The sequence below is a fragment of the Leucoraja erinacea genome, chromosome 14 (assembly GCF_028641065.1).
Source record: "Leucoraja erinacea ecotype New England chromosome 14, Leri_hhj_1, whole genome shotgun sequence".
Lineage (NCBI taxonomy): Eukaryota > Metazoa > Chordata > Chondrichthyes > Rajiformes > Rajidae > Leucoraja > Leucoraja erinaceus.
This window is the reverse complement of record NC_073390.1, coordinates 44916336-44977283: the sequence shown is the minus strand read 5'-3', so window position 1 is coordinate 44977283 and position 60948 is coordinate 44916336. Positions and strand designations below refer to the sequence as shown.

Below are 60948 nucleotides of genomic sequence, written 5' to 3'. Positions count from 1 at the left end.
TTTACACTTAACCTGCAAACCTGTCTGTCTTTGGAGTGTGGGAGGAAACCCAAGATCTCTGAGAAAACCCACTGGGAGAACGCACAAACTCTGGGCAGACAGCACCCGTAGTCGGGATCGAACCCGGGTCTCTGGCGTTGTAAGCGCTGTAAGGCAGCATCTTTACCGCTGCGCCACCGTGCCACACATTCCTAAGGCATCAGTTTATTTTCATTCTGTTAACTTTCGCAGTGACTGGTCTGATATTTGTGGCCGCTAAGTTATATCTCATCACATGGATATCATTTTGGAGAGTACAGTGGTGCATCTGGTTGAGCCTCTGCCTCACAGCGCCATAGACCCGGGTTCAATCCTGACGTCAGGTGCTGCCTGTGTGCAGTTTGCACATTCTCCCTGCTTAGTTTAGTTCAGTTTAGAGATACAGCGTGGAAACAGGCCCTTCGGCTCAAGGAGTCCACTCCAACCACCACTCCTTCTTCTTCTTCTTCTTCTTGCGTTTGGCGTGCACAGCCTAAAGTTGTCGGACAACTTGTTCTATTTGATCTTATTTGATTGTGCCCGCCGGGTTGATTGCATTTGTCGAAACAGGGCGGACCACGTGGAGGTTGAAATCTCCCAACCCGACCACCACTCCGGTACTGTTGAACGCCTCTCAGAGGCCGTGACCTCTGTTAGTCGGGCAACATGGATAATCCAGAAAGGCTCGGGAACCAAGTTGGTGACCCCGACGTGTCCAGCTCAAGTTGGACGAAGAAGAATATTCAGGACAATTATTTTCCCACCGGCGTGGCTGGTGCCCAGCAGGACGCAGTCAGTCTCAGACTGCCCCCGTTTAGGCCCCGTTTATCAGCGTCAAGTGTGGTTCGCACACGTGCAGGCGCAGTTCCATCTTCACCATATTGTAGCGGATGAGACAAGGTATTTCCACGTGGTGGGAGCCCTGTCACAGGAGTCTGCCTCCCATCTACTACCTCCGGGACCCGCTTGCAACGGCCAAATACGACGGCCTCAAGGCCCTTCTGCTGCATACGTTCGGACTCAGCCGACGGGACCGTGCCGCCTGCACATGGACAGCCTGGGAGATCGGCGCCCGTCCGCCCTGATGGCCAGGATACTTGCGCTGGTAGATGGACACTGCCTGTTCGAGCAGGCGTTCCTCGAGCAAATGCCTGATGATGTCCGGCTGATATTCGCCGGCGCAGACTTCAATGACCCCCAGCAGCTCAAGCAGCGAGCCGACGAGCTGTGGATGACGGTACGACGGGAGGTCTGCGCCATCAGCTGCGTGCATGCACTAGCTCGCCTCCCGCCCCGGCAACTATGCGAAGAAGGCACGTCTTCAACCTCTGCCAAGGTACAGCAGCAGCGCCCTGAGACTCGCGGTAGGCGCCATTCGTGCTACTACCACCTCCGCTTCGGCGCGGGGTCTCGACGCTGCCGCTCGCCCTGCACGTTTCAGGGAAATGCCTCGGCCGATCGTCCGTAGAGTCGAACGCGATCCGCCAGAACGAACGCCTCTATGTCCGCGACCGCCATTCCGGCCGCCTTTTCCTGATGGACTCCGGCGCGACCGTCAGCATTCTCCCCCCGACCGGCCGTGATACCTGTGCGGGTAAGAAAGGCCCGGTCCTCTCGGCCGTCAACAGGAGTGATATTTGAACGTACGGTACGCGCACCCTTCACCTAACTTTCGACTCCCGCTCGTATAAGTGAAAATTTATCGTCACAAATGTCGCCCAGCTGCTCACAGGAGCCGATTTCCTGCGTATGTTCTCTCTCGTCATCGACTTGCGGGGTGGTCATATGGCCCCGTGGTCAGACATTGGCCCCACAGCGCCGCGCAGCCGACCCCCACCTGTCCCGCAACTAGATGCCGTCGCCGAAGTCGAGGGCCCGTTCGCCACCCTGCTTTCCCCGAACTGCTGATGCTCCGTTTCAGCAGGGCACCTCCCCGCCACGGGGTTGTGAACCACATCCCCACCGAGGGCCCCTACGGTGCATGCTCGGGCGCGCCGCCTGCCGCCGGACAAGCTGCGAATTGTCCGGGATGAGTTCCAGCTGATGGTCCTACAGTCCGTGGGCCTCCCCACTCCGTATGGTCCTGAAGGCATCTGGGGGGTGGAGGCCATCTAGCGATTACAGGCTCATTAACGAGGTGACCACGGCGGACCATTACCCGGTGCCTCACTTGCAGGATTTCTCGGCGCACCTCGAGGGCACCACTTTCTTCTTGAAAGTGGACCTGGTCCGGGGTTATAACCAAATCCCCGTCCACCCCGATGACATTCCCAAGACCACCACCATTACTCCGTTTGGCCTGTTTGAATGGCTGCGAATGCGTTTCAGCCTGCAGAACGCCACTCAGGCGTTCCAACGGCTTACGGACCAGGTCGGACGGGACCTGCCTTTTGTCTTCATTTATTTGGACGGCATCCTGTGGCCAGCGCTTTGCAGGCAAAACATGTTTTTTTTTTTTTTTTTTTTTTTTTTTAATATTTTATTTTATTAGAAGTAAGCACAGTCATATGGCACCAAAGTGCCTAATATATATTTTCATAATACATTTTATGTACAACTTCTTTTTTTTTGTTACATTGAAAAAAGATGAGAATAAGAAAAAGAAGTTAGATAGTAAAGGATAGAAAGATGTGAAATATATAGTGTGTGAAGAAAGAAAACGAGTAAATGAAGAAAGTTGAGAGAGAAAATAGTGAAAAGAAAAGGAGATCATTATTTATAATCTTGACCAACCCTCGTCCAGTCCTGAAACCGTTATTTTTTACAATTGTGTTGCACCATATGATTCCAAAAAAACGACGAATGGAGACCAACTCGTTATGAATTGGTCTGATTTATCCATTAGGAGGAATCGCATTTCCTCAAGATGAGCGGTGTCCAACATACTTGCAATCCACATTTTAAGCGTTGGTATTGATGTACCCTTCCAAAATTTAAGTATTATTTTTTTTGCTATTATTAAACCATAGTTAAGGAATAGATTTTGAGATGTGTTCAATTTATTCCCATCTTCCATTACACCAAATATAATCATTTCAGTATTAGGTTCCATTCTTGTCTTGAATAATTTTGTAAGTATTTCAAAAATATCATTCCAAAATCTATAAAGTTTTATGCAGGAAACTAAGGAGTGTGTTATAGTTGCCTTTTGGGCTAGACATTTATCACAAGTGGCGGATATATTTGGATAAAATTTGTTCAATCTTGTTTTTGAATAATATAATCTATGTACAATTTTAAATTGAATTAGATTATGTCTTACATTAATTGAACATTTGTGAATATATATCAGGTATTTTTCCCATTTAACCTTCGTAATTTTTATCATTAATTCCCGTTCCCACTCTTCTCTAACTACCTCTGTCGATGGTAGGTCTATATTCAGAATACTATTATATAAATAGGATATTAATTTTTGTGAGTCAGCTTCAATATTCATTGCTTCTTCCAATAAGTCAGGAGTTACTTTTTGATATCCTTGTATATATTTTTTCACGACATCGCAAATCTGAAGATATTTAAAATATTGGTTGTTTTTCAATTTAAATTTTAATTGTGGTTGTTGGAATGATAGTAGGTTTCCCATTTCGTACATATCCCTGATCCTTCTAATTCCGAGACTTTCCCATTGGTTATATGTCTTATCAATAAGAGATGGTTTAAATAAAGGGTTATTCGCTATTGGCATTAACAGTGATAGATTTCTTAATTTTAAAGATAATTTTATTTGTTTCCAAATTCTTATTGCACCATATATAATTGGGTTCTTCTTATATATTGTGTTATTCAGTTTTTTTGGGGAGAAGAGGATCGTTCCTATATTACAAGGATGGCAATCCTCCTCCATTTTTATCCATTCTGTCTGTTGGGTAGAACTATCCAACCAATAAATCATATTCTTAATATGCACTGCCCAGTAATAATACATAAAATTCGGGCAAAACATGTGAACCACCTTCGCCTTTTGTTTCAGCGGCTACGGGAACATGACCTTGTAATTATCCCTGTGTCAGTTCGGCCTACGTTCCATTTAAATTCTGGGACATCGGGTTACCCCACGGGGTGCCACGCCGCTACCCGCAAAGGTAGAGGCCATTCGGCAGTTTTCCCCGGCCTATGGCCGTCAAAGGGCTGCAGGAGTTTATCGGTATGGTGAATTTTTACCACCGTTTTGTGCCGTCAGCCGCTGCCGTCATGCGCCCACTGTTCCAGCGCCTGGCGGGCAAACCGCGGGACCTGGTGTGGTCCGACGAGGCAAGTGCGGCGCTCGAAGAAGTGTTGGCTAATGCCACTATGCTGGTGCACCCAAGTAAGTCTGCCCCTACAGCGCTCACTGTCGACGGTTCAGATGCTGCCGTTGGTGCAGTTCTGGAGCGGTTCGTTGGCAAGCGCTGGCAGTCGCTGGTATTTTTCAGAAGGCAGCTGCGGGCGGGCTCCAGAGTGTAAGTACAGTGCTTTCGATAGGGAACTGCTGGCGCTCTACCTGGCTGTCAGGCATTCCAGGTATTTCCTTGAGGGATGCGCCTTCACTGCTTTCACGGTCCACAAACCTCTTACGTTCGCCCTAACCAAAATCACGGATCCGTGGTCCACCAGGCAGCAGCCTATGTCTCTGAATTCACGACTGATATTCAGCACGTAGAAGGGAAGCTTAACGTCGTGGCCAACGCCTTGTCCCGTCCCGCCATTCCCTCAGTTTCGGCTCTCGACCAAGGCGTTGACTATGGTGAGCTGGCAGCGGCGCAGCAGGCTGATGCCAGTATGGCTGACTACTGCACCACCGACTCGTGCCTCCGGCTAGCCGAGGCACCTTGTGGCGCTGCTGGTACCCGGGTCCTGTGTGATATCTCCACAGGACGTGCCCGGCCGGTCATTCCCGTCTGTTGGAGGCGGCGGGTTTTCGACGAGGCGCATGGTTTATCCCACCCGTCCATACGATTGACTTCCGCCCTCGTAGCAGGTGGCTGCTTGGGCCCGCGCCTGCATTCCGCACCAGACTTCCAAGGTTCAATGTCATGTGCGGCCTCCCGTGCAGGATTTTGCTGTCCTGGAGGACAGGTTCCTGCATGAGCATGTGGATCTCGTGGGTCCCCTACCACATTATCGAGGTGTCACACACCTGCTCACCATCGTAGACGGGTTCACAAAGTGGCCGGAAGCCATCCCGCTTTCCGATACCTCGGCCGAGGCAACAAATGACCGCTTATCACCCGCAGGCTAATGGACGGGTCGAAAGGTTCCATCGGCACCTTAAGTTGGCGCTGAAGACTGGGTAGACCAGCTGCCTTGGGTCCTTCTGGGTATTCGTACCGTGCCTAAGGAGGATTTGGCTGCCTCCTCGGCCGAGCTCGTTTATGGCTCGGCTTTGCGGGTGCCTGGGGATTTCCTGCCTGCCGCCCGTGTCCAGGAGGTTTTGGCCTCAGTGTTGCTGGCCGAGCTTCGTGAAGCGCGTTGGCTCCTGTCCCCACTTCCAGACGTGGGTCGTCCGCGGTGCGTGTGCCCGCGGTGTTACAATTGTGCCTCTGTCTTTCTCCGCAGGGATGCTCACCGCTCGCCACTGCAGCGGGTCTACGAGGAGCCATTTCGAGTGCTCGGGCCGGAGTCTCCATGTTCACGTTGGACGTGGGGGTCGGTAGGAGTTCGTTGGCCGCCTAAAGCCCGTCCATGTGGACAGTGACAGCCTGGTGAACGTATCTACACCGCGTGTAGAGGTTGTCCGCCGGACGTTCTGAGCACCCCTGTTCCCGACTTTGTGTCTCCGGTCCCCGCTGTTACGCCCGCCCCGCATCCCAGAACAACACGTTCCGGTCATACTCGGGTTCCGTGCATCGGGTTCTGGGGTGGGGGTGGGGGGGGGATCTAGCGGCACCTGCTGGTGCTCGCATGTAATCGAACCCTGAGGTTGGGTTCCTCGAACACGTGACTCTGGGAGGGGTCGGGGTTTCGCACGTTTACTGGGCTGTGCCCAGATAGTCGATCGAGACCACCGTTGTGGCTAGACCTGTATTCAGAGCGTTTGTTAGACTCGTTGTCATTGAACAGTTTGTGAAAAATCCGACCTTTGTCTGCATCCGCCAAAATATAATGCTACACTAGTCAAGGTATAGACTGCCACCTAGCTCACACTGTGAATGGGATTAATTTGAATCATTTATACAGATTCAACAAAATATGGGCTTGTTGACAAGACAGCAGGCTGTTGAAACTGATCTGAACAGGAATTGCAAGCAACTCAAAAAAACACCAAAAACAAGGTGACTTTGAGACATGTGGCTTTTAGTTGTATGTTTCATTCTATGTACATTCCGTGTTGTTTCAGGTCCCAGCGGCTGGCTTCAGCAAGTAACGTGCGTCAGATATCAATGGTGTGCAATAGGACGTTCTTTTCAGGAAGGAGATGAGGAGACATTTCTTTAGTCAGAGGATGGTGAATCTGTATTCTTTGCCACAGAAGGCTGTGGAGGCCTAGAATGGATATTTTTAAGGCAGTGGTAGATAGATTTTTGATTAGAACGGTTGTCAGAGGTTATGGGGAGAAGGCAGAATGGGGTTCGAAGGGAGAGATGGATCAGCTATGATAGAATGGCAGAGTAGACTTGATGGGCCGAATGGCCTAATTCTACTCCTATCACTTATGATCTTATGATTTATGGAACTATTTCTGCTGCTCATTTACACATGCATTTTAATACATGGTGCAGATCTGTCCTCAGGAGTAACCCAAGTCCCTTCCAAAAGGAGTAATCATGGATTCTGACCCCTTCATCCAGTCTTTGGGTTTAATTGAGCTTAGAGATACAGCATGGAAACAGGCCCTTCGGCCCACCAAGTCCGCACTGACCAGTCATCCCCGCAGATTAACACTATCCTACACACATTAGGGACAATTTACATTTATACCAAGCCAATTAACCTACAAACTGTACGTATTTGGAGTGTGGGAGGATATTGAAGATCTCGGAGAAAACCCACGCAGCTCACGGGGAGAACGTACAAACTACGTACAGACGGCACCCATAGTCGGGATCGAACCAGGGTCTCCGGCGCTGCAAGCGCTGTGAGGCAGCAACTCTACCGCTGCGCCACCGTGGCTGCCCGTGGTCATGTGTACAATGAAAAGCTTTTGTTGCGTGCTAACTAGCCAGCAGAAATACATTACAATCGAGCTATTCACAGTGTGCAGATATGTGATAAGGGAATAACGTTCAGTGCAATGAGTTATCCCACTTTCAAATCCTGCCCACGCGGGGCAATTTACAGAGGCCAATTAACCCACAATTAACCCAATGTGGGAGGAAATTGGAGCTCCCAGAGAAAGTACAAGTGCCACACAGACAGCACCCGTAGTTGGAATTGAACCTGGATCTCTGGCGCTTTGAGGCAGCAACTCTACCACTGCGTCACTATGATGTCCAACCTAGAGACAAGGTGGCATGGGCATCAGCCCAACTAGGCTCTAAATCATGTGTCATTAGGTCATGTGTACACGGATAGGAAAAATTTAGAGAGATGTGTGCCAATTGAGGACAGACAGGACTAGCTTAGATGGGGCATCTTGGTCGGCATGGACGAGTTGGGCTGAAGGGCCTGTTTCCGTGCTGTGTGACTATGACTCTAATTCAGTGTTTTTCCATTTGAAGAAGTTCCAAACAAGTAAGAAACGTTAAAACATGTTGGGGGGGTTTCTGTCACATAGAGAGTGATTAATATGTGGAAATACACTGCCAGAGCAAGGAATTGAACTGAGTTGAGCAGGCTGCAGCTGGGACTGTAAAATGGTCCCTAAATGGCACCTCTTACATTTAGACTCAGTGGGCGGTTCTGTACATTCTGTACTGACCAAGGTGATTGTGCTTATGTACGGGGATGGTCTTGTGGAGCTGTGTACCAAAAATGTATTTCACTGTACCTGGCACATGTGACAATAAAGAAACCATTCACCATTCAACCATTGACCATTGAAGCATTGAGCTATTGACCTGTTGGCCATTGAACCATTGACCATTGAAGCATTGAGCTATTGGCCATGGACCATTGAACTATTGAATCATTGACCATTGAACCATTGACTATTGACCATTGACCTGTTGACCATTGAGCCATTGACCATTGAACCATTGTCCACTGAACCATTGATCTATTGACCATGAACCATTGAACTATTGAATTATTGACCATTGACCTGTTGACCATTGACCATTGGCCCATTGAACCATTGACTGTTGACCATTGAAGCATTGATCATTGAACCATTAATAGACTTAGATTTACCACGTTTAAGAGGCATTTAGACAGAGCAGTAAACAGGCAGGGTATTGTCCAAATGCTGGCAAATGTAGTTGGTGAAGTTGGGCAGAACAATGGCATGGATGTGATGGGCCAAATGGCCTGTTTCTCTGCTGTACAACACTGGGACTCTAATCACTGGGGTAATTATTGTGGCTAAGTCATAAAACCCTTTGATAACACAAACTTTACACAACATCAAAGATGTGTCGGTGAGATTGTGGTGGTGTTACAAGAGTATTATTTACCCCCACGAGCAGGACATTGCAGTTAGTGAAAGATAGCAGCCTGAACTACAGCAGCTGCAGAAGTACCTGTCTGACTTCATTTTTACTATCAACAGAACTGCTGTAAATACGGCCCTGTTTTATTCTCTTGTCTTTTTATTATGACACAAATAGAGAAGGTTGTGTAGTATTTACCATAACTTAGCCGGTTAAAGATATATCCGCACAAACTATTGCACAAGTGACCAAAATTTGCTGTGAATTTTAGTTTGGTTCAGTTAAGTTCAGAGATACAGTGCGGAAACAGGCCCTTCGGCCCACCGAGTCCCCGCAGACCATCGATCCTCGCACATTTACTCAAGCCTACACACACTAGGGACATTTTACACATATACCAAGTATACAAACCCAAGCCAATTAACCTACAAACCTGGACGTCTTTGTAGTGAGGGAGGGAACCGAAGATCTCGGAGAAAACCCACGCGGCCATGGGGAGAACGTACAAACTCCGTACAGACAGCACCCTGGGTCAGAATCGAACCTGGGTCTCTGGTGCTGCGAGCACTGTAAGGCAGCAACTTTACCGGTGCGCCATCGTGCCAACCTTCTCTTAATTTCTCTGAATTAAGTAATTCGAAGGTAGAAGAAAAAGGAATAAGTTTCCCTGCCTTCCATTCAGTAATTATTGAGATATGTGTAGAAATCATGGCCCATGTGTAGAAATCTTGGCTTGCTAATATTAAGAATTTCCTTTTGTGTGTCTGATCTAATACTGGCATGTTTCAATTGCTGTAGATACCCCCGATATCAAAAATATAAATTAGATAAACGATAAATATTAAAAAGATAAATAAGCTACACATCTTTGGAGTGTGGGATGAAACCGGATCACCTGGAGAAACCACACGGGGTCACATGGAGAACGGACAGAACTCTATACAGATAAGCACCCGTAGTCAGGATCGAACCCTGGCCTCTGGTGCTGTAACGCAGCAACTCCACCGCTGCTCCACCGTGCCATACATTTTAAACCTAAACTATTCAGTTACACAATTCCATTATTAAATTAATATTGTTTTGGAAATTGTAATTAATAACATAAAATGCCGGATGCATCATAATGTCAATTCCTGGGTTAATTTCTTGAACCAATACAAATTATGATAAAATCCTTTCACAGACACCATCTGGAAACATTATTTTTTGATTCTCCAACAACAGGTATTTCCTGGCCTGCTGAGTATTTCCAGCAACTTCTGTTTTCATTTATAATAAAAGGTCGAATTAACGAGGACAGGAGGCGGATTAGGACAATGGATGCTAGGATTCATCACCGCAACAAGGGAAAGATTGTAAATTATTCAATATTATCGTCGAAAAAATGCTCGAACTTACAATGGTTTTAGATATTTAGCTCTTAGGGCTAACGGAATCATAGAAACATAGAAACATAGAAAATAGGTGCAGGAGTAGGCCATTCGGCCCTTCGAATATGATCATGGCTGATCATCCAACTCGGTATCCTGTACCTGCCTTCTCTCCATACCCCCTGATCCCATTAGCCACAAGGGCCACATCTAACTCCCTCTTAAATATAGTCAATGAACTGGCCTCAACTACATTCTGTGGCAGAGAATTCCAGAGATTCAGCACTCTCTGTATAAAAAATGTTTTGCTCATCTCAGTCCTAAAAGATTTCCCCTTTATCCTTAAACTGTGACCACTTGTTCTGGACTTCCCCAACATCGGGAACAATCTTCCTGCATCTAGCCTGTCCAACCCCTTAAGAATTTTGTAATTTTGTAAGTTTCTATAAGCCTTAATAATTTTGTAAGTTTCTATAAGATAGAAAATTACAAACATATCTTTCTCTCCAAATCAACGGATATGGAGAGAAAGCAGGAACGGGGCACTGATTTTGGGTGATCAGCCATGATCATATTGAATGGCGGTGCTGGCTCGAAGGGCCGAATGGCCTAATCCTGCAGCAATTGTCTGTTTGTATGTCTATGTCTCTATATGCAGAGAATGGAAGGGTATGGATCACATGGAGGAGATTAATTAAACATGGCTTCATGTTCGGCACCAACAATGTGGGCCGAAGGGCCTGCTATACTAAACTAAACTAAACTAAACTAAACTAGACTAGATTAAACCAGACTAGACAAAACTAAACTAAACTAAACTAAACTAATGATGGATACTGAGAGAGACCAAGAGTTGGGGGACAAAATGGCCGCCTCTCACTTGTTGCCATGGAGATGTAGTATTGCCTCGGTGGCATCATGGTTGTGGGCAAGAGATGTGCCAGAAGTGAACGTGCTCCATTTCTACAATATCGCAGTGGGGGAGATTGCTGTCGACAGTAGAGTCATCGGCAGGGCTGTGACGAGGTTTCCACGCGAGGAGTGAATGTGGAACGGGACTGGTGTAGAGACAGACCTCAGGGAGACGCAGGAAGGGACCGTGCGGTGGTCGTGGATGAGGTCGGCGCGGCCGTCGATGAGGGTGCCGGCGGTCAAGGACGGGCCATGTGGGAGCTGGAGGACACACTGCTGGGAACAAAGGAGGACCCTTTGGCGTGGGAGGACTGCCGTGATGGAGGGGAGGTGGAGAACAATGGAAGCATGGGGGTACTTTGTAACTTGGTCTGTACCCTTTATGTGGTGACTATTTACATACCTTGGGTATGCAGGTAAAAAAATTCACTGTGGCTTGTCACATGTTACGATACAGTATTCATTCATTCATTCATTCAATGATTCATTCATTCATCCATTCAATCATTCATTCATCCATTCATTCATTCATTCATTCATCCATACATTCATTCATACATCCTCTTGCATCCCAAAACCCACGTGGAAAGTTCTGAACGTGCTTCTTGTGGCCAGGATGGACAGAGACCTGCAGGGCTGAACTGATTCCATTCACTGAGATCAACCTGCAAATAGCTCGTAGCAAATACATTCAGGACTTCTGCAAATTTGAGAAGTACTTGTTGCAACTGCATCAGAACCTTGATGGAAGTATGAAATTATGAGTTCAAAGTTCAAAGTTTGAGTTCAGTTTATTGTCACGTGTACTGAGGTACAGCAAAAAGCTTTTTGTTGCCAGTCAGCGGAAAGACAATACATAATTACAGTCGAGCCATCCACAGTGTAGAGATACATGATAAAAGGAATAGTCGGTTCTCTTGGATGGTTCAGTTGCCTGATGTGAGAGGCGTAGACAGGATAGACAGTCAGAACCTTTTTCCCAGGGTGGAAATATCCAACATTAGAGAGCATAGCTATAAGGTGAGAGGGTGAAAGTTCAATAGAGATGTGCGGGGCAGGTTTTTTACACAGAGAGTGATGAGGGCTTGGAAGATGCTGCCTGGGGTGGTGGTGGTGGAGGCAGATATGACAGTAGCTTTTAGACAGGCACATGGAAGTGCGGGGAATGGAGGGATATGGATCATGTACAGGCAGATGAGATCAGTTCAACTTGGCATCATGTTCAGCATAGACATTGTGGGCTGAAGGGCCTGGTCCTGTGCTGTGCTGTTCTATATTCTAACTAGCCAGGGTTTACTGGTGATGCCAGTGAAACCAAGAGGTGGCACAATTTTCTAACCATGTTGTTGACAAAGGTCCCCCTTTGTTGGTCAATGTTTCTGTCCTCAGCTTGGGAGAGGAGGTAAGGAATCACGTGAGCGTACTTTTTATTTTCTCTCCCAGAATCTTGACTTATTATCCCCTCCTTTTTTAATTTGGAGATACAGCTCGGAAACAGTTCCTGCGGCCACTTGGCCCGCGCCAACCAATGATCACCCCGTAGACTAGTTCTATCATGCAACCCAACGGACAATTAACGGAAGACAATTAACTTACAAACCTGCAGGCCTTTGGAATGTGGGAGGAGACCGGAACGCCTGGAGAAAACCCATATGGTCACAGGGAGAACGTGCAAACGCCATTCAGACTGCATCCGTAGTCAGGATCGAACCTGGGTCTCTGGTGCTATGAGGCATCAATTCTACGGCTGCACCACTGTGCCGCCCTTTGTTTCTTGAAACTCCTCCTAATGTGGAAGTGGAACATTATTCTCCAATAGAGAATCCAACAGAGTCAATGCCAGAGGTTCAGGTTCGATCCTGGCTACGGGCGCTTGTCTGTACGAAGTTTGTACGTTCTCCCCGTGACCAGCGTGGGTTTTCTCCGAGGTCTTCGGTTCCCTCCCACACTCAAAAGACGTGCAGGTTTGTAGGTTAATAGGATTGGTATAAGTGTAAAAAATTGTCCCTCGTGTGTGTGTGTGTGTGTGTGTGTGTGTGTGTGTGTGTGTGTGTGTGTGTGTGTAGTTTTAATGTGCGGGGATCATCGGTCGGCGCGGACCTGGTGGGCCGAAGGAATTGTTTCCGCGCTATAACTCTAAAATAAAAAAATAAAACAAAAAAATACCAAGAAGACTGTTACTGATGGTGATCTGACCAGATTCAAAGTGTCTTTGGTATAACTTTGTATAGGTTGGTATGGGGCAGATGTGCGGGTTTGATTGCTTCAAGTGGTATTAGACTCGTATAGCACAGAAACGCCTTTCAGCTCATCTTCTCCATGCTGCCTCAACCATAGTACCTACCTTCTCTGGGCAGTTCGTTCTATATATCCACCACCCTCTGAGTGAAAAACCTGCCCCTCAGGTTCCTATTGAATATTTCCGCTCTCACCTTAAGCCGATTCCCTCGAGTTCTTGATTCCCCTCTCCTGGGATAAACACAGTGCATTCACTCAACAAATGACGTCAGATGCATAAGTGTATTTTTTTTAATTTTTAAATAAATGCAAAGTGATACAGAGTGAATTTTGAAAACATTTTCCACATCCACTCTATCCAAGCCTTTCGTTATTCTAAGCATAGTTCTCAGCATTGTAGCATTTCAGTTTTGGAGACAAAGTCCAAAGTCCAATGTCCTGGTGACTCGAAAAATAATTTCACTGCATTTTGCAGATGTGACAATAAAGCACCATTGAACTATTACAGACAACTCTTGAACCTATTATAGACACAAAATACTGGAGTAACTCAGCGGGACAGGCAGCATCTCTGGAGAGAAGGAATGGGTGACGTTTCGGGCCGAGATCCTTCTTCAGACCCCTCTTCTAGAGCCTATTAAACAGACTGGCAATTTACCTTATAAAACACAAACTGAAGTTGAGTCCTTCATCATCTCATCAGAGCTAATTGGGCAGCAAACACGGGTCAAATTTGTTAACGGGAGGGTTGAGAGAAGCCACCTATAATTGAGGGGCATCTGAAAAATAGTCTGGAGTGCTGGAGTAACTCTGCAGGTCAGACAGCATCTCTGGAGAACATAGATAGGGGACGTTTTGGATCGCAACACTTCTTCAGTTCTGCAGCTGTAAAATGTCAGCTCAAAATGTCTGTGGATATTTTTAAGGCAGAGATAGGTAGATTCTGCCGAGGGTTATGGGGGGAAGGCTGGAGAATGGGATTAGGAGGCAGAGATGGGCTATGATTGAATGGCGGAGTAGACTGGATGGGCCGAATGGCCTCATTCTACTCCTATAACCTGTGAACGTGAGAATTTGTATAGCGTAGAAACAAAGAACTGCAGATGCTGGTGTACCCGGTGAGTTACTCCAACACTTTGTGTCTATCTTTTCCTCTACAGAATAGATCTCTGCAACGGACGGACAGGCAGCATCTCTGGATGGAAGGAATGGGTGACGTTTCGGGTCGAGACCCTTCTTCAGACCTCTGCAGTCTGCATCTGTAGCCCCTTCCCACACATATCTCCACAACAGTTCATTTCAAAAGCAAACAATGGGTGGACGTGAAGAGTGCTACAAACCGGAAGGCAAACATGTGGATTTTAGTAAGTGGTTACAGACAAGAAACTGAAAATTGATCCCCCACAGACAGCACCCACAGTCATGGTCAAACCAGGCTCTCTGGCGTTGTGTAGCAGCAACTCTACCGCTGCACCACCCCGTTTACACCGCCGGAGACCCAGGTTTGATCCTGACCTCGGGTATTGTCTGTACGGAGTTTGTATTTTCTCCGTGACCACGTGGGTCTCCTCCGGGTGCTCCGGTTTCCTCCCACACCCCAAAGACGTGCAGGTTTGTAGGTTCATAGGCCAAGTGCATAAGGAGTGGACGAGATAGCGGGATAACACGGAGCTAGTGCGAACGGGAGATCGATGGTCGGCGTGGTCACGGCGTGCCGAAGGCTCTATTCCCATTGCTGCACCTCTAAACATTCGAAACATATTCCATAGTGCAGGGAACAAAACCGATAAAGATATTTTGGGCTCATCAGTAGTGATCCATGTAACACAAACGCTGCTAAAATGTCGTGGACTCTGATGAATCTCTCATGCTTATGATTTTTGCCAGATTTTTCCGAATTGCATCCCAACCCAGGTGATGCGAATACTTCTGTGCATCTAACGCTGGCACCTGCACCTTCGTCCCCACTGTTTCACTCAGAATTTCCTCAACCCTGTAATAAAGAAGGTTTTAATGAGAAGAAATTTGCATTTGGAATTCATAAGTTCATAAGTTATAGGAGCAGAATTAGGCCATTCGGCCCATCAACAATATTCCACCTTTAAAAAAATATATATAGTTCTAAATTGTTAGCATCAATAGTGGTTACAGCATTTATGTGCAATGCATCCCATTGTTCACTTGTAATTGTGAGTGGCTACATCTATCCTGAAGCTTGTTTGTTACCCACCCTGTTAACTTGCCCCCGACATAGAAATCAAAGGTACATAATTTGCTGCTGTGAAGGAAACAAAATTATCCATGTTTTCATAAGTTCACAAGTGATAGGAGCAGAATTAGGCCCTTCGGCCCATCAAGTTTATGTCCGCTATTCAATCATGGCTGATCAATCTCTCCCTCTCAACCCCATTCGTTTCTGCCTTTCTTCCCGTAAACCCTGACATCCGTACTAATGAATTGAATTGAATTGAATACCTTCATTGTAATTCAGACCTTATGGTCTGAACAAAATTTCGTGCGTGCAGTCATACATACAATCATACAATAATAAACAACACTAAACACAAATTAACATCCACCACAGTGAGTCCTCCAAGCACCTCCTTCCTCACTGTGGTGGAGGCAAAAATCTTAGGGCTGCCGTCTCTTCCCTCCTCTTCTCCCTCTGCACTGAGGCGATACCCCACCGGGCGATGGTACAAACAGTCCCGCGGCTCACCGAACCCTGCAAACGGGCCGGCCCAAACACCGCGGCCCGGGGTGGTCGAAGCTGCCGCCCTCCAGTCCAACAGTCAATATCACTCTGAATATATTATCTATTATCGACTGAATCCTATCAAATGAATCTTTTGAAAATCCAATTCATTACATCCTCTACATCAAGGGATCCCAACCTGGGGTAAATCTCACTGACCCAGGGGGTGCATTTGTTGATTCTGGATTTGTACATATTTTTTCTCATTGACTGACTGTGTTTGGTTCTGGTATACCGGTATCTGTTCATCATTAGTTGTTCATAAATAAGTGAAATAACATGCTCTATTAAAGTTGCCAGGGGTAAACAGGACGGAAACAGTTGGGAATCCATGCTCTACATTTATCCAGTTTACTCTCTCGTTTACACAACACAATATAATCAATAACGCTCATAAGTTGCCAAGAATTAGGCCATTCAGCCCATCAGGTTTACTCCGCCATTGTAATGGAGTCAATGTGTAGGCAGATGAGATTAGTTTAACTTGGCGCTATGTTCAGCACAGACTTTGTGGGCCGAAGGGCCTGTTCCTGTGCTGTGCTTTTCTAGGTTCTTCATTCTAATAGTAATAAGTTGGCACCAAGATTTTGATTTCAATGGTCATTCATAGAATGGCCTTGTTGGAATCTGGGCTTGGAAACAGAGCATTGGAAGAACTTAACAGGTCTGACAGCATCTAGGCTCATGAGGTTAGAAGTTCTAGGAGCAGAATTAGGCCATTCGGCCCATCAATTCTACGTTCTATCTTTCGCTCTGAACGCCATTCTCCTGCCTTCTCCCCATAACCCCTGGCACCCTTAAAGGTTAGGATAAACGTTGCAGTGAGGTTTTTGGATTACCCAATGTACCACTTGTTATCCTCAAAGCCCAAGGATCTTCCAGGCACTCCTGATCGGATTTTTAGAAACACTGGCACCCTTCGCTCTAGAAGCAGGATCGTAGCCGCGATCTGTAAGAGGAGAATTAACCATTTAAAGTCAAAATCATGGCACGTTTTTTGCTATTGCCATTTCAGACATTTGAATACAAATCGAATAAAAGAAATTGGAAAATGGCCATACGAATCATGATCCACCATGCTCGTTTAGTTTAGTGTTGTTTAGTTTATCGTCACGTATACCGCAGTACAATGAAAAGCTTTTGTTCCGTGCTAACCAGTCATGGGAAAGACAATACATGATTACAATTGAGCCATTTACAGTGTACAGACAGATACATGATAGGGGAATAACGTTTAGTGCAAGGTAAAGTCAGATCAAGGGTAGTCCGAGTGTCACCAATGAGGTAGATGGTAGTTCAGGACAAATGCCAAATGTGGGATCAGTTTCATCGTGGATGGTGGATTTTGTCTCTGGGACTATAACACTGTAATGATGTAAAATTAAATTCTACACTTTGTAAAGACACAGCAGCCCTGGTGAACATGGATAGGGGGCATTTCGGGTCGAAACTCTTCTTCAGACTGCTGACTTCAGGACAGAAAAGGTTTAGAGAAATACGGGCCAAACACATACAGGTGGGACTAGTGCAGATGGGGGCAACTTGGGTGGGATGGACAAGTTGGGCTGAAGGGTCTGTTTCGATGCCATGGCTCTATGACCAACTCTATCTGCCTGTACATAATCCATATCCAAAATGTTCTTAAATACCACTGTCGCATGTACCTCCACCACCACCCCTGGCAGCGAGTTCCAGGCACTCACCACCCTCCGTGTAAAAGAAGAAGGCTCAGTGTTCTAAGTAGGACCTGGCAGGTGAGAGCATTGCTGTGTGCTGCTGCACCTTGATGTATAATCACACCCAGAGACTCTTGCTCAGAGTAGTCCCAGGAACCCTTTTGAATGAGGTCACTTCTTTATGAGTGGCCCTTTCCCTAATTAGGACTGACACAATAAGCCGGGGTAACCCAGCGGGACAGGCAGCATCTCTGGGGAGAAGGAATAGGTGACGCTTTGGGTCGAGACCCTGCTTCAGTTTCTCGATCGGAAACGTCACCCATTCCTTCTCTCCAGAGATGCCGCCTGTCCCGCTGTGTTTCTCCAGCATTTTTGTGTCTATCTTTGGTGTAAACCAGCATCTGCAGTTCCTTCCGACGCTCTTGTCCTAACTAGTTCAGTTTAGTTTATTATTGTCACGTGCACTGACGCATGCAGTGAGAAGCGTTTGTTTGCGTGCAGTTCAGTCAGCGGAAAGACTAGACGTGGACACCATCAAACCGCCCACAGTGCACAATTCCGCCAGGGTTACCTGACAACCTCACTATTAGGGCACAGAAAACTTTGGCCATAAGTGCAAACATCTTATAATATACATATAACCTTTTATCTGGAGAGTCGAGATACCGCAGATGCTCAAATTTGGAGTCAAACCAATCTGCCAGAAGAACTCAAGATAGACACAAAATGCTGGAGTAACTCAGCGGGACAGGCAGCGTCTCTGGAGAGAAGGAATGGGTGACATAGAAACATAGAAACATAGAAAATAGCTGCAGGAGGAGGCCATTCGGCCCTTCAAGCCAGCACCGACATTCATTGTGATCATGGCTGATCGTCCCCTATCAATAACCCGTGCCTGCCTTCTCCCCATATCCCTTGACTCCACTAGCCCCTGGAGCTCTATCTAACTTTCTCTTAAATCCATCCAGTGATTTGGCCTCCACTGCCCTCTGTGGCAGGGAATTTCATAAATTCACAACTCTCTGGGTGAAAATGTTTTTCCTCACCTCAGTTTTAAATGACCTCCCCTTTATTCTAAGACTGTGGCCCCTGGTTCTGGACTTGCCCAACATTGGGAACATTTTTCCTGCATCTAGCTTGTCCAGTCCTTTTATAAATGTATATGTTTCTATAAGATCACCCCTCATCCTTCTAAACTCCAGTGAATACAAGCCTAGTCTTTTCAATCTTTCCTCATATGACAGTCCCGCCATCCCAGGGATCAACCTCGTGAACCTACGCTGCACTGCCTCAATCGCAAGGATGCCCTTCCTCAAATTAGGAGACCAAAACTGTACACTATACTCCAGATGTGGTCTCTCCAGAGCCCTATACAACTGCAGAAGAACCTCTCTACTCCTGCCGATGTTTCAGGTTGAGACCGTGATCATAACCCTAAAGGATACAACGGTTAGTTTAAGATATTAATTATCTTGTATAGTATATAAAGTAAATTTAAAACCACAACGCTTACTTGCACTTTCCACAGTTCCTCCCTTTCATACGCAATTCTCCAGTATGTATCGTCCATCATTGCGATCAACAGGTTTAAGAGCAGAAGATAGACAAAGATCATGTACAAGACATAGCCAACATATATGATACTGGGAGTTGGCTTGTCATACGGAACTGGGAGGTCTATCAGGCCCATCATCAACTCAACTGTGGTGTACATGGTCATGGAAAAGTCCCTGAAGTATGGATAATTCCTCAAATCCAGAGTCTGAAACATAATATAAAAAGCTGCAAAATAAAAGGGAAAAGAGTCACGTACGTTGATTGTACAAAAGGTGACACAAAGTTCAGGAGGCAGCATCTCTGGTGATTATGGATAAGTAACTGTAGAAAGGTCCCAACCCAAACATCACCTATCCATGTTCTCCTGAGATGCTGCCTGACCCGCTGCGTTACTCCAGCACTCTACGTTTTATTTTGCAAACCAGCATCTGCAGTTCCTTGACTCTATGTTAATTGTACATGCTGCTACATTCTCCATGAGGGATGTTATTCTATTTGCAACTTCAATAACCATGCAATTTTAACACACTCATGGGGCGGCACGGTGGCGCAGCGGTAGAGTAGCTGCCTTACAGCGCCAGAGAACCGGGTTCGATCCTGACCACAGGTGCTGTGTGTACAGAGTGTGTACATTCTCCCCGTGACCACGTGCTCCGGTTTCCTCCCACACTCAAAGGACGTGTGTGTTTTTACGGGGATCGCTGGTCATCGCGGACTCGGCAGGCCGAAGGGCCTGTTCCCCCGCTGTATCTCTAACCTAAACTACACTAGATCCAATATCAAGGACTCTTCTAAAATTGGAACTCAAAGGTTCAGAATTTGCTGTTTACTTTAGTTTAGTTTAGTTTAGTTTAGAGATACAGCGCGGAAACAGGCCCTTTGGCCCACCGAGTCCACACCGACCAGCGATCTCCGTACATGAACACTATCCTACACACACTAGGGACAATTTACATTTATACCAAGTCAATTAACCTATAAACCTGCACGTCTTTGGAGTGTGGGATGAAACCGAAGATCTCGGAGAAAACCCACGCAGGTCACGGGGAGAACGTACAGACTCTGTACTGATAGCAGCCGTAATCGGGATCGATCCCGGGTCCCCGGAGCTGCATTCGCTGTAGGGCAGTAACTCTTCTTCTGTGCCACCGTGACCGCCCATCAGTTCATTGATAACCAATATGTATCAACTAAAAGATAGACACAAAATGCTGGAGTAACTCAGCGGGACAGGAAGATTCTCCGGATGGAAGGATAGATCTGGATAGACTGACTCCACCTCCCCCCCCCCCCCCCCCCCCCCCCCCCCCCCCCCCCCCCCCCCCCCCCCCCCCCCCTTCCTCCTTCCTTCCCAATCCTTTCCACTCATTACTTTAATGTCATGTTTCATGTATTTTGTGTTTTATGACTGTTGGCAGATCAATTTCCCTCCTGGGATCATTAATGCTCCATCGTATCGTATTGTATAATATCGTAAATGGGTGACGTTTCGAGTCGAGACCTGCCTTCAGACCCGAAACGTCACCCAATCCTTCTCTCCAGAGATGCTGCCTGCCCCCACTGAATTACTCCAGCATTTTGTGCCCATCTCCAGTATAAACCAGCAGCTGCAGTTCCTTCCTACCAGGTATCGACTGAATGTTGTACTTAACGTGTCAATGTGAAACACATACCGGAGGTGAATCCCGTGATGCAGATGAGCACCAGACAGCACCATTGCATAAAATCACCAAAAATGATCTGTAAAGGAATAACAAACCATTAATGGAAAAAAAAAATCAAAGACTTGAAGGCATACGTTCAAGGTGAGATGGGCAAAGTTTAAAGCAGGTATACGTAGCCTTTTTTCTTTACACAGGGTGGCGAATGAATGGAACTCGCTGCCAGGGGTGGTGTTGGAGGCAGATATTATAGTGGTGTTTAAGAGGCTTTAAAAGGATAAGCACGTGGATATGCAGGGAATGGCAGGATATTGATCAGGTGCAGGCAATTAGAGTTGATCCTGGCATCATGTTCAGCACAGACATTGTGGGCTGAAGGGCCTGATCCTGTGCTGTACTGTTCCATGTAGAGGAAGGAACTGCAGATGCTGATTTAAACTGAAGATAGACACCAAATGCCGGAGTAACTCAGCGGGACGGGCAGCATCTCGGGAGAGAAGGAATGGGTGACGATTCGGGTCGAGACCCTCCTTCAGGCTGATGTCACGGGAGAGGGAGATACATAGATAAGGAAGTGTAAGGTGATCTCCATTCCCTTTGTCCTGTTTGCACACCATACACTTCTTTATCTATGTATCTCCCTCTCCCTTGACATCACTCTGAAGAAGGGTCTCGACGCAAAACGTCACCCATTCCTTCTCTCCAGAGATGCTGCCTGTCCCGCTGAGTTACTCCAGCATTTTGTGTCTATCTTTGGTGTAAACCAGCATCTGCAGTTCCCTCCGACACTTCTCTTTCACACGGTGACAAGGTTCTTTCACAGGGTGTTAGTGACTATCTATGCTTCTTGTAACTTTATATGAGAAGGTAGATGATATTATTGAAAATGATTTAGGATTTGTATTGGCTTAGGTTTATTACAGTCACATGTACTGAGGTACAGTGGAAGGCTTGGCTTTGCACGCTATCCATAGAGAGCAGATATGCCTTACGCAGATACAATCAGTTCAAACTCAAGTACAATAGGCAGAGCAAAGGGTAATGTGGAGGAAGGAACTGCGGATGCTGGTTTACACCGAAGATAGGCACAAAATGCTGGAGTAACTCAGCGGGACAGGCAGCATCTCCAGAGAGAAGGAATGGGTGACGATTTGTGTCAAGACCCTTCTTCAGACTGATGGTAAGGGAGAGGGAGATACGTAGATAAGGAAGTGTAAGGTGTGAAAACAGAACAAAGGGAATGGAGACCACCTTACACTTCCTTATCTATATATCTCCCTCTCCCATAATATCAGTCTGAAGAAGGGTCTCAGCCCGAAACGTCACCCATTCCTTCTTTCCCAAGATGCCGCCCATCCCGCTGAGTTACTCCAGGATTTGTGCCTATCTTAGAGCAAAGGGGAATGTACAGAGTGTGGAATATACAGAGCTCAGGTGGAGGCGTCAATTTAAACCCGCCACCGGTGAAAATGCTGCTCAGTGGAGACAATTATTTCAAAATATTCCAATTTTTTTATATCTCTGCCAAATTAGTTTGCTTGGCTTTCCTACCTTTTGGATCATAATGGAAAATTGCCCAAGCATCTTAAATCCACGGGCAAAATAGATGGTGTTGCACCAGCCGATGATCAGAGCCAGGGAAATAGGAACAGCTTCCTCAACGTTGCCGAGAATCCTCATGATTACTGCCACGGCAATCAGAAGGGAATAACAGACCCTGGAACAACATTACAACTCATCACGCTCGGTACAGGAGAGTGAGTCATGCATTGGTTTTACATAAACAGGGCACCACAGTGGTAGAACCGCACCCTCACACCGCCAGAGTCCCAGGTACGACCCAGGTCTTGGGGGCTGTTTGTGTGGAGTTTACACACTTTCTCGGCGTCCATATCGCTGCTGACATCTCCTGGACGGACAACACGACAGCGGTCATCAAGAAGGCTCAGCAGCGGCTGCACTTCCTGAGGGTCCTCAGGAAGCACAACCTGGACTCTAACCTGCTGCTGACCTTCTACCGCTCGTCCATCGAGAGCCTGCTGACATACTGCATTACAGCATGGTATGGCAGCTGCACCATGGCAGACAGGGAGCGGCTTCAGAGGGTAACCAGGACAGCGCAGAGGATCATTGGCTGCCCTCTCCCCCCCCTGATGGACATCTACACCTCCCGCTGCCTTAGCAGGGCAAAGAAGATCATCAAAGACAGCTCCCATCCTGCGTTTGGACTGTTCGACCTGCTGCCCTCTGGAAGGCGCTATAGGTGCATCAAATCCAGGACAAACAGACTCAGGAATAGTTGCTTTCCGAGAATTATATCTACTATAAATTCAAATTCACACATGCACTGACTACACCGCCCAACACGGACTTCCATCTGTATATATGTATATATGTATGTAGTGCCGCAGAATGTGTGCACCTATTCCCCCCCCCCCCCCCCCATCTCCCTTCTGTTTTTTGTTTCTTCTGTTTCTTGTTTTTTGTGCTAAATTGTATGTATGCACTGAGTACGAGCAGCTTTCAGTTTCACTGTACATGTATAGTGACAATAAATGGCATATCTATATCTATATCTACACGTTCTTCCTGTGACCCCGCGGGTTTCCTCCTGGAGCTCCGGCTGGTTTCCTCCCACATCCCAAAGGCGTGCGGGTTTGTAGGTTACTTTGGGTTTGTAGGTTAATTGCCCCTGGTGTGTGCGGGTGGGTGGGCGGAGTGGATGAGACAGTGGGATAATATAGAACTAGTATGGTCGGGGTGGGCTCAGTGGGCCGAATATTCCACGCTAAAACTAAAATTACATAGCAGGAAAGGCTGGATTACAGGTGACTGGTTCACACACTTCAGGATAGATTTCTGAAGTCAAAAATCCAGGGAAAAGTACAGAATATAGTTGTAAAACTTCCAGGGACAAAGTCCAATGCCCACAATGGGGTAGAGGTGAATCGGACTTTAGCTTTTGGAAGAACCATTCCAAAATCTGATAACATATTGTCAAGTGTACTGAGGTACAGTGAAAAGATTTGTTTTGCTTGCTATCCAACCCGACCAGAAATACCATACATAAACACAATCAAGTCAAACTCAAATACAATAGGTAGAGCAAAGGGGAAGAAGATGTGTGTGCATGTGAGTGCGTATGTGTTGTGATTAGACTAGTGGTCTTCACCAGATAGAAGCTGGCCAGGGTCTGACCTCCCCAGAGGAGCATGGGTGAAGCTCAACAGACTTGGTACTGGAGTTGGGCGTTTCAATGCCAGCGTGTGGAGATGGGGGCTCCGCCAGAGCCCAGCCTGTGAATACGGAGCAGAACAACAGACGATCAACCATGTCATCTCTGGGTGCCCGCTCTACCACCCACCAGATGGAGCTCAGAGTCTGGCAGACATTGACGCAGAGACAACAACCTGGCTGCTCAACACCCGGCTTGAGATCTTTGGTTTATTTATTTAATTCGCAAGAAGTGTAAAATTAGGTCATTATACTTACAAGAGTAATGGAAAAGGCCCTCCTATTGAAGTATTCCCTAAATAATTCCTTGGACCAATCCTATACAGATAAGGGATCTGCAAAAATAACATAAATGTTGAAGAACATGTTCTCTTAAGAAGGAAACAAGCTCAAATGAAGCTATTGAAACCGTCAATGGATCTTACATCTTATAATTATACTACTACATAGAAACATAGAAACATAGAAAGTAGGTGCAGGCCCTTCAAGTCAGCACCACCATTCAATATGATCATGGCTGATCAACCAGAATCAGTACCCCGTTCCTGCTTTTCCCCCATATCCCTTGATTCCATGTCCTAACTTTCAATCTATCCTGCACATAAAACAATAAATAACATGTGATGTTTTTCCTTTTTGTTTCCTTCCTCTAGTTTATTGTCCCGTGTACCGAGGTACAGTGAAAAGCTTTTGTTGCGTGCTAGCCATTCAGTGGAAAGACAATACATGATTGCAATCGAGCCATTTACATGATAAGGGAATGACGTTTAGTGCAAGGTAAAGCCCGATCAAGGATAGTCCAAGGCTCACTGAAGTGGTAGATAGTAGTTCTGGTTGTGGTAGGATGATTCAGTTGCCTGATAACAGCTGGGAAGAATCTGTCCCTGAATCTGGAGGTGTGTAATTGTAGATTTATAGTCGCTCTTCTCGTGGTGGTGTGCAGCTGTTGGTGCCTCACGGTACCAGTAACCCAGGTTCAATCCTAACCTCTGGTGCTGCCTGTGTGGAGTTTGCATGCTCCACCTGTGGATTTCCTCCGGGTGCTCCAGTTTCATCCCACTTCCCCAAGATGCACAGGTTGGTATGTGAATTGGCCACCACTTGGTGTGGAGGGCATGGAATTTGGGGGGATGTTCAGGAAATGCGTGTGGAATAAAGTGAGTTTAGAACAAATGGCCACTGGGTGGTAGCCACAGACTCAGTCAGCTGAAGCAGCTTGTTAACAATCTCTACGATATAGTGCATGATAAAAAAAACTATAACTCGGTATATTTAACTGCTCAACAAGAATGATCAAATTCTGCTCCGATGTCATAGAATCATAGCGTCATCCAACGTGGAAACAGGCCCTTCGGCCCAACCTGCCCACACCGGCCAACATGCCCCTTCTACATTAGTCCCACCTGCACACATTTGGCCCATATCCCTCTCAACCTGCCCTCTCAGTGCACTTGTCCAAATGTCTATTAAATGTCATGATAGTACCTGCCTCAACTACCTCCTCCAGCAGCTCGTTCCATACACCCACCGCCATTTGTGTACAAATGTTACCCCCTCAGGTTCCCATTAAATCTTTCCCCCACCCTCAACTTAAGCATATGTCTTTTGGTACTCGATTCCTCTACGCTGGGCAAGAGATTCAGTGCGTCTACCCGATCTATTCCTCTCATGATTTTGTATCTCTCTATAAGATCATGAATAAACAAAAAGAAAAAAAAAAAAGTTCAGTATATATATACATGTGTGTGTGTATATACTGTATATATGCATTTGCGGTGTTGGCTTGAAGGGCTGAATGGCCTCCTCCTGCACCTATTTTCTATGTTTATACCTAAATCCTATATCTATACCTATATCTTCCTCCCCCCCCCCCCCCTCCCTCACCTTAAACCTATGTGCTTAAGTTCTTGATTTTGGTTCCTTACTCTGGGCAAGAGACTCTGTGTCTTATGTTCTGATGCTCTTTAACAACTCAAAGGTCTGTGACTCACCTCACTGATCAGTATTACCAATGCTCCAATGATGGTAGTTAATTCACCGACAAGTCTCAAGAAGTCTTCTTTTGTCTGATAGGATTCCTAAAAGAATTCACTTAATAAAGGATCTGGGTTATTGCAAAGGGAAACAACTATTGCATACAAAATTACTAAAACATAACTCGTATAATGCTTGGCATTGGTGCATTTAGAATTGCGGGATGCAAGCAGAAGCCTCCACGTGGCACAGCCCAGGCAATACTGACGACAGAAACTGTACCACAGTGACTGACTGAAGTAGCCAATTCTGCAACCACCGACCGTCAACCGTCACTGCCCGACCGGAAAGACGTGACAAAGCAGATGGCCGGACACGAGGAAGAAGATTTAGAATTGCATCTGGAAGTTCACCTCAAGAATAATACAGGGGAAAAGGCAAACGCAACTGCTGATGCTGGTTTACACCGAAGATAAACACAAAATGCTGGAGTAACTCAGCTGGACAGGCAGCATCTCTGGAGAGAAGGAATGGGTGACGCTTCGGGTCGAGACCCTTCTTCAGTCTGTTTTTTTAATTGTCTGAAGACTTTGTGTCATCTTCAAATATATTCAGCCATGTCATTCTTATGTATGCAAAGCCGATTCATTTCAGCTGCAGAGGGAACATGCATTACCATTACCATTATAAATATGTTTTGCTTCGAACAAAATTATGCTTCATCGGATGTAATATTTGGCATGAACAAGTCACTATCCAGATAGGTTTGTTCCAACTGGTCCAAAGGGATTATGCACCTTCCAATAGACCTTTCAAAGGAAAATCACACCCTCCACAATATTAGCCACATGTGCTGGAGTAACTCAGCGGGTCAGGCAGCATTTCTGGAGAAGATGGATAAGCAATGTTTCAGGCTGGTATCTTTCTTCAGATCCAAAACAAAACGAAATATCGCCTATCCATGTTACCCAGAGATGCAGTCTGACCCATTGAGTTACTCCAGCACTTTGTGTGTGGGGTTTTTTTGTAAGCCAGAATCTGCAGTTCCTTGTGTCTCAGCTGGCTCGGACTGATTTTCGAACAAGATGATTATTTTCAAATATTCAGAACTGTGATCAATTGTATTTCTGAACAATTTGCTAATCGGGGGTGGTACGGCGATCCTCGACTGGACTGTTTAGTAAGGAGAGTAAATTTAAGAATATGGGGTAAGCCATTTAGAACAGAGACGAGGAAACCCTTTTTCTCACAGAGAGTGGTGAGTCTGTGGAATTCTCTGCCTCAGAGGGCGGTGGAGGCAGGTTCTCTGGATGCTTTCAAGAGAGAGCTAGGTAGGGCTCTTAAAAATAGCGGAGTCAGGGGATATGGGGAGAAGGCAGGAACGGGATACTGATTGGGGATGATCAGCCATGATCACATTGAATGACGGTGCTGGCTCGAAGGGCTAAATGGCCGACTCCTGCACCTATTGTCTATTGTCTATTGAGAGAGTTTCACTGTGTGTTTGTGCTTAGCACATGTGACAGCAAAGCACCATTAAACCTGGTGCTGTTTGGCATTGCAGGTGAGGTGAAGGTTCACTCGCACCTCCTCAAGCTTCACCCACTGATTCTCTCCGTCCCTCCCCCACCCTAATTTCACTGTCCTCCTGATTCATTTTTCTGAAATATCCGCCTCGTTGTCACCTTCCTCCCAGCCAACAATGAACTATTCTACATTTCCTTGACCGTCGTCTGCTTTGATCTGCCCTTTTCACACCTTACCCTGCCACATACCTCTAGTGTCCCTTTCCCCATGACTCTCAAGTTTGAAGAAGGGTCACAACCTGTTCCTTCTCTCCAGGGATGCTGCCTGTCCCACTGAGTAACTCCAGCGCTTTGTGTCTTTTTTTTTGATAAACCAGATTCCGCAGTTCCTTGTGTCTCAGCTGGCTCTGTCCGATTTTCGGACACGATGGCAATATTAAAATATTCAGAACTGTGATAAAAAATCTCCACAGTTTTAACATTTATCCCCCATAGATTCTTTGGGGAAAGGGATAACTAAATCATTCAATATTTATTTCCTGCAAACTTAAAGTGATATAGTGTGAAGTGTGAAGAAGGGTTATTTAAGAAGGAGTAAGCCATTTAGAACGGAGACGAAGAAACACTTTTTAACACAGAGAGTTGTGAGTCTGTGGAATTCTCTGCCTCAGAAGGCAGTGAAGGCCGGTTCTCTGGATACTTTCAAGAGAGAGCAAGATAGGGCTCTTAAAGATAGAGGAGTCAGGGGATATGGGGAGAAGGCAGGAACGGGGTACTGATTGTGGATGATCAGCCATGATCACATTGAATGGCAGTGCTGGCTCGAGGGGCCGAATGGCCTACTCCTGCACCTATTGTCTATTGTCTATTGTCTCAACCTATTCCTTCTCTCCAGAGACGCTGCCTGTCCCGCTGAGTTACTCCAGCAGTTTGTGTCTATCTTGAGTTCTTCTGGCAGATTGGTTTGACCCCAAATTTCGGCATCTGCGGTATCTCGACTCTCCAAATAACAAATAATACTTACGGCCAACGTCTTCTGTGTCCTAATAGTAAGGTTGTCAGATAACCCTGGCGGAATGGGCTTCAGCGGCCGATATAAGCTGGAGACGGTGAATATAATGATGTATATAATGTAAGAAAACATCCAGATGAGAAAATACTTGTAGCCAAATGAATTCCACTTTTGATGCAACAGCTCCTTAACTGGTTTAGCGTCAACAAGTTTGCGAACCTATGAAAATAAGTATCATTAGTGCCTGTTCAGTTTTTTTCAGCCTTGTTTAGTTTAGTTAAGTTTTTAGTTTAGAGATACAGCGTGGAAACAGGCCCTTCGGCCCACCGAGTCCACGCACACTAACACTATCCTACACACACCAGGGACAATCGACATTTACAGCAAGCCAATTAACCTACAAACCTGTACGTCTTTGGAGTGTGGGAGGAAACCAAAGTTCTCGGGGAAAACCCACGCGGTCACGGGGAGAACGTACAAACAGCGCCCGTAGTCAGGATCAAACCCGGGTCTCCAGCACTACAAGCGCTGTAAGGCAGCAACTCTACCGCTGCGCCACCGCGACGGTCTTCGCTTTTTTCTTTCTTAGCCTCTTTATGCCCCTGTCCCACTTAGGAAGCCTGAACGGAAACCTCTGGAGACTTTGTGCCCCACCCAAGGTTTCTGTGCGGTTCCCGGAGGTTTCTGTCAATCTCCCTACCTGCTTCCACTACTTGCAACCTCCGGCAACCACCTGCAACCTCCGGGAACCGCACGGAAACCTTGGGTGGGGCGCAAAGTCTCCAGAGGTTTCCGTTCAGGTTTCCTAAGTGGGACAGGGGCATAAGTTTAGTTTATTATTATAGTTATATATTATCTTATTTGTATATCTTAATTTATTATTATAGTTTGTTGTTGTCACAGTGAAAAGCTTTTGTTGCGTGCTAACCAGTCAGCGGAAAGACAATACATGATTACAATCCAGCCATTTACAGTGTACAGATACATAATAAGGGAATAACGTTTAGTGCAAGGTAAAGCCAGCAAAGTCCGATCAAGGATAGTCCAAGGGTCACCAATGAGGTAGATAGTAGTTCAGCACTGCTCTCTGGTTGTGGGAGGATGATTCAGTTGCCTGTTCAGTTGCATCTCTAATCTGATCTTCTTAAGCTGAGGTGACGTGAATCCAATATAATTTCAATAGTTTCAAGTTGACAATGCCTTCATTTCTCGGTTTTAGGTTTAAGTTTTAGATTTCAGGTTTATTATTTTCACATATACCGAGGTACATTGAAAATCTTTGTTTTGCATGTTATCCATTCAAAGCAGATAATGCTAGACATAAACACAATCAAACTAAACTCAAGTACAATGGGTAGAGCAAAGTGGAAGGTACAGAGCGCAGAATATAGTTAGTATATGTGGGAAGGAACTGCAGATGCTGGTTTACACTGCAGATAGACACAAAATGCTGGAGGAACTCAGCAGGACAGGCAGCATCTCTGTAATGAAGGAATGGGTGACGTTTCAGGTTGAGATCCTTCTTCAGACAGAGTCCTGAAATGTCACCCGTTCCTTCCCGCCAGAGATGCTGCCTGCCCGCTGTGTTACTCCGCCATTTTGTGTCTACCTGCAGAATACAGTTCGCAGCATTGTTGCGCACAAGTTGCGGAGACAAAGTCCAATGTCCACAACGGGGTGGAAGTGAAACAGACAGTAGCCTGATAACAGACGGTAGTATACTGTTCCTGAGTCTGGTGGTGCGAGCTTTCAAGCTTCTGTCAGATGGGAGCGGGCAGGGGGCTGGACAAGTCTTTGATTATTATGTTGCCTGTTTATCCCAAGCAGCGTAGATGGGGTGAATGGGAACAAAAGGCCATTACTTTAAAAGTAAATTAAATTATAAGAAGTATTCTAAAAGCAAATCAAAAAGCTTGCGACCTACTCATCTTGCAGCCATCTTTGATGATCTGTTATAAGGTCATAAGGAACAGGAATAGAATTAGGCCATTCAGCCCATCAAGTCTACTCCACCATTCAATTATGGCTGATCTAACTCTCCCTCCTAACCTCATTCTCCTGCCTTCTCCCCGTAACCTGTACTAATCAAGAATCTATCTATCTCTGCCTTAAAAATATCCACTGACTTGGCCTTCACAGCCTTCCGTGGCAAATAATTCCACAGATTCACCACCCTAAGGCTAATGAGTGTGTTCTTAATTCTCTTAAACATAGGGTTCAGGTGTGGAGGCATAACCAACAAAGCTACAAACATATAATCAGCACGGGAGCACCTCAAGTCTGCATGCTCAGCCCCCTGCTGTACTCACTCTATACTCATGACTGTGTAGCCGGACATAAGGCGAACTCCATCATCAAGTTCGCCGATGACACCACTGTTGTGGGACGTATCACTGATGGGGACGAGTCAGTGTATAGAGGTGAGATTGACCGATTGACCAAATGGTGCCAGCACAATAACCTGGCTCTCAACACCAGCAAAACCAAGGAACTGATTGTGAACTTCGGAAGGGGTAGGATGGGGACACAGTCCCGTTTGTATCAACGGGTCGATGGTGGAAAGGGTCAAGAACTTCAAATTCCTGGGCGTGCACATCTCTGAAGATCTTTCCTGGTCCCAGAACACTGGTGCAATCATAAAGAAGGCACATCAGCGCCTCTACTTCCTGAGAAAATTACGGGGAGTCAGTATGTCAAGGTGGACTCTCTCGTACTTCTACAGGTGCACAGTAGAGAGAATACTGACCGGTTGCATCGTGGCTTGGTTCGGTAACTTCAACATTCAGGAGCGGAAAAGGCTGCAAAACGTTGTAAGCACTGCCCAGTCCATCATCGGCTCTGACCTCCCCACCATCGAAGGGATCTATCACAGCCGCTGCCTCAAAAAGGCTGCCAGCATTATCAAGGACCCACACCATCCTGGCCACACACTCATCTCTCCGCTGCCATCAGGTAGAAGGTACAGGAGCCTGAAATCTGCAACATCCAGGTTCAGGAACAATGATACAATTTATTTGTTGTCATTTGACAAATAAATTGCTTGTTCCCCACAGCCATCAGACTATTAAACACAACTTCATACAAACTCTGAACTATAACAGCCTATTGCACTTTATCTGTTTAGTGATGTGTGTGTGTGTGTGTCTATATATATTCCATTGTATCTGGACACACTGATCTGATCTGTATCTATGACTACAATATCCTGTTGTGCTGCAGCAAAGCAAGAATTTCATTGTCCTATCGGGGACACATGACAATAAACTCTCTTGACTTGACTTGACTAATCCATGCACTTGAAAGATGCAATTATCAAGGTGAAGAACAACGCAGAACTCTCTGAAGAAACGATTGATATAATTGTCGTCAGGCCGGTCAGATCGAGTGTCTACCTCACTATTCCTGCTTGTGGTTATGATGTCCAGAACTGATTTTTGATCACCCCACGTATCAATGTTGGTGAGGTCGTAAACACAGTAAGAGATGGTTCCCATGGTCCAATATATTTTCTTCTGCTTTTGTACCAAATAGTTGAACATCTGCAGAAGAAAAAGGCATTAAAACTATTGTATGAAATCAGGAACTTTCCTGCAAGGAAGATTTAGATTGATTGAGACTTAATGAAAACATATCATTGTTGTTTAGTTTATTTTCGAGATACAGCGCGGAGACAGGCCCTTCGGCCCACCGACCAGCGATCCCCACACATTAACGCCAACCTAGACACACCAGGGACAATTTTACATGTTTTATACCAAGCCAATTAACCTACAAACCTGTACGTCTTTGGAGCGTGGGAGGAAACCGAAGATATCGGAGAAAACCCACGCAGGTCACGAGGAGAACGTACAAACTCCGTTTAGTCGGGTTCAAACCGAGGCCTCTGGCGCTGTAAGGCAGCAACTCTACCGCTGCACCACTGTGCTGCCCTGATGACTTACGTTAAATCATCCTCGTGCTTTGAGTGAAAAGACCAAACTTGCCCTAGTTTGGTGCCTCTGTATATTAATCTTTAAACAAAATGAAATGAGGGAACCAGACCAATGTGGTGAAATAAGATGTGCGTAGACAAGGAATCACAGACAGCATGGCCACAGTGACCTCAGATGCCCCATTTCTGTTGTCAAGGCATGTTTTCAAGGCATGAATATCAGCCAGGATCAAGGTGGACAGGTGCATGGAAAGGAAAGGTTTAGAGGGATATGGGCCAAAACGCAGGCAGTTGTGACTCGTGTTGAAGGGGCATCTTTGATGGCATGGACAAGTTGGGCCAAAAATGGACCCAATGATTCAATAACTCTAACTCTATCTCTCTTTCATCTTACATCATTCTCACTGAAGCGGTAAACATGATTTTGTGGTTAATATTCAACCCACACCATTTGACTCAGAGACGAGTTTGCTACCAACTATACCAAGGCCTTTGGATCTCATCTGTTGTTCCCATTAGAAATTGCTTAGACCAATCAGTCCATTGGTTTCAGTTCAGTTCAGTTTAGTTTATTGTCACATGTACCGAGGTACAGTGAAAAGCATTTGTTGCGTGCTAAGAGAATGGAGCGGCTGGGCTTGTGCACTCTGGAGTTTAGAAGGATGAGAGGGTATCTTATTGAAACATATAAGATTATTAAGGGTTTGGACACACTAGTGGCAGGAAACATATTCCCAACGTTGGGGGAGTCCAGAACCAGGGGCCACATTTTAGGAATAAATGGTAAGCCATTTAGAACGGAGACAAGGAAACACTTTTTCTCACAGAGAGTGGTGAGTCTGTGGAACTCTTTGCCTCAGAGGCCAGTTCTCTGGATACTTTCAAGAGAGGGCTAGATAGGTCTCTTAAAGATAGCGGAGTCAGGGGATATGGGGAGAAGGCAGAAATGGGGTACTGATTAGGGATGATCAGCCATGATCTCATTGAATGGCGGTGCTGGCTTGAAGGGCTGAATGGCCTACTCCTGCACCTATTGTCTATTGTCTATTGTCTAACCAGCCAGCGGAAAGACAATACATGATCACAATCGAGTCATTCCCAGTGAGCAGATATATGACAAGGGAATAACCTTTCATGCAAGGTAAAGCCAGTAAAGTCCGATGAAAGATAGTCTGAGGGTCACCAAAGAGATAGATAGAATGAATGAATGAATAAATAAGTTTATTGGCCAAGTATGTACACATACAAGGAATTTGCCTTGGTGCTCCGCTCACATAACAACACGACATACAGTAAGCAATTAATACTATAAACCATTAAAACATGAAGAATGAATTAGGAATAGTAGCTCAGGGCTGCTCGCTGGTTGTGGTGGGATGGTTCCGTTGCCTGATAACAGCTGGGAAGGAACTGTCTTATGGCAATGGCGTTGGGTACTCACCGCAAAGTCACCCTCGGCCGCTGCGAGCTTCAGCGGAGTGTAGCCATCATTGTTCACAATGTTCTCGACAAACTGATGATGCTTCTCGGACACGAGAGACGTGATGAGATCGTACATGGAATACGCCTGCTCTTTCTCTGGTTGTAGGACCAGCACGTGAAGCACTGTGTTACCTGTAGAAAAACATTCTCAATACTAGCCGTAGTCATAGAAACATAGAAACATAGAAATTAGGTGCAGGATGTAGGCCATAACGGCCCTGTCGACTGATGCACCGCCATTCAGACAATCATGGCTGATCATCCAACTCAGTATCCCGTACCTGCCTTCTCTCCATACCCTGTGATCCCCTTGGCCACAAGGGCCACATCTAACTCCCTCTTAAATATAGCCAATGAACTGGCCTCAACTACCCTCTGTTTAGAGAGTTCCAGAGATTCAGCACTCTCTGTGTGAAAAAAGTTCTCCTCATCTCGGTTTTAAAGGATTTCCCCCTTATGGGGGATTTACCTCCTGCATACAGATGAAGCATGTAAACAGTAACATCAGTGTGGTTACTGATGATTCAGAGACAACAGACAATAGGTGCAGGAGTAGGCCATTCGGCCCTTCGAGCCAGCACTGCCATTCACTGTGATCATGGCTGATCATCCACAATCAATACCCCATTCCTGCCTTCTCCCCATAGCCCTTGACTCCTCTATCTTTAAGAGCCCTATCTAACTCTCCCTTGAAAGCATTCAGAGAATTGGCCTCCACTGCCTTCCGAGGCAGAGAATTCCCCAGATTCACCACTCTGGGTGACCACCAGTATACAGTAAGTACAGCTCGCTAGAGGTTTGCAAAATCAAACTGAATAAAAGTGTGCATTTGCCGTGAGCTTTACTTTAGGAGATACAGCGCAGAAACAGGCCCTTCAGCCCACCGAGTCCGTGCCGACCAGCAATCACCCCGTACACTAGCACTATCCTACACATTGGAGCCAATTTACAATTTACAGAAAAGCCAATTAACCTACAAGACTGTACGTCTTTGGAGAGTGGGAGGAAACCGGAGCACCCGGAGAAAACACACACTAATGGGCCCGTCAAGTTTCTGGCAGTCGCCTGAAAAACCGGGAACTGGAACGGCGACTGTCAAAGAGTGGACACACACACACACACACACACACACACACACACACACACACACACACACACACACACACACACACACACACACACACACACACACACACACACACACACACACACACACACACACACGCACACACACGCACACACACACACACACACACACAACAAACACATCGTAAAAGCGGGGGCTGGGGCAAACGCTGCCTGAAAAATTCACACGGTGCAAAGTCAAGGTGATACAAACACATACCGCGATGAACAGGAAGGTTGGCGCCGTAATTAAGACGGCTAGCACAGTGTACGGTAAGTCCTTTAAAAGAAGGGGAGGGGGGGGGGAAGGAGTTGAGACAATGTTTAATAAGCCAGAGATACACGGCTGTGAAGTTCGGCGGACATTTAACATTACCGGTCGGCTATCCTCGTTTCTGAAAACTCCTGGTTAAATTATTTTCCCCAATGAGCCAATGAAAATGACCAGTCAGCAAAGGCGAATAACTAAAACCTCAACTACCCATAACTCCATGGCGACCCCACTACAACTGCACCTACGACTACAAGATTATCGATCATCTCTATGGCGACCAATTTTTAGTTGCAGAAAAATTTTCAACTTGTTGAAAAATTTGCGGTGACCATACTGAGGCCGCGACTAGTTCCCAGAATGCGGGAACTCCTCGCGACCATGAAGGAGACTCACCAGAGACCACCAGCGAACATGTGGCGAGCGCAGAGTCTCCTGCACTCGCCTAAAAAGTCGCCTAAGTGGGACAGGCCCTTTAGGAAGCTTTAATTTTTAAAGAAATGTAAATTAGGCACAATTAGATTGGTGTAGAAGGTGATTAGTGAAATGTTTATGAAATACTCACCTAAGGTGTCCCGTGCCTCTAGAGGAGCGCAGTGTTTAATAAGAGTTCGGACAATCTCCTCGTTGCCAATACAGGCCGCGAAAGACAGCAGGTATTCACCTGCGTAAAAAAACACAACAAAACAGAGACACTAATGTTCATTTAAAACTGGCCTGGTGAGTGTTACACAATCTTAATCAAATAAAATCGCTCAATTATCTTAAATAGAATACATACATGAATAGATCCTTCTGAGTTTCAATAATTCAAGCAGATATTTCAGTATGATTGAAATATATAAAAAGGATTATTCAACATTATTCTTTGGTCATTAGGGTAACTGGATTGCTTTGTGTCTTAAAACCATTCAAGTGCCTTAAAAACCGTTCTTGCTGGGCTATCTTCAGGACTTAAAAGTTAACTAAATGCAGAAAGCTAAAGTCAGCAAGTCATTTTACAGTTGTACAAGACATTGGTGAGACCACACTTAGAGTATTGTGTTCAGTTTTGGTCACCCTGTTTTGGGAAAGATGTTGTGACGGTGGAAAGGCTGCAGAGAAGAATAACGAGGATGTTGCCAGGACTCCAGGGCTGAGCACGAGACAGAGATTGAGCAGGCTAGGACTTTATTCCTCAGAACACAGGAGGGTGAGGGGTGATCTTCCCGAGGTGTACAAGATCATGAGAGGAATAGATCGGGTAGATGCACAGGGTCGGGGAATCAAGAACCAGAGGATGTAGGTGAGGAGGGAAAGATTTAATAGGAACCTGGGGGGAAACATTTTTTACATAAAGGGTGGTAGGTGTATGGAACAAGCTGCCGGAGGAGGTAGTTAAGGCAGGTCCTATCACAATGTTTAAGAAACATTTAGACAGGCACATGGATAGGACAGGTTTAGAGGGATATGGACCAAAACGCAGAGAAGTGGGATTAGAGTAGATGGGGCATGTTGGTCGGTGTGGGCAAGTTGGGACAAAGGGCCTGTTTCCACACTGTGTGACTCTAGGACTCTTAGGCTAATACCTATCCAGCCATGGCTATAATGGCAGATAGTCTGAGGGTCACCAGTGAGGTAGATAGTAGTTCAGGACTTGCTCTCTGGCTGTGGTAGGTCCAATGGTCCATTGTGTAGGAAGGAATTGCAGATGTTGGTTTATGCTGGAGTAACTCAGCCATATAGGCAGCATCTCTGAATAGAAGGAATGGGTGATGTTTTGTGTCGAGACCCGTCTGAAGAAGAGCCTCGACCCGAAACGTCACCCATTCCTTCTATCCAGAGATGCCGCCCATCCCGCTGAGTTACTCCAGCATTTTGTGTCTATCTCCAATGGTCCCATGCTGGCCGTCGGCTTGGTGATAGCGAGTCATACAGACGTATACTCACCATAGTAACACTGACATTCCTCTCCAGGGACAAAACAGGAACCGGTTGCTCGTGCATTCATCACATCGGCGCCTCGTTTCAACAGCTCCTTCACCATTTCCACATCTTGTTTCAGAACCGCGATGTGCATGGGTGTTTCACCTGCAGGTTGAGATAAGGATTACAATAGACAATAGACAATAGGTGCAGCAGTAGGCCATTTGGCCCTTCGAGCCAGCACCACCATTCAATGTGATCATGGCTGATCATCCCCAATCAGTACCCCGTTCCTGCCTTCTCCCCATATCTCCTGACGCTGCTATTTATAGGAGCCTTATCTAGCTCTCTCTTGAAAGCATCCAGAGAACCTGCCTCCACTGCCCTCTGAGGCAGAGAACTCCACACTCACAACTCTCTGTGAGAAAAAGTGTTTCCTCAAAATACCAAAGATAGACACATTGTCCCAACCCAAAAGATCACCAAAAGATTTTGTTAGCCCTTGCTGTCTCCTCCCCTTCCTTAGCCCTCGAGCTGTCTCCTCCCATCCCCCAGCCCTCGGGCTCCTCCTCCTCCTTTTTCCTTCCTTCTCCCCGCCACCCCCTATCAGTCTGAAGAAGAGGTTTCGGCTCGAAACGTTACCTATTTCCTTCGCTCCATAGATGCTGCTGCACCCGCTGAGTTTCTCCAGCATTTTTCCAGCGTTTCTCCAGCATTTTTGTGTACTTTCCAAAAGATCACCCATTCTTTTTCTCCAGAGATGCTGCACGACCCTTTGAGTTACTCCAGCACTCTGTTTCTCCACCCATAGATTCTGCCTAACCTGCCAAGTATTTCTTGCATTTTCTTTGGTGTCTTTACATACGGAGCACTTTGTTTGTTACTGGAAGCCTGTGGTATGTTATCACCAATGACATACTTCAACAATATGGCTGGCCAAACAACTAGGTACATGTTGAATATTGTGGCTCCGTGTGAGATCCTTTCACTCAAGGGAACATCAATAAGATCCAGACAGTACAAAACAGAGCAGCACTTGATATTACACTGTAACTGTAACCATTGTCAAAGCTGTATAATGAATGAGAAATATTACCTCTGTACATGTCAGAAGTCATCGGTTCATTGATCAGTGAGGGCATCATATCCAGAATGAACTCAGCAATTTCCTTATTGCCATTTAACAATGCAGTGTGTAATATCGTTTCTTCCAAGTTCCCTTCAAAGAACACATTTTTGAATATTTTTTTTTAATGATGAGTACACAACCGAACAGCAAACGTTGGCAATATTAATTGGAAATATTCACAAACAGTCATTCAGAGCAAATAGAAGATAGACACAAAATGTTGGAGAGAAGGAATGAGTGACGTTTCGGGTCAAGACCCTTCCCAAGTCTGAAGAAGGGTCTTGATACAAAACATCACCCATTCCTTCTCTCCAGAGTTGCTGCCTGTCCCGCTGAGTTACTCCAGCATTTTGTGTTTATCTTCGGTTTAAACCAGCACCTGCAGTTCCTCCAAACACTATTCAAAAATCTATCAACCTTCACAAAAATATTCACTGACTTGGCCTCCACAGCCATCTGTGGCAATTAATTCCACAGATTCACCACCCTCTGACTAAAGGAATTCCTCCTCATCACCTTTCCAAAGGAACGTCCTTTTATTCTGAGGCTCTGGAGGCTAAAGGACGTTTAGAAGAGTTTGCCCTCGACTCATAGTCGCAGCATAGTCGACACGAGGTCCTAGGAGGTCTTGGTAACTCTCCTTCATGCTCGAGAGTAGTCCCCGCGTACTCGAGGCCCCAGCTAGGTCGCGGCGTATTTTTCAACATGCTGAAAAATGCCCGTGAGTAAAAAAAGGGCGCCATGGAGAAAAATCGATATTTTTTTTACTCGTTGGTTTAGTCGAAGTAGGTCGTGGTAGGTCGGCATCTTAGTCGTAGGTAATTGAGGGTAGTTGAAGGTAGTTGTAGATAGTCTTCAACATAGTCGATGGGAGGTCGAAGGAGATCGAAGGAGATCGAAGGAGGTCGTCTTCATTCTCCACTATTCAGTGTCCAATTTTCCCGAAGCTAGTCGTAGCTAGTCTTCAACATAGTTGAAGTTGGTCGGAGGAGGTCTTCAACATAACAGTTTTTCAAACTCTCCTAACCTCTTCTAAACTCGCCAATTAGGTCACCGCAGTGGGACAGGGGCTTAATGTTTCGGGTTGAGACCCTGCAGCTTGGTCAGATACGATGTACCTACCTCTAATCGCAGGATCAAAGTCTTTACTCGTTAGCAAGGACTTCATGCTGACGGTGTCATTTATGTGAGCTGCTTTAAAAAACTCACTGCCATGTCTGTAAAAGAAAGAATTCCCAGTTACTCAAACAATAACTCATCAGAATTATATATGCAGGAAGGAACTGCAGATGCTGGTTTTATCCGAAGATAGAGACACAAAGCTGGAGTAACTCAGCGGGACAGGCAGCATCTCTGGTGAGAAGGAATGGGTGACGTTTCGGGTCAAGACCCTTCTTCAGACGGGTCAGAAATATATATATATATATATTTTAATTATTTTTATGTTTATATATCTGTTGTACAACCGCAAGTAAGAATTTTATTTACAGTCCTAAGAAGGGTCTTGACCCAAAATGTCACCCATTCCTTCACCCCAGAGATGCTGCCTGTCCCGCTGAGTTACTCCAGCTTTTTGTCTCTATCTTCGGTGTAATCCAACATTTGCAGTTCCTCCCTACAACCTAAGGATTTTATAGTTCCGCTTCAGGACCCAGGACAATAAAACACTCTTGAGATTACAATGTCAAAGGCAAATATAATTGGCCTTTAATAAAATCATGTTGATGCTAGCCAATTCTATTCTTATTTTCTAAATGATTTGCTTCGTCTTTCTTAACAATAGTTCTGAGCATTGTCCAGAGCACGGTGCTCAGACTTACTGACCTGTAGTTCCCTGTAGTAGTTCAATTGAGTTTAGTTTATTGTCACGTGTACCGAGGTACAGTGAAAAGCTTTTGTTGCCTCAACTTGCGTGCTCTCCAGTCAGTGGAAAGACAAGACATGATTACAATCGTGCCATTCACAGTGTGTAGATAAAAAATTCTTAAGGGGTTGGACAGGCTAGATGCAGGAAGATTGCTCCCGATGTTAGGGAAGTCCAGGACAAGGGGTCACAGCTTAAGGATAAAGGGGAAATCCTTTAAAACCGAGATGAGAAGAACTTTTTTCACACAGAGAGTGGTGAATCTCTGGAACTCTCTGCCACAGAGGGTAGTTGAGGCCAGTTCATTGGCTATATTTAAGAGGGAGTTAGATGTGGCCCTTGTGGCTAAGGGGATCAGAGGGTATGGAGAGAAGGCAGGTACGGGATACTGAGTTGGATGATCAGCCATGATCATATTGAATGGCGGTGCAGGCTCGAAGGGCCGAATGGCCTACTCCTGCACCTAATTTCTATGTTTCTATGTTTCTACATGGGGCTGTGGGAGTCGAGGTGTGAATGAGTGGAGCGATTGTAGTGCATGATTGCAGATCCACTTCTGTGACAAACACCCAAAACCTCGCCTGGGTTGGGCGCCATTTTGTTTTGATCGATCCATGACTCATTCCTAAATAGCAGGGTAACATTGGTTACATCGTCTTGTTGGAACAGACAGTGCCGTGGGAGGACCGTCTGTAGGAGGCGCACGAGAGGAAGAAGACCAAGTCCAAAGAGCTGGTCATAGACTGCCGTAAGCAGGGCGGGAAGGCAAGGTGTATGCCCATCGAGGTTGGCCGCAGAGGTTTTGCAGGGCAATCGCGCTACAAAGCCTTGAGTGCACTGGGCATCAACGGAATGGCGAGGAAAAGAGCCATCAAGAACACCACAGAGGCAGCGGAGAAAGCCTCGAGATGGCTCTGAATCTGGAGAGGAAGTCCATGGGGAGGAGCGAATGCCACCTGAACACAAGTCATGGTCTGATCAACCACGGCTGGGTCGCATGGGTGAGTGCGTCTGAGACCTGAAACACCCAATGACCCCATGCTACATCACTGATGATGTGTTCAGGAGCATCAAGAGATGTATTTTATAAATCATTGGTTGTTCTAACAATATATTTGGTAAAAGTTATGCTATTGTCATAACACATTGTTCTATTTTTGCGCTGATATATATATATATATATATGTATTTTTAAATATAATCACCTTGCTGTATCGTTCATGTTCACTGTGATATACATATGGATTTCTTTGAAGACTTTGAGCAACTTTGGCCCTTGTTGATTCTTTAAAAAAAAAAAGAAAGAATAGCTTTAAGGATGTGAAAATGTTACAGCTACACACTCTTTGGATCAGACCGCATTTATGGGCAATAATTATCATAGTTATCATAATGTCCAGATAATCAGGGATGATCAGCCATGATCACATTGAATGGGGTGGAAGATTGCAACCATCACGTGGTCTGCCCTGTTTTGACGAATGCAATCAAACCAGCGTGCACAATGAAATACGATCAAATAGAACAAATTGCCCTACAACTTTAGGCTGTGCACGCCATACGCAAGAAGAAGATCACATTGAATGGCGATGCACGCTCGAAGGGCCGAATGGCCTACTCCAGCATCTATTGTCTATTGTTTATCACCTCCTCACCAAATTAATGAACTGAAAATCAAAAATGGATACCTAGCAATATCGATTTCAGTTCAGTAATCAGTTTTGTTTATTGTCACGTGTACCGAGGTACAGTGAAAAGCTTTTGTTGCGGGCTAACCAGTCAGCGGGAAGACAATACATGATTACAATCAAGCCACTTTCAGTGTATAAATACATGAATTTAGTTGAGAGTGTGAGATCATGTATTGTGAACTCACATTTTAACCATTCATATTAAGTAAATCTATTTGGCATTGTACACAGAGATACGACCAGTGAAAATAGACACATTTTCATTGCCATTCTTGTAGAATAGGTTAATACATTTTAATTTTGAAACCTTATTGAAGCCAGGATTGTAACCCAGGCAAGACACAAAATGTTGGAGGAACTCAGTGGGTCAGGCAGCAACTGTGGAGGGAATGGACAGGTGACACGTTGGGTTGGGATCCTCAGAATGAAGAAAGGTCCTGACCTGAACATATCCAGTCAGTCTGAAGAAGTGTCTCGACCCGAAACGTCACCCATTCCTTCTCTCCAGAGATGCTGCCTGTCCCGCTGAGTTACTCCAGCTCTTTGTGTCTATCTTCGTTTTAAACCAGCATCTGCAGTTCCTTCCTACGCCTATCACAGATGCTGCCTGACCTGCTGAGTCACTCTAGCTCTTTGTATTTGACTCAAGATTCCTTCCAGCATCTACAGTTCCTTCCAGGAATGAAACTTATTGAACAAATGAAAAAGTTGAAAATATTCAACATTTTTAACTCTGCTTCAATTCAACACTCCATTAACATTTACCAAGCCACACACGTTACACCAATTGGATGTATTCAAACAGAATGCTTTCTAAATATTCTCAATATAATAATTCGATTGGTGTTTTATCAATGTTATCAACAACTAGAAAGTGGTCCTGAGCTACAATCTACCTCACTGGAGAATCTCTGACTATCCTTAAACAGACTTTACTGGACTTTATCTTGTACTAAACGTTATTCCATTCATCCTGTATCTATACTCTGTGGACGGCTCGATTGTAATCACGTATTGTCCTTCCGTTGACTGGATAGAGCACAACAAAAATCTTTTCACTGCACCTCGGTACACGTGGCAATGAACTAAATTAAATTAGACTATTTGAAAATTAATTTTCAAATCTCCCCATAATACTATATATATTACAAATATGAACTATGATCAGCACCGATCAGAGTTCGGCTTTAATTAAAATTCATCACTTTTCTCCAGAGATGCTGCCTGACTCGCTAAGTTACTCCAGCTTTTTGTGTCAATCGTCAATTAAAATGAATACTGGTTTGCTTATCTTTTATAATCTAGACTTACAAATACTAAGAGGGACAGGCAGCATCTCTGGAGAGAAGGAATGGGTGACGTTTTGGGTCAAGACCCTTCTTTAACCTGAAGTCTGAAGTCTGAAGAAGGGTCTGGAGTTCGGAAGGATGAGGGGATATCGTATAGAAACATATAAAACTATAAAAGGACTGGACAAGCTAGATGCAGGATAAATGTTCCCAATGTTGGGCGAGTCCAGAACCAGGGGCCAAAGTCTTAGAATAAAGGGGAGGCCATTTAAGACTGAGGTGAGAAAAAACTTTTTCACCCAGAGAGTTGTGAATTTGTGCAATTCGCTGCCACAGAGGGCAGTGGAGGCCAAGTCACTGGATGGATTTAAGAGAGAGTTAGATAGAGCTCTAGGGGCTAGTGGAATCAAGGGATATGGGGAAAAGACAGGCACGGGTTATTGATTGGGGACGATCAGCAATGCTCACAATGAATGGCGGTGCTGGCTCGAAGGGCCGACTGGCCTCCTCCTGCACCTATTTTCTATGTTTCTATGTTTCTATGTCTCGACCCGAGAAGATTCCTTCCCTCCAGAAAGGCTGCCTGTCCCGCTGAGTTACTCCAGCACTTTGTGTCTACCTTCGATATAAACCAGCATCTGCAGTTCTTTCCTCCGCAAATACTAAAGCCATCGGCGTTTTATTGTTTTGGTGTATGACATCTGCATTCGTTAAAAATCGCTTTTGTTTTTCATTTTTAAAAAGTGAGGAAGGAAAAATGTCCTTGCGTGAGACGCTGACGGACTAACAAACATCGGTTTGTGAACATGCACCACTGTCGGCGACACTGGAATTTATTACATTTATTCCAACTCAAAATTATCTATTGAATTATTGCAGCACATAGAGACACACAGTTGTACAGCATGGAAACAGGCCCTTCGGCCCAACTTGTCGATGCCGACCGGGATGACCCACCTTCCCGCGATTGGCCCCTATCACTCGAAACCCTTCCTATTCATAACCCGTAAGTAAGAAATTAGCAAGTAAAGTTCAAGGTTATCCTGAAGATAGACGCAAAATGCTGGAGTAACTTGGGGGGACAGGCAGCATCTCTGGAGAGAAGGAATGGGTGATATTTCAGGTCCAGATATACTGGAGTTTAGAAGAATGAGAGGGGATCTTATTGAAACATATACTGTAAGATTATTAAGGGTTTGGACACGCTAGAGGCAGGAAACATGTTCCCGATATTGGGGGAGTCCAGAACCAGAGGCCACTATTGAAGAATAAGGGGTAAGCCATTTAGAACGGAGATGAGGAAACACTTTTTCACCCAGAGAGTTGTGAGTGTATGGAATTCTTTCCCTCAATGGGTGGTGGAGGCTGGTTATCTGGATACTTTCAAGGGAGAGCTAGATAGGGCGCTTGAAGATAGTGGAGTCAGTGGGGATATGGGGAGAAGGCAAATCGTTATTGGTTGGATCTAAATAACTACTTTAGCAAATTAAAAAAAGTAACTTTCTAATTGTTTGCTTAAGTTGTGGGTCCACCAGTTATGGAAACAGAGGAATTCTTGATGATAGTCTTGGGGAAAACACAAGATACTGGAGAAACTCAGCGAGTCAGGCAGCATCTGTGGAAGGGAATGGGCAAGCAACGTGTCAGCGCGGGACCATTCCTAGGGCTGATCAGTCTGAAGAAGGGTCCCAATTCAAAAAAGTCACCTGTCCATTCCCTCCACAGATGCTGCCTGAGCCGCTGAGTTACTCCAGCACCTTTTTGTGTTTTGTGCACCTCTTAAGGTCAAAACACCTCTTAAGGTCATGCTCCTCTTAAGGTCATGCTCTTAAGGTCAAAACATGAATTCTTATTAAGGATACACAACATCAAATTCAAATTGGAGAAACAGCACCTCATATTTCACTTGGGCGGCTTACAACACAGCGGTGTGAACATTGACTTCTTTAACTTCAAGCAGCCCTTGCTTTCCGTCTCTCTCTGTCCTTTCCTCATCCTTGTTCTCCGACCAGTTCCGCTGTCCTCCTGATTGAATTTTACTTTGTGCACCTCGTTGTCACCTTCCCCTCAGCTAATCCATTCTACATTTTCATTAAACTTCTTTCCCTCCGATCACTCGTTTTCACACCTCACCCTTCCATATCTCTATCTCCTGACTCTCAGTCCGAAGAAGGTTCTCGACCCGAAACATCGCCCATTCCTTCTCTCCAGAGATGCTGCCTGTCCCGCTGAGTTACTCCAGCATTCTGTGTCTACCTTCGATGTAAAACTAGCATCTGCAGTTCCTTCCCACCCATGACATTTGATGTTTCTTAACATTGGTAACTTATGTTTATTAAATTGAAGTGCAGAATCTTACTTTATAAAGTTAGGATTAACGTTCTTACCTTAGGTACTATGCTTGATCATGCTTGCATAAGATCTTACAGTCCAGTGTGAATGACTCCTGAATCAATGCTTGAAGGAGGGCTTTTATCTGTCTAATTGTTTTCAAAACAATCAGGTCAACTCCTTGGCATTCTTGAATTGTATTGTGGAAGCATATTTGTAGTTGCATCTAAGTGACAATAAACAGGAGGTATGACCTGCGGAAAGGATATTTAGACATCTTTAACATCATCGCTCACCTTAGCTGTTATTGATCTGCTAATCAGCAATGTGCTTTTGTGTTTTTTATGACTGTCAGCAGATCAGTTTCCCCTCCTGGGATAAATAATGAGAAAAAAACGTTTTCACCCAAGAGAGTTGTGAATTTGTGGAATTCTCTGCCACAGGAGGCCAATTCACTGGATGAATTTAAAAGAATTAGATAGAGCTCGCGGAATCAAGGGATATGGGGAGAAGGCAGGCACGGGTTACTGATTGTGGACGATCAGCTATGATCACAATGAATGGCAGTGCTGGCTCGAAGGGCCGAATGGCCTCCTTCTGCACCTATTTTCTATGTTTCTCTGTTTCTAATTAGCCTGCGAACCTGTCTGTCTTTGGAGTTTGGGAGCAAACCGAAGATCTCGGAGAAAACCCATGCAGGTCATGGGGAGAGCGTGCAAACTCCGTACAGACAGCCTCCCCGTAGTCAGGATCGAACCCTGGTCTCTGGCGCTGTTAGCGTTGTAAGGCAGCAACTCTACCGCTGCGCCATGTAAGGAATCCAAATTTCTTTAGACTGGGCAATAACTTACAGGAATATTTATGGTGCTATACACACATGGGTTTATTGATGCAATAGTAAATGATTCAATTAACTTTTTGGCACTTTGTCGATGCCTGAAACATGGCGAGTCTCCGTGTACTGTCCAGGTGAGGACTGCTACTTGATTTTAATGGGTTCTGAGCAAAACTGACCATTTCACTGCACCCAGGTACAAGTGACAATGAAGTATCATTGAATTCCATTTGTTTAAACCAAAGTTACCTTTAGTGCCCACTTCTAAAATGTCCTGTAAGACCATAAAATCATAACAATACCACAAAAAATATAGGAGCAGAATTAGGCCATTCAGCCCATCAAGTCCACTCCGTTACTCAATCAGCGCTGATCTATTTTTTTCTATGGTGTGGGCAAGTTAGGCCGAATGGCCTGTTTCCATGCTGTATGACTCTATGTCATACAGCATGGAAACAGGCCATTCGGCCCAACTTGCCCACACCAGTCAACCCAACATGTCCCACCTGCCTGCGTTTGGTCCATATTCCTCCAAACCTGCTGAGTTTCTCCAGCACTTTTGTCTACCTTCGATTTTCCGGCATCTGCAGTTCCTTCTTAAACACTGTCCTATCCATGTACCTGTCTACCTGCTTCTTAAATGTTGGGATAGTCCCTACCTCCTCTGGCAGCTTGTTCCATACATCAACCACCCTTTGTGTGAAAAAGCTACCCCTCAGATTCCTATTACATTTCATCCCCTTCACCTTAAACCTTTAGTCCTCGATTCACCTACTCTGGGCAAGAGACTCTGTTCCTCTACCCGATCTATTCCTCTCGTGATCTTAAACAATGTCACCATTGACTAATCAAGAACATATGAATCTCAGCTTTAAAAGTGTCCAATATGTTATGCCAATAAATTCCACAGATTCACCACACTCTCCCTAAAGAAATTCCTCCTCATCTCCATTCTGAAGGTTTGTCCTTTGATTCTGAGGCTGTGCCCTCTGGTCCAAGACTCTCCCAGTACGGGAAACATCTTTTCTCTAGGGCAGCTTACACCCCAGTGGTACGAACACTGACTTCTCTAACTTCATGTAGCCCTTGCTTTCCCTCTCTCTCCATTCACCTCCCCCTTCCCAGTTCTTTGACCAGTCTTAATGTCTCCGACTACATTTGATCTCTGTTTGCTATGTTGTTACTTTCTCGCAACTAACAATGATCTATAGGTGGTTTAAAAATGCCGGAGTAACTCAGCGGGACAGGCAGCATCTCTGGAGAGAAGGAATGGGTGACGTTTCGGACTGAGACCCATTCTTCAGTCTGGCGTTGCTGGCTCGAAGGGCCGAATGGCCTCCTCCTGCACCTATTTTCTATTTTCTATGTTATATGACCAGAATCGTCACTCATTAGTTCTCTCCAGGGATGCTGCCTGCCCTGCTGAGTTACTCCAGCATTTTGTATGTACCTTCAATTTAAACCAGCATCTGCAGTTCTTTCCTAACGATGATCTATTCCACATCTTCCTTGATCTCCATTCCCCTTGGTCCTGTTTTTACACCCCACACTTCCTTATCTATACACCGCTCTGCACCGCTCTCTCCCCTGACATCGGTCTGAAGAAGGGTCTCGACCCGAATCGTCACTCATTCCTTCTCTCCAGAGATGCTGCCTGTCCCGCTGAGTTACCCCAGCATTTTGTGTCTATCCTCTGTATGAACTGGCTTAATCATCACCTTGTTGTGACGTGCAACCCAAGATGCATCTTAACGTCCATCTCATGTGTCCGGCACCACAGCTTCACGACGTTGCCAGGCAACAGGCCAGGCTGCTTCACCGCCTCATGCAGTCAGCACAATTAACCTTGTTTACATCGGTTGTCAATGTCCAAGCAGCTCAGAAGGCAACTGTAAAAGTGGCCCGACATGTCAGAAAGGTAAGAGCTGCAAAAGAGAGAGAGTTAGAATGACAAGGTTGCAACATCGAATAGGGCAAAGACATCTCGATGGGACCTACTGAAGATAAAGTCTAGCAGGTTCATTACTTGTTGACTCCAAGCATAAATTTGTAGAGTTACTAACTAACGCAGCAAGAACACTGTTATCTTGTCAAGGTTGTGTATATATTGGTATTGTGTTTCACAACTGTTGGTTCTGGTTAAATAAGCGCTTTACATTCTTGATTCAGTTACATCTGCTCAAATATCCGGTTACTATGGTTACTTCATGCAGAGTACTGAAGCATAATTGTAATCTAAACCTGAGCAGTCAGTCCTAAAGAGCCTGTCCCACTTGGGCGACCTAATCTGCGAGTTCTAGCGAGTTTGCCCTCGACTCATATTCGCAGCATGGTCGACACAAGGTCGTAGGAGGTCTTCGTAACTCTCCTTCATGCTCAAGAGTGGTCTCCGCATACTCGAGGCCTCAGCTAGGCAGCGGTGTTTTTTTCAATATGTTAAAAAATGCCCGCGAGTAAAAAAAGGTCCACATGAAAAAATCGATACTTTTTTTACTCGTAGGTTTAGTCGTAGTAGGTCGTAGTAGGCATGTTAGTCGTAAGTAATCGAGGGTAGTCAAAGGTAGTCGTAGATAGTCTTCATCATAGTCGAAGGGAGGTTGAAGGAGGTCGTCTTCACTCCACTATTCGGTGTCCAATTTTCCCAAAGTTAGTCGTAGCTAGTCTAAGTTGGTCTTCAACATAGTCGAAAGAGGTCTCCAACATAGTCGTAGGAGGTCTTCAATATGTCATTTTTTCAAACTCTTCTAAACTTGCCAATTAGGTCGCCCAAGTGGGACAGACCCTTAACTTTCCTCTCAAAACTAAACATTTTATATCAGAATTCAGGTTCAGAATCAAAGACTAATTTGTTGTCATTTGCACCAGGGTGCAATGGAATTCTTTGTTTGCATGAAGCCCACAGAGTAAACAGTACACAAACAATAATGGTAACTGCAATAATGAAAACAATGGCTGGTATAAAACAGCAGAGTTGTGTAAAGATTGTGCAAAGAGAGTGCTCCGATCGTTGGCCTGGTGAGTTTGGCATCGTGGAGCTGTGGTCTGCGGAGCTTCTAGCCGCGGGCGTGGCGTGGACTTACCATCCGGAATCTGGGATCCCTTGCCGGGGATCGCCGGAGAAGAGCTCCGACTGCCGGCCTGCGGCCTATAACATCCTGAAGCCGCGCGCGGTCTCCGGTAGGAAAGTGCCGATTCGGGCACTCCAAGCTGCGGAGTGTGTTTGACCGCCCCGATGTAGGAGTTTGGATCATCACGACGAGGGGGTCTGTACATCCGGGCAGTCCGTAGCGGCGACTACGGAGGGTTCATGGCCCCGACCACGGTTGAACAAAGGAGGAGGACGGACTGAACTATGTTGCCTTCCACCACAGTGAGGAATGCTGTGGTGGATGTTTGTGTTGAATTCTATAGGGTATTGTGTGTTCTTTTTTTAAGTGTATCGCTGCTGGCAAATTCATTTCACTGCACCTTCGGGTGCCTGTGACAAATAAATTTGACTTTGACTTTGAAGATTGTAGTGCAAAATACAAATGGTGCAATAGAATATTAAAGTGTAACGGAATAACTAGTCAGCACGGTGGCTCAGCGGTAGAGTTGATGTCTTGCAGCGTTAGAGACCTAGGTTCCATCCTGACCACGGGTGCTGGCTGTACGGAGTTGGTACATTCTCCCTGTGCTCCAGTTTCCTCCCAACACTCCAAAGACGTGCAGGTGTGCAGGTTAATTGGCTTGTGTAATTTGTAAATTGTCTCCAGTGTGTGGAATGGTGCTACTGTACGGGGTGAGAGGTGGTAGGCGCGGACTCGATGGGCTGTGCTATATCTCTGAACTAGAGTTAATAGGACTGTAATAGGACTGATCAGAGTTAATAGGACGGTAATAGGACCGATCAGCGACAACGATGAGTCAGTCTACAGGGATGAGATCCAGCACCTGACAACCTGGTGTGCCAACAATAACCTCGTCCTCAACTCCAAAAAGACGAAGGAGATTATTGTTGACTTCAGGCAAACCAAAGGAGGCAGTCATACCGCCATCCATATAAACGGGACTGAGGTGGAGCGCGTCTCCAGCTATAAATTCCTCGGAGTACATATCTCGGAGGACTTGTCCTGGTCAACACCTCCAAGCTGATCAAAAAGGAACAGCAGCGCCTTTACTTCCTGAGGAGGCTCAAGAAAGCCCACCTGTCCCCCCAGATCCTGACCAACTTTTACCACTGTACCATAGAGAGTATCCTGACCACCTGCTTCACGGTATGGTACAGCAGCTGCACTGCTGCGGACAGGAAGGCACTACAACGGGTGGTGAAAACCGCGCAACACATCATCGGTGCCCCGCTCCCTGCCATGGATGTCCTCCACTGAAAACGGTGTCTGAGACGGGCTGGGAAGATCATCAAAGACCCCTCACACCCCAACCATGGACTGTTTGCCCTCCTCCCATCAGGGAGGCGGTACAGGAGCCACAGGTCACGTACTAGTAGGATGAGGAACAGCTTCTACAATAACACAATTACATTGCTGAACTCGGAGTCCCGACGATAGATTTCTCTGGTCCCTCCGTCCCCTTTGTTTAATCATTCTGTATTTCCTGATTATTCTGTATCTTCCCTCTTTCTATTTTTTTTGTTTTTCTTTATGTACAACTAATACGGACTGACGCAAAACTGCATTTCGTTGTACTGATACTTGCATTTGTGCGATGACATTAAAGTTGAATTGAATTGAATTGAATTGAGTCTAAAGAATGAGATACAGTTTATGATAAGAGAATATGGCCGTGTCTATGGGAATGGGGTGTGAAAGAGGTGCTTGGTTCACTCTTGTGATAGCAGTGGGGAAGATGATGTTCTTGAGTCTGGACGTCCAAGCATCCAAGCTCCTGTGTCCTCTCCCAGAAGGTAGAAGAGAGAAAGGGAACGGCCAGGGTGGCGGGCATCCTCGATGATACCTTCCAGCCTTCAGGAAGATGAACTGGATGGAAGCCCATGACAGGCACAAGTGCTGGGGTGACTCAGCGGGTCAGGCAGTGGGTCCAGAAGACATGGATAGATGATGTTTCAGGTCCGGACTAAAGACGGACCCCGACCCGAAATGTCAACTATCTATGTTCTCCAGAGATGCTGCCTGACCCTTTGCATTATTCCAGCATTTTGTGTCTATCTTTGGTAATAAGCCAGCATCTGCAGTTCATTTCTGTTACATTTTAGATGGGAGCCCATGATGGTTGGGCTATGCATCAGACAGCCAGTTGTCATCAGTGGGGGAACATCTCATCAGAATACTTTCTATCGTGCATGTGTAGATGTTGTGGAAATGCCTTTTAATGATTTATTTCCCATACTTTGTTTCATTGTTATACATCCTGTCATCAAAAGTGGTGTCATCGGTGAACTTAAAGATTAAATCCCAGCATGAGCAGTTTGGTATTTAGATTAGAGATACAATCTGGGAACAGGCCTCTTGGCTCACCGAATCTATCGATCACCCATTCACACTTGTTCCACGTTACCCCACTTTCTCATCCGTTCCCCACATACAAGGGGCAATTTACAGAGGGCCAATTGACTGACAAACCCGCACGTCTTTGGGATGCGGGAGGAAATCGAGGCACCCGCAGGAAACCCACACGGTCACAGGGAGAACGTACAAACTCCGTACAGACAGAACCCGTAGTCAGGATTGAACCCTGGTCACGTGCGCTATAAGGCAGCAACTCTGCCACTGTACCACTGTACCCTGAGCTGCCAAGACAGAGGCTTGGAAGGCAAGTCCTGCGAAATGGTCTAGGATAATCTTGGTGGCAGAATTAAAAACCAGATGTCCGTGAAATACTCATTGTGGGTTATGAAGGGTTTTGTGTTTCGAGTTTACAAAGTAATGAATGGACAAGGAAATAAAACCAGCTTCACTTTGGATACATAGTCTGGATATTTTTTTGAAATTTGATAGGAATTATCTTGAATCAGATATCCTCATTGATTTGAATCAAATGAAGTTGATTCAAATCAACTCAAAATTGTTGAGATAGACAGTGCTGGAGTAACTCAGTGGGTCAGGCAGCATCAATGGAGAATAGAGATGGGTGACGTTTCAGGTCAGGCCCCTTCTGCAGACGGAAAGTAGAGGGGAGGGAACTGGAGGTAAGGAAAGGCCAAGACAAATCAGGGCCAGCAACAGTTGACCAAGGAAAGCTGGAGCCCACAATGGGCCATTGTTGGCTGGGGAAGAGGTGATAACGAAGGGATACAAGGATGCGAACAGAGGAACTAGAAGGATGACTAGGGTGAGGGGGAGAGGAGGGGAGGGGCGATTGTATGCAAGGGTTACTTGAAATTAGAGAAATTCACGTTCATACCGCTGCGGTGTAAGCTGCCCAAATGAAATATGAGGTGCTGTTCCTCTAATTTGCATGTGGCCTCACTCTGACCGTGGAGGAGGCTCAGGACAGAAAGGTAATTGGGAATGGGGTTAGATCAGCCATGATAGAATGGCGGAGTAGACTCGACGGGCCGAATGCCCCAATTCTGCTCTTTTGTCTTATGAACCGATGTTAACTCGTGCTCGAACAAATTTCTGTTGCAGTTCTTCAGGGGTGAACATGAGTCGTCGGACTCGGTCTAAGACTCAACCCTCGCCATGGTCCGACCTCAGTGACCGCAGCAACCCACAGGCCGTGCCCTGCGGACGCAAAGACACCTTGCAACAGCACAGCGATTCTGGAATAGCATCACCTGTAAGTCCCGCAAAGGCTTGCCCTCTCTGACCAAACATGCAGGCGGCAGCAACGACGGAAGAGACTAGAAACTAAAATGTCAGACATTTTCAAATGGTTTTGCAGGTAGAAAAATAAAAAAATCACTGCTGTTTAACAATAGCGCTGTTATACAAGGGAAGTGCTCTGAATATCATATCATTTGTGGGATTTTGAATGAAAAAATGAACTGATGTTCAGTATATTTCACTACTATTGCCACGTGCAGTGTTCAATCCAGTCATTGAAGTTCATAAGTTATAAAAACATAGAAACATAGAAAATAGGTGCAGGAGGAGGCCATTCGGCCCTTCAAGCCTCATACTTTATCTTTTCACCCCGTATTGCCCTTTTGTTACCTTCTGTTGTCCTTTAAAAGCTTACCAATCCTCTGGCTTCCTGCTACTCTCTGCTCTGTTATACACCTTATCCCATCCCTAACTTCCTTTGTCAGCCACGGTTACCTCCTACTCCCCTTAGAATCTTTCTTAATCTTTGGAATGAATATAGGAGCAGAATTAGGTCATTCGGCCCATCAAGTCTACTTTGCTATTCAATCATGGCTGATCTCTCTTTCTCTCTTAATCCCATTCTCCTGCCTTCTCCCCATAACCCTTGGCACCCGTACTAAAGACGAATGTGTCAATCTCCGCCTTAAAAATATCCATTGACACGGCCTCTGATGAATTCCACAGATTCACCACCCTCTGATGAAAGACTATACATGGTTACAACCAAGCCGTCCACAGTGTACAGATACAGGAGAGGGGAATAACGTCTAGTGCAAGATAAAGTCAAGTGAAGTCCGATAAAAGATTGTCCAAGGGTCTCCAATGAGGTGGATAGTAGGTCAGGACAGCTCAATAGCTGATGATAGGATGCCTAATAACAGCTGGGAAGAAAATGTCCCAAATCTGGAATAACAGCTGGGAAGAAATTGTCACTGACCTGCACATGTGACAATGAAGAAGCATTGAAGCACTAGATGTTCATGTTTTGTGCAAGGCCAGGGACCAGGGGTGAGGTGCTTCACATAGCTCTGTGCATTATGCTGCGGGAAAAATTAGACAGTGGCTTGGAGTTAAGGAATTTGGGAATTTGAGGTGGCCCAAAGTTTGTATAACCAATGAACCAAGCTTTAAAGTGTGGCCACCTATATAATATAGGAAACACAACATCATTTGATAACGGCAAGATAATTTACTTTGGGGCTAGAATAACCTTGGCTGGGATACCCAGAGAACATCTTTCCTTTCAGAGTACGGTGGCGCAGCAGTAGAGCTACTGCCTTACAGCACCAGAGACCCTGGTTCGATCCTGACAATGGGTGCTTGTCAGTACGGACTTTGTACGTTCTCCCCGTGACCTGCGTGGGTTTTCTAAGAATTCTGGTTTCCTCCAGCGATCCAAAGACATGCGGGGTTTGCAGGTTAATTGGCTTGGTTATAAATATAACATTGTCCCTAGTGTGTGTAGGATAGTGTTAGTGTGCCGGGATCGCTGGTCGGTGCGGACTGGGTGCCGATGGGCCTGTTTCTGCACTATATCTCTAAACTAAACTAAACTCAACTAAATCAGAGCGATTCAAACTACAAAGTTCACGAATGGACAGGTTTAGTTCACTGCCTGTTCCTTTCTGATATATTTTTACGAGATGTGGTTAAATATACTAGCTAGGTATATGTACTGCTATTGACTATTTATTTGTCTGTTTGTTATTTTTTATACCTACTGAACTTTTTATTGTTGTTCATTATGGATTTTACAGAGTACTATTTTACATGGTTTAATGGTTCAATGGTGCCTTATTTGTTACATATGCAACTGCGCAGCGAAGTTCCTTTTGCGTACATAACACATGCAGGCTCCGCCATTTTAGGAACCATAATTCAAAGTCCAAAGTCCGGTTGACCAGTGCGCTAGGTACATTCAGAGAACTTGTTTATACGGGCAGCCTATAGCTAGGAAAAATCCAAGAAGAACCCGACAACAACCTTCAAGGGGGCAGCACTGTGGCGCAGTGGTAGAGTTGCTGCCTTACAGCACCAGAGACCCAGGTTCAATCCTGACCACGGGTGCTGTCTGTACAGAGTTTGTACGTTCTCCCTGTGACCCGTGTGGGTTTCCTCTGGGTGCTCTGGCTTCCTCCCACACTCCAAAGACGTACAGGTTTGAAGGTTAATTGGCTTAATTGGGTAAAATCATGAATTGTTCCCAGTGAGTGTGGGATAGTGTTTGTGTACGGGGTCGGTGGGTTGAGGGGCCTGTTGCTGCACTGTATCTCTAAGGTCTGAAGTCTAACAGTAAAGAAAGACTTCCTCACAAAAAATAGAATGTATCGGAACCTTTCATTGATTTTTTAATTTTGTTTGAGCTCCAATTCTTTGGACCGGACAGTGAAATATAATTCTATGTCTGTGCGTAAATCATATTTGATTTATTAAGCACCATTTTGTAACCACAAATAAATGTGACTAGGAAGAAATTTCAAACAATAATTTTGTGGTTACTCGCCCAACCGATGCGAAACATTTAAGTTCGATTTTTTTGTGTAATTTAGCTTATTCGGCAATTCCACGTGAACTTTTGTTTAAGAAAGAACTGCAGATGCTGGAAAAATCGAAGGTAGACAAAAATGCTGCAGAAACTCAGCGGGTGAGGCAGCATCTATGGAGTGAAAGAATAGGTGACGTTTCAGGTCTCGATACCTATTCCTTCGCTCCATAGATGCTGCCTCACCTGCTGAGTTTCTCCAGCATTTTTGTCTATCGTCACGTGTACTTTTGCTCTTTTCAACGATGGTTAATAATTCGCCACTTAAACACAGTTGTAATTGTGAACCTACAAATGGGGTTGGCTTTTTCCATTTACGAGCTAGGTCTTTGTTTTGGAAACATACTGCCTGCTCAGACTGTGCAACCTGCTTGCGGAAACAAGGTCGTATTTGATAATATAAATATCACGTGAAGGCAAGAGAGGGACTTGTCTAATAATGAGAGGTCACATTGAATATTGTTGAAGAGTTGTGAGTGTTTTAGTGTCATAAAGTATGTCCCGAAACGGAACAATGACATTCTTACCTGCTGCAGCACGACTGATGTGTAAACATGTTTAAGAAGGAAATGCAGATGCTGGAAAATCGAAGGTAGACAAAAATGCTGGAGAAACTCAGCGGGTGAGGCAGCATCTATGGAGCGAAGGAAATAGGTGACGTTTCGGGTCGAGACCCTTCTTCACAGTACTCTGTAAAATCTGTAATAGAGTCATAGTCAAACAGCCTGGTCCAACTGGCCCTTCGGTCCCCCCCCCCCCCCCCCCCCCCCCCCCCCCCATCCGATCACATGTCCCATCTACACTAGTCCCACCTGAATGTGTTTGGCCCATATCCCTCTAAACCTGTCCTATCCATGTACCTGTCTAAAATGTTTCTTAAACGTTATGATAGTCCCTGCCTCAACTACCTCCTCCGGCACCCAACACCCTTCGTGAGAAAAAGTTACCGCTCGGGTACCTCTCAATGCCTCAGGTATTAAATCTTTCCCCCCTCACCATAAACCTTTGTCCACTGGTCCTCGATTCACCTACTCTGAGCAAGAGACTCTGTGCATCTACCCGATCTATTCCTCTCAGTATTTTGAACACAGAAGATCATGAATAAACAACAACAAAAAAAGTGTTGTTTTTTCAACTTACCGAACTTTTTTTTGTTGCTTAGTCATGTTCTTATATATATATATATATACACACAGAGTAATCACTGGTCAGCGCAGACTCGGTGGGTCGAAGGGCCTGTTTCTGTACTGTTTCAAAAGTCTACAGACATATATAAACCGTTAAAATTTACTTATCCAGCCCCTTAATGATGCAGCAATGATAACAGGCCCTTCGGCCCACCCAGTCCACGTCGACCTTCTATCACCTGTTCACACGAGTTCTATGTTACTCTACATCGTGTCATCCGCCTCCTACACACTTGAATAAACTCAGAGACTAAGAGTGCTCTAACAGTTCAGTGCACTCTATGGTGGCACTAACTGGTTGTTGATTGATTGAGCAACGAGGGGGATGGGTGGTTAGTGAGTTAGTTGGAGTTAGTTCGCTGAAATTGGAGAATTGAACATTCATACCGCTGGGTTTAGTTTTGTTTAGTTTAGTTTAGAGATACAGAGCGGAAACAGGCCCTTCAGCGCACCCAGTCTGCACCGACCTGTGATCCCCGCACATTAACACTATCCAACACACCATTTACACATTCAGCAAGCCAATGAACCTACAAACCAGTGCATCTTTGGAGTGTGGAAGAAAATTGAAGATCTTGGAGAAAACCCACACAAGTCACAGGAAGAACGTACAAACAGACATGCACCCGTAGTCAGGATCGAACCCGGCTCTCCGGTGCTGCAAGCGCTGTAAGGCAGCAACTCTACCGCTGCACCACCGTGCTGCTACCCAAGCTGAATATGAGGTACTGTTCCTCCAGTTTGCATGTGGGGTCAAGGGAAGAGCTTTCATGTCGTGACCCTGTATCCACCAATCTTTCCACCGCCATGAACAAGCAGCACAAAAAGCACAAGAACACCATTGTATGCAGATGCTGAGAAGTGTGGGCAGCTCTGGCTGAAAAAACTCTAATCTTGTGCGTGGCCAATAACTAAGGGAGCCCCCGCCAGCGGCTTTTTTTTTCCCCGAGAAGACTGAGGAAGTTTGGCATGGACACCAGCATCCTCACAAACTACTACAGTTGCACCATCGAGAGTCTGCTGACGGGCTGCATCACAGTCTGGTACGGGAACTGTTCTGCCCACAGCCGCAAATCACTACAGAGAGTGGTGAAGGCGGCACAGCACATCACTGGCAACTGTCTCCCGGCCATTCAGGACATTTTCCACTGGCGGTGCCTGCGGAAGGCACACAGCATCATCAAGGACCACAGCCACCCAGCACACAGACTATTTGCCTTGTTACCGTCAGGCAGACAATACAGGAGCATGGCTGCACGCACCACCAGACTTAAGAACAGTTTTTATCATCAGGCCATCAGGCTTCTGAACTCATAAACACATCATATATGTTGATTGCTTTATTTATTATTGTCTTTTACCTACCAATGTCACTTTTATCTTATCTTATTTTATCTTATTTTTTATCCTTGTAATATCATTGCTAAGGTGACCCGTGGTCTTGTCTAACACATTTCATTGTACCATTGACCCTGTGTTAACCTACATATAACAAATAAAACTGAACTGAACTGAGCCGGTAAGAATAAGAAGTTTGCATGTGACCTCACTCTGGCAATGGAAGTGGCCCTGGACAGAAAGGTCAGTGTGGGAATGGAAAAGGGAGTTAAAATGGTTGGCAACCAGGAGATCGCGTAGGCCTTGACAGGCCGAGACCACGTATTAGTAAGTAGCTGGGAGGCAAGATGATTTATTAACCACAAGATACAGCCAAGAAAATGTTTTTTTAATTAATCTGTATTGATTTAAGCAATTAATGTGGAATAATTTTGTGTCTTTTGATCATATCATCTAGTGTTAGATTAATTAAATAATAATGGTGTTTAATTAACAGTGAAATGCTGGACAATTAAAATCTCTGAATTTCTTCATGGTTTTTTCGCAGTTACCATCAGGCAAATTTAAGTTTAAAATCTGGCACGAGATTGAAGGAAACAACATCAAAGGAACTCAACTACATTCTCCAAGAGTCAGAGAAGGTACATCAACATTAACAGACAATACACAGTATAGAGGTATTGAGTATAGATGCTGGGAGATTGTGTTGTAGTTATATAAGAAGTCTCAAGGGTCAAGGGTCAAAAGTGTTTTATTGTCATGTCTCCCAGATAGAACAATCAAATTCTTACTTGCTGCAGCACAACAGAATATATAATCATAATAAATAATATAACAAAAACTCAGGAAAAAAAGAACAAACAGTAACAGTGCAATAATAATAATAACAGTCCATTGTAGTTCTGGTGGCTGTAGGGAAGAAGCTGTTCCTGAACCTGGACATTACAGTTCTCAGGCTCCTCCTACCTTCTTCCCGATGGCAGTGGTGAGATGAGTGTGTGACCAGGATGGTGTAGGTCTGATGATGTTGGCTGCCTTTTTGAGGCAGCGACTGCGATAGATCCCTTCGATGGTGGGGAGGTCAGAGCCGGTGATGGCCTGGGCCGTGGTCCCAACTTTTTGCAGTCTTCCCCGCTCCTGGACGTTCACATTGCCGAACTAGGCCACAATACCCATAAATATGCACGCCCAGGAATTTGAATTTGAAGTTCTTGACTTGGTGAGGCCGCATTTAAAGTATTGTGTTCAGTTCTGGTCACCCTGTTATAGCAAAGATGTTGTTAACTGGAAAGTTGTACAGAGAATATTTACGAGGATGTTGCCAGGACTCGAGGGTCTGAGCGATAGAGAGACGTTGGACAGGCTGGGACTTTATTCCTTCGAGGGCAGGAGGTTGAGGGGTGATCTTATGGAGGTCACGGTGGCGCAGCAGTGGAGTTGCTGCCATACAGCGAATGCAGCGCCGGAGACCCGGGTTCGATCCCGACTATGGGTGCTGTCTGTACATTCTCCCGGGACCTGCATGGGTTTTCTCCGAGATCTTCAGTTTCCTCCCACACTCCAAAGACGTATAGGTTTGTAGGGTTAATTGGCTTGGTAAATGTTGAAAAAAAGTTGTCCCTAGTGGGTGTAGGATATCGCTGGTCGGCGCAGACCCGATGGGCCGAAGGGTCTGTTTCCACGCTGTATCTCTAAACCTCTAAGGTGTATAAAATCACGAGCGGAATTTTGTTCAGTTTAGTTTAGAGATACAGCGCGGAAACAGGCCCTCGGCCCATGAGTAAAAAAGGTCATGAATTAGGTCGTGAAAGTGGGACAGGCCCTTTACAGAGACCCGGGTTCGATCCTGACCATTGGTGCTGTCTGTACGGAGTTTGTACGTTCTGCCCGTGACCTGTGCGGGTTTTCACTGAGTGCTTCGGTTTCCTCCCACACTCCAAACATGTACAGGTTTGTAGGTCAATTAGCTTCTGTAAATTGTACTTTGTCCATAGTATGTGTGTGTGTGTGTAGTATGGTGCTAGTGTACGGGGTGATCGCTGGTCAGCATGGACTCGGTGGGCCGAAGGGCCTGTTTCAACGTTGTATCTCTAGACTAAACAAAAAGTATGAATTCAATACAATTTCCTCGTTAATAGGTCCTCCTCCTGGGGATCTCTTTCCCAAAGACGGGAAAAGATCTGCACTCGTGAAGAAGGAAAGTCGGGATGAAGAAGCAATGAAACAAAGAAGGCTGGAAAACTGGGAGAACTGTCTGGTGAGGATTGGCAATAGGGGCATTCGACTGTATAATAAAGGGATCCAATAAGGGCAGGTGTGGTGGGTTTTCTCCGAGATCTTCACTTTCCTTCCAAAGACGTCCAGGTTTGTAGGTTAATTGGCTTGGTAAACATGTCCCGTGCATGAGTAGAGTAGGATCTTTGGGCGGCACCGACCCGCTGGGCTGAAGGACCTGTTTCCATCTTTCCTGTATCTCTAATCTAAACTAAAGACCTGTTTCCTGTATCTCTAAACTAGACTAAACCGCTTGATAATGCATATTAAAGAAACTTTAATACAGCACAGCAACAAAAACTTTTCATTATATCACAGTACAGGTGATTCAAATAACCATCGTTATAATGGTATCCCTTATTGCCGATTGTCCTCTATAACCAAGCAAGGTAGTCACTCCAACCACCTAGTGGTCACTCAAGAGACAAGTCAAGTCAAGAGAGTTTTATTGTCATGTGTCACAGATAGGACAATGAAATTCTTGCTTGCTGCAGCACAACAGAATATGTAAACATAATACAGAACAGGAGATAAAAGTTCAGTG

General features: G+C 45.5%; 2 protein-coding genes across 3 annotated transcripts in view; one reads left to right on the top strand and one right to left on the bottom strand.

The window, feature by feature from the left end:
- Positions 1-13327: 13327 nt before the first annotated feature.
- LOC129703672 (transient receptor potential cation channel subfamily V member 6-like) lies at positions 13328-45632 on the bottom strand. The gene is made up of 16 exons (XM_055646316.1): positions 45518-45632; positions 41356-41435; positions 39409-39503; positions 38254-38376; positions 37182-37322; positions 35818-35916; positions 33816-33988; positions 31836-31982; positions 28456-28662; positions 25923-26009; positions 24190-24266; positions 22249-22414; positions 20710-20776; positions 18993-19261; positions 16643-16752; positions 13328-15041 (listed from the first exon to the last, which is right to left on the bottom strand). Exons 2-16 carry the CDS (start codon positions 41388-41390, stop codon positions 14885-14887), a joined length of 1953 nt encoding a protein of 650 aa, XP_055502291.1. The 5' UTR covers positions 41391-41435; positions 45518-45632; the 3' UTR covers positions 13328-14884.
- A 2404-nt stretch (positions 45633-48036) lies between these two features.
- The window catches only part of LOC129703669 (dynein axonemal assembly factor 11), a 21199-nt gene continuing 8287 nt past the window's right edge, over positions 48037-60948 (top strand). The window contains exons 1-4 of one of the 2 annotated variants that reach the window (XM_055646314.1): positions 48037-48214; positions 52884-53034; positions 58678-58771; positions 60269-60387. In XM_055646314.1, coding sequence (XP_055502289.1) covers positions 48204-48214; positions 52884-53034; positions 58678-58771; positions 60269-60387 — 375 coding nt within the window. In that variant the 5' untranslated portion in view covers positions 48037-48203. Of the gene's footprint in view, positions 48215-52289; positions 53035-58677; positions 58772-60268; positions 60388-60948 lie in introns of those variants that run through there. The other variant, XM_055646313.1, reaches the window with a different exon arrangement.

Coding starts and splice junctions, on each gene's coding strand:
- LOC129703672 (XM_055646316.1), bottom strand. CDS start 41,390: ATGTATATCACAGTGAACATGAACGATACAGCAAG. Junction 22,415..24,189: donor GGGCCTTTTCCATTACTCTT/GTAAGTATAATG, acceptor ATGTTGTTCCAG/GGTCTGTTATTCCCTTCTGA. Junction 16,753..18,992: donor AGGAACTGTGGAAAGTGCAA/GTAAGCGTTGTG, acceptor CTCCTCTTACAG/ATCGCGGCTACGATCCTGCT.